The 67,858-nt window shown below is 48.0% G+C and overlaps 2 protein-coding genes across 2 annotated transcripts; one reads left to right on the top strand and one right to left on the bottom strand.

Annotated features, from left to right (window-relative positions):
* Window positions 1–8,143: 8,143 nt before the first annotated feature.
* On the top strand, window positions 8,144–17,856 carry RBP3 (retinol binding protein 3). Its single transcript, XM_033209108.1, has 4 exons — window positions 8,144–11,312; window positions 13,131–13,321; window positions 15,630–15,772; window positions 17,343–17,856. Exons 1-4 carry the CDS (start codon window positions 8,259–8,261, stop codon window positions 17,696–17,698), a joined length of 3,744 nt encoding a protein of 1,247 aa, XP_033064999.1. The 5' UTR covers window positions 8,144–8,258; the 3' UTR covers window positions 17,699–17,856.
* A 6,801-nt stretch (window positions 17,857–24,657) lies between these two features.
* Window positions 24,658–42,807, bottom strand: ZNF488 (zinc finger protein 488). The gene is made up of 2 exons (XM_033209107.1): window positions 42,691–42,807; window positions 24,658–28,100 (listed from the first exon to the last, which is right to left on the bottom strand). The coding sequence occupies exon 2, from the start codon at window positions 27,939–27,941 to the stop codon at window positions 26,970–26,972; it is 972 nt and encodes a 323-aa protein (XP_033064998.1). The 5' UTR covers window positions 27,942–28,100; window positions 42,691–42,807; the 3' UTR covers window positions 24,658–26,969.
* Between the last annotated feature and the right edge of the window lie 25,051 nt (window positions 42,808–67,858).

Here is a 67,858-nt window from a genome sequence, read left to right as displayed (position 1 = left end):
GCCTCTCTCCCCACCCCACCTCCTGCCACAAGTCCGTGCCTGGGATTATGACACCAACAGTAACCAAAGCTCACGGGAGTGTGTGTGGAATCCTCTCTCCCTTCAGCAGGTCCATGGCTCCTTAGCTCTGTGCTCTTGAGAAAGTTCTGTGCTCTCCCTGAGCCCCAGCTTCCTCATCCCCAAAGTAGAAGGAGCAGTAGCTTAGGAGAAATGGCCTGGGTGGGGAGTGATTAAGGCATCATCCATAAACACGGCACGTTCCCTGCAGATGCAGGCAGCAGGGACCCGACTCCAATCCTGGGTCACTAGCCTTGTGGCCTTACTTTCCTGTTAAACAATGTCATTCATGCATTCTCTCCAGATGCAAATTGCTTCCTCATTGCTTTGTGCAAATCAAGTCTTCCAAACAGCCTAAGGCCCCGCCCTCCTGTGTTCAGTCTCTAGGATATCTCTGGCCGAAATTTACTCTAATTGTCTGAAAACTTGAATTTCTGTCCTCACTGCACAGAAAAGGTGTTGTGCAGGGAGGGCAGGACAGCCATGTGCTTCCGAGGGGCTTCCATCCTGCAGAGAATGGGCTTCCATCCTTCTACCCAACCACTGTGTGGGTGATGGGCCCCTGGCTGTTGGGACCTTGGTCACTATTCTGAGCCCCTTACACACCTCAGAACTCATCCAGGTTCAAAGGCCCTGGGCTCCGTTGCCTGACACACAGCACCCCCTGGAGGCGGCAGTGGGTAATGCGCCCTCACGACTCCAGCTCCTGCCTTGCATCAGGCAAGTAATGTCATCTTTGAGGCTGTGAATACTTTCTAATATAGATCATTAACAACCGGAATAATCTATGTTCTGATACTTCAGTTATCTTTTCCTCTGATGGCACAAAACTGTGAAATGCTCAGTTGAAAAGTAGGAATAAGGTATAAGCACAACCAACCCTCCTTACATGCTTAGCACAATACTTCTCAGCCCCTCAAGTACTTGAAACAATATCAATTCCATAAAAACTTTTCCCAGCAAATAGAAAGAGGAAGGAATAGAAAGAGAAAAAATTACTTTCCAACATTTTTATGAGATAGACGTTACCTTGATACCAAAATCAAAAGAAAAGAAAACTTGAGAGCGATATTCCTTATAACCATGCAAAAGCCCTCAACAGAATACCAGCACATTAAATCCAGGAACATATTCAAAGGCTAATACATCATGAACAAGTGAGATTTAACCCATAAATGAGTGGCTGGTTCGAGATTAGATAACCAGTCAATATGATTAACTATGTTAACAAACTAAAGAAGAAAAAACATCATGTTAGTAGATGCATCTGACTATATTCAAAACTCATTCATGATTTTTAAAAAATTCTCAAAATACTAGCAACAGAAAAGAATTTTTTAACTGATAAAGAGCATCTACAAAAAAATCTACAGCTAACTTTATACTTAATGGTAAACTGGATGTTTTCCCGCTAAGATCATGAACAAGGCACTAGAGACCCTAGCAAGGGCAATAAGACAAGAATAAAAAATAGCATCCGTAAGTTGCCAATCAAGAAATGCAACATGAACAGCCTTTTAGAAAATTCCAAGGATTCTTCCAAACGTATACTAGAATAAATAAAGGAGTTTAGCAAGTTGCAAAATATATGATCAAAACAGAATGAATAACTGGACATTAAAATGTAAAGAAAAAAGTGCCATTTACAATAGCACCAAAAAAATTCCCACAAAATACGTGGGTATAAACCTAGCAAAATATTTGCATGATCTATATAGTGAAACCACACAACATTGATAAATAAATCAAAGAAGTCCTAAGTAAGTAAAGTGATATAACATATGCACGGGTTGGAAGACTCAGTATTGTTAAGAGATAAATTGTCTGCTAAACTCATTTGTACATTCAACTCAATCCCAATCAATAATATGATTGTAAAGTCAATGATTTGAATCAAAAATTTATATGGATAATCAAAGGAGCTAGAATAACCAAAATGATTTTGATAAAGAAAAACAAAGTTGGTAGACTCAGATTACATAATTTCAAGACATATTATAAACTGTAGTAAACAAGAGAGTGTGATGTGGGTAGAAAACAGACAAATAGATGAACGCAGTGGAATAGACTGTAGAAATCGGCCCACACAGATGCGATCAATCACTTTTTTATCAAGATGCCAATACAATTCACTAGAACAAGGAAAGTCTTTTCAACAACTAGCGTGGGGTCAACTGGATATCTAATTAACTGAAAACAGATCATAGACTCATGTGAAACCTAATGCTATGGAAATTCTAGAACAAAATACTAAAGGAAAGATTTTGTGGCCTTGAGATCAGCAAATATTTCTTAGCTGTGTCACTAGAAGCATGAATCGTAAAGGGAAAAAAATGATAAATTTGGATTCATCATTTTAATCTTCAAAATATACTGTTGACAGCATGAAAAGACAGGGCATGGACTGGAAGAAAATATTTGCAACACTTAGATCAGGTAAAAGACTTACATCCAGAATATAAAAATAACTTTTGCTTTATCAATAATAAGACAAACAACTGCCTCCCTTCCCCAACAAATGGGCAAAAGATTTGAACAGCGAATTCACCATAGAAGACATACAAGTGGCAAATGAATACATAATAAGATGCTCAACGCCATTGCAAATTAAAATCACAATGAGATGCTACAACATACTTATTTGAATGCTAAAATGTAAATGTGTCCCCTTACCAGTTGTTGCCATTGATGTGGAGGAAGTGGCAGTCTCTTGCTGCTGGTAGAAATTTAAATTTTGGAAAACAGTTGAGTCGTTTCTTAAAATGTTAAATATACATTCCTATCCTAGGTATTGCATTACTCCAGCCAAAAAAAGACATACATCCACACGAAGACTTGCACTCAAATATTCGTATCAGCTTTCTTTCTTTTTTTATTTTTTTAAACAGAGTCTTGCTCTGTAGTACAGGCTAGAGTGCAGTGGCACAATCTTGGCTCACTGCAACCTCTGCCTCCTGGGTTCAAGCAATTCTCCTGCTTCAGCCTCTCAAGTAGCTGGGATTACAAGCATCCGCCACTAAGCCCAGCTAATTTTTGTATTTTTAGTAGAGACTAGATTTCACCATGTCAGCTAGGCTGGTCTCGAACTCCTGAACTCAGGTGATCGGCCCACTTCAGCCTCCCAAAGTGCTGGGATTACAGCTGTGAGCCACCATGCCCGGCTCATATCAACTTTCTTTGTAATATTCATACACTGGAAGCAACCTGAAGGGCTCTCGACAGGTGCATGGATAACAAATTGTGGTCCATCTGTGCAATGGAAGGCTACTCAGCAAACAAATGAACTATTGGTACATTCAGCAATCTGGGTGAATCCCACAATCATTATGTTGGGCAAAATAAAACAGATAGAAAAGCAATACGCATGGTATCTTTTCATTTATAGCAAATTCTAGAAGCTGCAAGCTGATCTATAGTGTTGGCAGCAAGTAAATCCATGTTTGTCTGTATACGGGAATGCAGAGGGGACTGGGGAGCAAAGGGGCACCAGGAAGACTTGAGGGGGACAGCAATATAAGTCGCCCAGGTGATGGTGAGAGTTTCAGGGGGGTATGCACATGTCAAAACTGACTAAATGATACACTTCAAATAGGTTCATTATATGTTAACTATACATCAATTAAGTTGTGAAAAAAAAAGGACATACTTATTAGATAATTTAAAAGGTACTGAAAAAATGCAATAAAGAAAACAAACAAGTGTGTATGCCCTTTGGCTCAGCAAGACCAGGTTTGGGAATTTATCCACAAACCAAAAAGCACCTTAGGCCCTTAAGAACATGTGTTCAAAAACATTTATCACAATATCGCTGAAACAATATTGAAGCAAAAACAAAGACAACTTAAAATATGCCTCACAAAGGGAACAGATCAGTAAATCATCAAGAACTACTATAGGATGAGTATCCCTTATCTGAAAGTTTTGGAGCAAGAAGTGTTTTACATTTCAGATTCTCTTTGGATTTTGGAATATCTGTATGTACATAATGAGATATCTTGGGAGTGGGACCCTAGTCTAAACACAGTATTTATGCCTCTTGTATGCCTTACATGCACAGCCTAAAGGTAATTATATCAATATTTTAAATAATTTTTTGCATGAAACAAAGTTGGTGTTAAGTACTTATGTGTGAAGTTTTCCACTTGTGGTGTTGTGTCAGTGCTTAAAAAGTTTCAGGTTTTGGAGCATTTCAGATTTCAGATTTTTGGATTAGGAATCCCCAGACTATATGTAGCCATTAAAAGGATGAATTTAATGAGTATACTTCAACTGGGAAGGATGTTTATGTTGTATGTTTAAGTGAGTAAAACAAAATGCAAATTACCATCTATGCTAATAAAGGGCTGACAATAGAATGGACAAATGGATGGTCTGCCTATAGATGTGTGGATGGATCTCTCCTATGCGTGCACCTCCCACAATAGGATGGACAAATGGATGGTCTGCCTATAGATGTGTGGATGGATCTCTCCTATACGTGCACCTCCCTGTGTGTATGCAGAGACAGGTGACAATGGTTAGACATTCAATACTGATTATTTGTTACTAAAGGAGGCTGGATTTTAAAAGATTTGGGAAAGGTTTGTTTGCACATTTCTACAAAATGAGTATGTTTTACTCCTCTGATTTAAGAAAAAAGTAAAATGAAAATAAAATAAAATGAATAAAAAGTCAAGGTTCAATTTGCTTTGAAGTGCATTAAAAAATGTGTTTGCTTGCAGGGGAGAGGAGGCTTGCAGGTTAGAGGAAGCTGGTAAGGCAGAGCTGAGATGAGAAAAGGGTAATAAAAATGTCAGTGGTAGAATCTATGGAGGCAGCCATTAAACTAAGGTAGCTCTAATGCCCTGATTTTCTACAAGAACAAATTGAAACCTAACTCAGACTCATTTCCTATAAACAGCTAATTTAAAAGAACCCGAAGCTTAAGCCCAGTCAATCACTGATGGCCAACTGGACATCAGTTACATGGTCTCGAACTTTCCACCAGGATTTTCCAAATCATGCAAGGGCCGAAACGCTAAGCAACCAAAGCGTCTGTAATATTTATTCCACTTTCGCCTTCACCCTGTGGAAGCCTCCCCTTGTGCTCCCTTGCAGAGCCCCAAACCACCTCTTGTGGGGAGCTACCGGATTCATGAGTCAGTGTCTGCTTAGATAAGTTCTTTAAAATGTGAACATGTCAAAGCATTTCTTTAAATGATAGTATATAGATATTTGCTGTACCACTTGAACCATTTCCATTATAAAACATTGAGGGGAAAACTAACATAAAACAATAGACAGACATAAAACAACAATACACTGAAAAGACAACATCTATGATGCAATAGGCAAGTCGCTCCTTCCTGTACTGCCCAGTTCCGCATGCTCCCTGACCATCCCTGCAGCAGCCCTGATGTGTCGTTGTCCCCCTCTTAACCTGCACTGCGGATGCTGCAGGGCTGGTCTCTGGAGCCTGGGTCTGGGCATTTCTCCTTAGATATGTAGAGGCCCAGGAAAGGTTTGGACCCTAAGAAGCCCTAGGACTCCAGGTCTCCAGGGCAGCCCCAGCCTCTTGGAATGACTTTCCCTAATACCACAGGGGTGTTCTAATGCCAGGCAGAGCCAAGCTGCCCCTCACCAACTCCTGTGTCCTCAACTTCCTTTCAAAACTTCTAGGATGGTAACACCTAATCCTCCAACAATACTGAGGCTTTTCTCCTTGTTCTATTTTTCCCTTTTGAAGAAGCCAAGGCTCAGAGCAGTCGAGTTACCTAATCATGGTCTCATGTCACCTTATCAAGGTCTCACTCACTCACCTATTCAGTTCTCACCAGTTCAGTTCAGGGTGGCTTCTAAGCTGCCCTCCACAGCTCTGCCCACAGGACATTTGTATAAGTGAGGGGGTGCAGGGCCTTCCAGCCCCCTCCAACTCCGAAACTCAGCCCCCAAGATCAAATGGACTCTCTGAACCCACCATGGGCCTACAGTTGTCAGGGACTGGATGGGAAGACATAGAGCTCTCGGCTTTCACTCTGGGGACTTACCCAGAACATGCTCTCCTCATGAGCTAAGGAGGCCGGCCACCATCAGCTTACATACCCCCACAACCCCTGGAGCTCAGAGAACTCTGAGGACAGAACTTGCCCTTCCACCTGCTTGGGCCTTACCCACAGGAGATGCACTGCCTCCCTATCCATGCCCCTCCAACTCAGGCACCCCAGGGACTTGCAACAGACTGATTTTTTCTCATGTCCCTCTTAAGGCTCCGGGCTAGCCAAACAAATCAAATCCCAGTGATAGGTCCTGACATCCTATCCTGAAACTACATCTAGTAAGACTACAGTGAATCCTTTCCCCAAAGATGGTCTTACTCCTGTTCTCCCCCAAGCCCTTTCTGGTCCAGAAGCTTTGCCTGGACTCAAGCAATGGCAGACAAGTGCCCTCTGAGGACTCGGAAGTGCATGCTCAGAGCTGTGATTCTCCAAGTGAAGGCAGAGAAGACTCAGCCTTCCCAGCAGGGCTAAGGGTATGCAAGGAGTGCATTCATCCGGAGGTGTTGGCAGCATCCCAGCCCCGCCCCATTCTCATAGTAAATTAGGCTCACTTCCATTGGCTGCATACGGTGGAGTGATGTGACCATATGTCACTTGAGCATTACACAAATCCTAATGAGCTAAAAATATGTTTGTTTTAGCTAATTGACCTCTTTGGCCTTCATAAAGCAGTTGGTAAACATCCTCAGATAATGATTTCCAAAGAGCAGACTGTGGGTCTCAGCTGTGCAGAAAAAGCCCACGTCCCTGAGACCACCTTCTCCAGCTGCCTGCTGAGGCACACAGGCGTGCCTGCCTGCTGCCCGCTCAGCCAAGGCAGTGTTACCGGCGCTAGCTTGGGACAGCTCTCCTGACACTCTGCCCTGGCCTTGCGACCACTGTCTGGGCGGTAGTTGTCTGTTAAGTAAGGGAAGTGCCCATTTCCAGGGGCATTCAGTGGCAAAGCAGGGCTTCCAGGTTCCGACCCCATAGCAGGACTTCTTGGATTTCTACAGCCAGTTAGTTGCAAGCAGCACCCACATTATTTCTATAAGAAGTGGCAGGAGCTGGGATCTGAAGAGTCCAGCAGTCTACCTTTCCCTGTTTCTTGTGCTCTATGCATTCGGAAGGAATGATCTGGATTCCACGTGAAGCCTGGGACCACAGAGACCCAAGACCTCCTGCTTGATTCCGCCTGCAAACTGTGGGCTGTGGGCTGAGCCTTCAAGAATCAGGAGTCACCTCTAGCCATTAACTCTCAGAGCTAACCTCATCTGAATGGGAATACTAGTCCTGTGATATCTGGAAGGTGGGCGCCTCTACACTCCACACCCTACGTGATGGTCCAGACACATCATTCTTAGCATTAGAAAGCTGTAGGGGGACCCCTTCTGTTCCCTGGAGGCATTAACAGGACATAGAAATAAATCTCAGGCTCTGAGGCTGATGCCAGTCTCAGACTCAGCCTCTGCACTGTATGGGCCAAGTGTAGCCCCAAGGGCTTCTTCTTGCTGCACCCCCTATCTGTCCCCACCTAAAACAATGGGCTTCTATTAGTTGCAAAACTCTCTGGCCTGTTTTTTTTTTTTTTTTTTTTTTTTTTTTAGCTATGAAGCAGAGATAATATTAATACAGACAACTTACCAGTAATGAGTGCTTCCTACTTGCTGGGTACTGGGAAGAAGTGCTTTACACATATTTTCTCACTTAATCTACACAAAAAGTAATTAAGACACTTCCCTGAGGCCATGGGAGAGACAGTGGCAGAACCAGTTCTCCAAGGAGGACTTGCAAGTTAATAACTGGACTTTGCAAGGCTCTGGTGGAAACTGTCAGCTTGTAAAGGATGGAGCACAGTGTCTGGCATGTGGCAGGAACTAAAATAATGGCAGTGATTAGTGTTGTGATATGCAGACGCAGCACAGCAAGATAAGATGCAATGTACCTTCTGGGTCAAACCACCCTGGGCACTCCTCCCCGATGCCCAGGGTTGATGTGCTTGAATTAGACAGGATTAAAGGCTTACTGGAGCTGGAAGCCTTGCTCCAACTCAGGAGTTTAGCCCCAGACCTTCTGTCCACCAGCTGAGGAGGACAAGGGCAGAAGGCAGCTGCACAGAGCAGGGCCACGGCCTTGCACACAGTCCAGGGGGCTTTTGTGCAAGAGCCAGGCCTCCCCCTGGGTCCCATGATGAGAGAATGGGTTCTGCTCATGTCTATGCTGCTCTGTGGCCTGGCTGGCCCGACACACCTGTTCCAGCCAAGCCTGGTGCTGGACATGGCCAAGGTCCTCTTGGATAACTACTGCTTCCCAGAGAACCTGCTGGGCATGCAGGAAGCCATCCAGCAGGCCATCAAGAGCCATGAGATTCTGAGCATTTCAGACCCACAGACGCTGGCCAGTGTGCTGACAGCTGGGGTGCAGAGCTCCCTGAACGACCCTCGCCTGGTCATCTCCTATGAGCCCAGCACCCCGGAGCCTCCCCCACAAGTCCCAGCACTCACCAGTCTCTCAGAAGAGGAACTGCTTGCCTGGCTGCAAAGGGGCCTCCGCCATGAGGTTCTGGAGGGTAATGTGGGCTACCTGCGGGTGGACAGCGTCCCGGGCCAGGAGGTGCTGAGCATGATGGGGGAGTTCCTGGTGGCCCACGTGTGGGGGAAGCTCATGGGCACCTCTGCCTTAGTGCTGGATCTCCGGCACTGCACCGGAGGCCAGATCTCTGGCATTCCCTACATCATCTCCTACCTGCACCCAGGGAACACCATCCTGCACGTGGACACTATCTACAACCGCCCCTCCAACACCACCACGGAGATCTGGACCTTGCCTCAGGTCCTGGGAGAAAGGTACGGTGCCGACAAGGATGTGGTGGTCCTCACCAGCAGCCAGACCAGAGGTGTGGCCGAGGACATAGCGCACATCCTCAAGCAGATGCGCAGGGCCATCGTGGTAGGCGAGCGGACTGGAGGAGGGGCCCTGGACCTCCGGAAGCTGAGGATAGGCGAGTCTGACTTCTTCTTCACCGTGCCCGTGTCCAGGTCCCTGGGGCCCCTGGGTGGAGGCAGCCAGACATGGGAGGGCAGCGGAGTGCTGCCCTGTGTGGGGACGCCGGCCGAGCAGGCCCTGGAGAAAGCCCTGGACATCCTCACTCTTCGCAGCTCCCTTCCAGGGGTAGTCCACTGCCTCCAGGAGGCACTGAAGGACTACTACACGCTGGTGGACCGTGTGCCTACCCTGCTGCAGCACCTGGCCAGCATGGACTTCTCCACAGTGGTCTCCGAAGACGATCTGGTCACCAAGCTCAATGCCGGCCTGCAGGCTGCATCCGAGGATCCCAGGCTCCTGGTGCGAGCCATCAGGCCCAGAGAAACCCCTTCTGGGCCTATACCCGATGCCGCAGCTGAAGACCCACCAGGGGCAGCCCCAGAGTTGCCTGAGGACGAGGCTATCCGGCAAGCACTGGTGGAGTCTGTGTTCCAGGTGTCGGTGCTGCCGGGCAACGTGGGCTACCTGCGATTCGATAGTTTTGCTGACGCCTCCGTGCTGGGTGTTTTGGCCCCATATGTCCTGCGCCAGGTGTGGGAGCCGTTACAGGACACGGAGCACCTCATCATGGACCTGCGCCACAACCCCGGAGGGCCATCCTCCGCTGTGCCCCTGCTCCTGTCCTACTTCCAGGGCCCCGAGGCCGGCCCCGTGCACCTCTTCACCACCTATGACCGCCGCACCAACATCACACAGGAGCACTTCAGCCACATGGAGCTCCCGGGCCCACGCTACAGCACCCAACGTGGAGTGTATCTGCTCACCAGCCACCGCACCGCCACGGCAGCCGAGGAGTTCGCCTTCCTCATGCAGTCGCTGGGCTGGGCCACGCTGGTAGGTGAGATCACTGCGGGCAACCTGCTGCACACCCGCACCGTGCCGCTGCTAGACACGCCGGAAGGCAGCCTCGCACTCACCGTGCCGGTCCTCACCTTCATCGACAATCACGGCGAGGCCTGGCTGGGTGGTGGAGTGGTGCCTGATGCCATCGTGCTGGCAGAGGAGGCCCTGGACAAAGCCCAGGAAGTGCTGGAGTTCCATCAGAGCCTGGGGGCCTTGGTGGAGGGCACAGGGCACCTGCTGGAGGCCCACTATGCTCGACCGGAAGTCGTGGGCCAGACAAGTGCCCTGCTGCGGGCCAAGCTGGCCCAGGGCGCCTACCGCACAGCTGTGGACTTGGAGTCTCTGGCCTCTCAGCTCACAGCAGACCTGCAGGAGGTGTCTGGGGACCACCGCCTGCTAGTGTTCCACAGCCCTGGTGAGCTGGTGGTAGAGGAAGCACCCCCACCACCCCCTGCTGTCCCCTCTCCAGAGGAGCTCACCTACCTTATTGAGGCCCTGTTTAAGACAGAGGTGCTGCCTGGCCAGCTGGGCTACCTGCGTTTTGACGCCATGGCTGAACTGGAGACAGTGAAGGCCGTCGGGCCACAGCTTGTGCGGCTGGTATGGCAACAGCTGGTGGACACGGCTGCGCTGGTGATCGACCTGCGCTACAACCCTGGCAGCTACTCCACGGCTATCCCGCTGCTCTGTTCCTACTTCTTTGAGGCAGAACCCCGCCAGCACCTGTATTCTGTCTTTGACAGGGCCACCTCGAAAGTCATGGAGGTGTGGACCCTGCCTCAGGTCGCAGGCCAGCGCTATGGCTCACACAAGGACCTCTACATCCTGATGAGCCACACCAGTGGCTCTGCAGCTGAGGCCTTTGCACACACCATGCAGGACCTGCAGCGGGCCACGGTCATTGGGGAGCCCACGGCTGGAGGGGCACTCTCTGTGGGCATCTACCAGGTGGGCAGCAGCCGCTTATATGCATCCATGCCCACCCAGATGGCCCTGAGTGCCACCACAGGCAAGGCCTGGGACCTGGCTGGTGTGGAGCCCGACATCACTGTGCCCATGAGCGAAGCCCTTTCCACAGCCCAGGACATAGTGGCTCTGCGTGCCAAGGTGCCCACGGTGCTGCAGACGGCTGGGAAGCTGGTGGCTGATAACTATGCCTCCGCCGAGCTGGGGGCCAAGATGGCTGTCAAACTGAGCGGTCTGCAGAGCCGCTACTCCAGGGTGACCTCAGAAGTGGCCCTGGCCGAGATCCTGGGGGCCGACCTGCAGATGCTCTCCGGAGACCCACACCTGAAGGCAGCCCATATCCCTGAGAATGCCAAGGACCGCATTCCTGGAATTGTGCCCATGCAGGTGAGACCCAAGGGAGACCTGGTTGAGCCCAGTCCCGGGAGTGAGTTGGCCCATTGTCCGCACAGGCCGGGCTCTGTGCACTGTGCATGACAATGGCTTTTAGATTTGTTCTCATGTTTAAGTTTTGACCAGTCAAGTCCTTTCCTCTTTCTCAACCTGTTCCATCCACTCTCTGTGACCCTGGGGTTGCTGAACACCTCTGTTGAACATGCATATTAGGTTGGTGCAAAAGTACTTTCAATGGCAAAGCCTGCAATTACTTTTGCACCCACCTCACAGGAAGCCAGTTTGAAAGCCAACCAATACTCACAGGAAGCCAGTTTGGAAGCCCCTGGGATAGAAGGCGTTTCAGCCTTGGCTGGGTGGAAGGTGAGTGATGGCAGGGCTTCTCATTGTCAGTGTTGGGGAAGAGCCCAACACCTGGCAGAGGTGGCCGTGGGCTTCACCAAGTGCCCCACCGCTGTCCGAGAGTTCCACCTAGGCAGCACCCACACCTCCACGCTGTTCTACCTGTGGTTTTGCTGCATCATCACGATTGTGCAGGGCAGCATTTGTCATGGAATCCCTTGTGAGGAGGGTCTGAGGCCAGGGCTTGAGTGCAGGCAGTTTGTCTGGGAGGCCATTGCTGAAGCAGGCATGAAGGAGGGAGCAGGGAGAGTGAGACGGGAAGCTGACAAGCAGATACCTCAAAGCTGTCCTGCTGAAGTGAGGACACTGATGAGTGTGGGGATGCTCCCAGGCACAGCCCTCTGCAGGCGGGTCCCAGTGGCTCCTATCCTGCATTGGCCAAGAGTTGCTCTGAGGACATGACTCAGGGTGGGGCAGGCTCCCCCTTCTTGGAGAAGGCCTGAGCTGAGGGTGGAAAGACAGGGCTATGCTATAGGAGAGCCTGTCAGTGGGGCCGGGGGCAACTGAAAGCAGAGGGGACTGAGAGTGCCAAAAGCATCTGCTACAGAATTGTCATCCCCATTTTTCACAACTGAGGCCCAGAGAGGAGCAGAGGGGAGTGGCCTGGGGCCAGAGAGCTGTGACTGAGGGTAGGGCAGGTCCTGGAGGGCGGTGTCTCTGTCAATGAAAGCTCCTGGTCCCAGTCAAGCTCACCAAGTCCTGCCTCCCTCCAGCAGCCTTAGAGAGGGAGGAGGAGGTGCATCCACGTGGGAGTAGCCTGTGCTCGGCTTGCAGGATCCCCGGTTTCCAAATCAACTGCTCCTTCCTTTCCAGTAGAGCCAAGGTTCACGATTTGGGGTCAGATGTAGATTCAGATTCTGGCTCCACCACTTACTGACTGTGTGACCTGAGACTAGTTACTTAATCTCTCTGTGCTTCAGTTTTTCCTTGGAAAAGATGGGGATCATGTTATCTCCTGCACAGGTGGCTGTGAGGATGATGATAAGCTCTACAAAGTGCTTAGTACAGGGCCAGGCGCCTGGTAAAGGTAACTAACATCTTCCAATCCTGCCCCAGTGGAGGGGAAGGTAAGCTTGGAGACGTCAGGAAGTATCTGGTGAGGTTGGAGAGGTCAGAGGGGAGACCATTCCTGGGCCTTCTAGCTCAGGACACCAGGGCATGTGGGTGGCAGACAGGAGCATCCCCTGCAAGGAGGCTGCCCACGGATCACACATGTCTCAATGGCATGTCACATCTCAGACATGCCACTGGGAAAGTCCCTGGTATCTACTAACTCCTTCAGAAATGTCAGTTCCTGTCCCATGCCCTTAATATTTCCCATGACATAAAGGCGATCCGTGGTGCCTGCTTTCCTGGACTCTAAAACCGGCTGCTCCTCCTGACACTGAGTAGGACCTCCAACTCTTACAGATCCCTTCCCCTGAAGTCTTTGAAGAGCTGATCAAGTTTTCCTTCCACACTAATGTGCTTGAGGACAACATTGGCTACTTGAGGTTTGACATGTTTGGGGATGGTGAGCTGCTCACCCAGGTCTCCAAGCTGCTGGTGGAGCACATCTGGAAGAAGATCATGCACACGGATGCCATGATCATCGACATGAGGTCAGTGGCCAGGGGTCGATGCTTCCCAGCCAGGACGTAGGACTGCCGGGGGACAGTCAAAGCTATGGGCCACAGCAGGGAAGAAAAGGAACCCTGCAACATAGCAGAGGACCTGAGGGGGCCAGGCCTCCTTCCTATCAGGGCTCCAGCCAGTTAGCCCAGGGGTTCTTGTTTCATTGAAGGCGGGGCCCAGCACTGGTCGTTTTTGTAAACTTCTCCAATGATTCCAGTGTGCATTCCAGACTGAGAATTACCCCAAATTTGCCTGGTCATAGGATTCAGTGGGGAGGAGAGGAAGGAGATGTTAAAAACACTGATTCCTGGGCCCCACTCCTCCCTTACTGACTCAGAAGCTCCGGCGGACAGGCCCGATAATCTCTATTTGACAGGCATCCCAGGTGATTCTGATGGCCAGTGGCATGTGAGACAGCCAGGCCTCCCACCTGGGAAGGCGCCTCATGTCATACAAAATCAACTCATGACAACCCTGGTCACATGAATCGTCATACAGGCAGAATTTGGAAATCGTACAGGGAGAATTTAGAAATTAATCACTATTGTTATCAAAAGAATTCTTTGCATCACCAAATGATTGTCAGAAGGATGTCTTCAGCTAGCCACCTCCCCTCTGTTTCTGTAAAAATGTGCCTCATATGTCGTGAGTTTACATCATGGACCAGGGATAAGAGGTGGATGAGCACCCTCAGGCAGTGGCCAGACCTGGCATCCCGTGACTCTGGGGTCCATTGGTGGACATGCCCCTGCACCCTCCATGGGCAGGCTGCCTTCCTCAGACGGGACCCTTCCATGCTCCCCTGTTGTCTAAAAGAAGTGGCAGGGGGTGGCAGAGCAGGGCATTCACCCAGCTCCAGATCTCTAGCCCTCAGCGCTTACTCACATGGTTCTTATGGTCACTAGGTGGCTCTCAGTCCTGCACCCACTGCCTCTCCTCCCTGGGAGAAGAAAGAACATTAGGGCTAAAACATTAGCCCTGGCTCCAGTTCTGTGTGTGTTCACAGCCCAAGCTTGAGGCTCCTGTGGTCTCTCTGGTCATTTTTTTCTTTAGAAGTTCTGTTGAGCACCCGAATGAGGCTCATGTTAAGTCCCTTTCTTCTGAATATGCCATTTACACTTTTTAAAGAGGAGATGGCCCCAGTCTGCAAGCGCACTTTGCTTAAAGACCCTTCCACCCGTGAGGTTTGTTTGGAGGTTCAGACACTGACATCACAGGCCCCGAACCCAGCCAGGTCATCCCAGGCCATCAACTGGACGAGGCTGCTTAACACATCACTAGCCCCAGTGGGGAGACAGAGGCCCAATGAGGTCACACAGTGGGACAAATCTAAATGGCCTGGGAGAAATGCAGGCTCCCTTTCTTCCGATGTGGCTCCACAAGCCTGAATATTTCAACACACTAAGTGCCCTGTTAAGACACCTGAACTAAGACAGCCAGTAGGTGTCATAAGATTGTCACAGAATGCAACTGGGAAAAACAATGTTTCCCAAAATGTGTTCCACTCATAGGCAGATATGGGTGCAGGGGAGCAGTCCATGGTCAATAAATGGGGGAAACTGATCAACAAGTTTCTGACTGCAGGACTTGTCAGGGCCTTTTATACATATATATACACTTATATACATTTATACATATATATGTGTGTATACATATATATGTATGTATATATACATATATGTGTGTGTGAATATATATATACACACACACATATATAAATATATATATATATATTTTTTTTTGAAATGGAGTCTCACTCTGTTGCCCAGGCTGGAGTGCAGTGGCGCCATCTCAGTTAACTGGAAGCTCCGCCTCCCGGGTTCACACCATTCTCCTGCCTCAGCCTCCCAAGTAGCTGGGACTACATGTGCCTGCCACCACACCTGGCTAATTTTTTGTATTTTCAGTAGAGATGGGATTTCACTGTGTTAGCCAGGATGGTCTCGATCTCTTGACCTTGTGATCCGCCCACCTCAGCCTCCCAAAGTGCTGGGATTATAGGCGTGAGCCACTGCACCTGACTGGTCCTTTAATATATTAACATGTGCTAATTATATAGCAGAAGGAAAGGATAACATATTTGACCACAAAGTTTCTTGTTCTCAAGAGACTAGTACTCTTGGAAATATTCTGGAAAATGCCAACCCATGGAATTCTAAAGGAGGAAGAGGCAGTACATTGAGGCTGCCAAGAATTAGAATCCTCCGTGGGACAAAGATCCTGGCCTCCCTGAGGGGCACAGAGGGCCTCACTGTGAGCTCAGCCCCTGAACAGGTTCTGCTTCCCATCCCTCAGGTTCAACATCGGTGGCCCCACATCCTCCATTCCCATCTTGTGCTCCTACTTCTTTGATGAAGGCCCTCCAGTTCTGCTGGACAAGATCTACAGCCGGCCTGATGACTCTGTCAGTGAACTCTGGACACACGCCCAGGTTGTAGGTACGTGGAGAAGCTTTGCCCTTTCTACTGTCGTTCTAGAAGCTTCTGGGAAACCAGGGAAAGACAGCTTGGGTGTAGGTAAAAGTCATAGTAACCAGACTGTAAGGCCCTGTCCTAGTCCAGGCACTAGATGTGCATGATCTCGAATCCCTGAAAAGCATGTATCACTACGCCCATTTTCTAGAGGGAAAAAAAAGTGGGGATTGACTAGGTCAAGTATCTTTTCTAGGGTCATGCAGCTAATAAGTGGAACCCAAAATGTGAATATTAGTTTGTCTAATACCAAAATTTCCCCCAGGCTTAGCACCATAATCACCAGCCTGCAGGACAAATGCAGAATTTGAAGGATTCTCCCCACCCCTTACCAACCCCAATGGGCATTTCCAGTGCTCACCATACTTGAGCTCTCAGCTGCAGTGCCACACACTTGCCTGGAAAAGTCATGATGTTCGTCGGGCTTCTGTTCACTGCCCTGGACACAGAGCAGTGGCTACAGGAGCAAAGGCAGGCCCTGAGCTTTACAGAACCATGACTCTCAAAGCCCCATTCCAGGGTGGATGGCCTCCATCTATCTTCCCTACCCAGTGTGTAAGACCAAGGAACTTGTGCTCCTATCCAACGAGAAAGGACTGGAGAGATCAATGGGGGTGTGCCTGTGACCAGAGAAACACCCCATTATTTTCATGTCCCTGCTTCTGTAATACACAGGCGTTTTGCTGTAGCTTCTAGGACATACATTCAATAATATTAGCAAGTGTAGATACAAATCAGAACCAGGTGAATTCTAAATTCAAACAGATGTTCAAGACTGGAAGTTAAAGATAGACTCAATTCTACAGATAGTGAGGTCCCAGAACCGTGAGGTCCAATATGGGAGCCACAAGCCACCTGCGGCCACCGAGCATTTGAAATGTGGCTCTCCCAAGTTGAGATGTGCTGGAGGTGTAACGTACATACCAGATTTTGAAGACATTACAAAAAAAAAAACCTCATGAATAATTTTATTTGATTACATTTTGAAATGAATGTATTTTGGATACATTGGCTTAAACAAAACATGATTAAAATTAACACCGGGGATTTCTTTTTGCTTGCTCAACATGGCTACTAGGGAACCTAAAATGACATCTATGGGCAGCATTCTGGCTCATGTTGCATTCCTGTCGGACAGTGCTGTCCTAGAGGGTTGTTCTTATGACATCACAAATTGGGTTTTTCTGAGTCCAAAGTGAAAAGGAAGTCAGGTCAGTTTAAGTGTTTTCATTATTCATGAAGAGAGAGGACGTCCCTTTCTCAGGAGAGTCAAGTCTTTCCTATCACTTGGCATAAAAAGGCCTCGTTGGGAGCTGTCAAGCACTGAAATCCTCGTGATTGGGCTTGCATTCTTGTCCCCATTTTACGGATGCAGAAATCAAGGCTCAGAGAAGTCAAGTGGCTCACAAGTGGACACAAGGACACAGACCAAAACCCCAGGGCCTCCTCCATCACTGCAGGCCCAGGCAGGATAGAGAAGACAGGTGCTCCAGGGTCCTGACATGACCCCCATCCTGAAGGGCCTTATGTCTTCCAGGTGAACGCTATGGCTCCAAGAAGAGCATGGTCATTCTGACCAGCAGTGTGACGGCCGGCACTGCGGAGGAGTTCACCTACATCATGAAGAGGCTGGGCCGGGCCCTGGTCATCGGGGAGGTGACCAGCGGGGGTTGCCAGCCACCACAGACCTACCACGTGGATGACACCAACCTCTACCTCACTATCCCCACGGCCCGTTCTGTGGGGGCCTCGGACGGCAGCTCCTGGGAAGGGGTGGGGGTGACACCCCATATGGTTGTCCCCGCAGAAGAGGCTCTCACCAGGGCCAAGGAGATGCTCCAGCACAACCAACTGAGGGTGAAGCGGAGCCCAGGCCTGCAGGACTACCCGTAGGGAAGGGCCCCATAGGCAGAGCCCCAGGACAAAGAGAACCTCTGGGATACACACCAAGGGCACTCCTGCAGGTGGCCTGGCAGGTTCCCAGGGGCAGCAAAGGGGCCTGCTGAGCTCTGGTTAGGCTAGAGCTGGAGGTGTGTATACACACACACACACGTATATACATATATATATGTATATACATATATGTGTGTGTAATACATGTATATGTGTGTGTGTATGTATATATATATATATATATATGGCTTTCCAATAACAACCTAAATTTTAAAAAAGGTTCCTTCTAGGTGATAGAACTTGGGGTGGTATTTTTACCTTTCTTCTTCATACTTTGCTCTTTTTCTTAAATACTCATTAATGTGCATATATCATTATTTTCAGATGCAGCTGTCATTATTCCAAAATATAAAAAATAAAGAAGATAAAATAAATTATATAACTGAGCCATTAACCACAATTTAGTGATCCACCAGTGGTTGTTAAATCTCTTTTTTTGGATGGGTTTTCCATTCACATTATTTGGATCTTCCGGATCTGCCCTGCTGGCCTCTATGGACAGCTGATTTTGTTTAAGATGTGGCGCAAGATGCTATGGGGTCAGCAGGTGGCAAAGGTCCTGTGGATCTTAAATAGGGAAAGGGCTGGTGCAGCCCTTCTGCTGGTGATGTACACATGCTGGCTGTGTCTCTTCTGAGCCTCACGCCGGCTGCATAGCTGGCCACTCTCATCTTCTACCCAGGAGCCAGCTGAGACACAGACAAACTCCGCAGCTCACCCAAGGTCACACAGCCAGCACAGTGGACCTGTGTCCTCCTTTGGGCCACCCAGCATTTGCAGCACCTTTGGGTGATCAGAGAATCACTGCCCATAGGAACTGGTAGGAAAGGGTGATGTCAACCCCGCCTGGGTGGGAAACCAGCCCGGCCACTTCCCCATCTGAGTGGTTCTGGGCAATATGTTTAACTTCTCTGGGCCTCAGTTTCTTCATCTGTTCAATGGGAAAAATAATAATACACTTGGAGTTGTGAGAACGAAGTGAGTCAATCTATTGCCCAGCCAATGTTAGCTGAACACCCTGGAAGCCCACTTTTCCAGCCCTTCTGGCAGCAGGGCATGGGCATGTGGTCCTGCCTTGGTCAACCAGAAGCTCCTGTGCAAGATGTTTAATCTGGAGCAAGTGGCCAGGGAGCCTGGGCAGTGGCCATCTGCCAGAAGCCTAGTGTAGAAGGACAGCACAGCCATGCCCTATGCTTAGCAGGGACAGCAGCAGCACCCTCAAGAGGTACTTCCCAGACTTCCTGGTGTGACTTTGGCTGTGGTCCTGGTGGAGTGACCCATTGTCCCTACCCACTGCTCAGCCAGGTCCCCCAGCCCACCCATCTAGGACTAGGCACCATCCGGGGTCTTTCATGAAATCCCTGTCTGCTTCCATCCACCAAAGACTTTTCTGTAATGAACAGCACAGTCTGGTGCAGCTGGTTAAAGGGTAGGTGGGATCTGAACCCATCTCTGTACAGTTCCAAAGATCCTTCTGTTTCCACCACATCATGAAGAGGCCCTGGGCCTGATCTGGAAAGGGGGTTTGAGATAGACAGGAACGAAAGTCCTCTGCATAGCAAAGTACAGGCTCAGCCTTCCTAAATGCAAGCCTTCTTGCATTGTTACCTGCTTACAGGCACAAGACTGGAGAAAAGGGAAAAGGAAAACAAAATCCCATCAGGTCTCTTTTCTGGTGGGATACCCAGATGGCCAAAAACTGCCTAGAAGTCTCTGTTCAGATGAGCCCTGGGTCCTTTCAACTCTCTATGCCCTGGTCTGAGCTCATGGCCTGCACCCTGCCAAATCCTACTTGCCTCCAGCTCACATCTTGCACATAGCCACACCTCCTTCCAGACACTCAGACTCCCTCCTCTCTGCCCCCCACACCTCTCACCCAGTGTCCACCAATGATCAGGACCCAAAGTAAGTTAATACCTGAGTTAATGTCACTCTGCTCTGCACCCAGCCTGCCATCTTCTTTGCCTTGTCTTGGGGTCCCAGCTTTGTGCCTAAATCCCTGACACAGCTTCCTGCCCCATCTCTGTGGCCTGACCTGCAGCTAGGGGTTCATCTTCACTGGAAGGGCATTGTTAGGTGATGCAGACACTTCTGGAAGGTCATATTTATCTGTCCTTCTTGCAGATGTGATGGAGAGGTGCCACGAGATGGCAAGATGAATGGAAAGAAAACGTTAGAGAACCCCTCCCATTCTCCCTTCAGGCACTGCCTCCCCTAACCCCTTTCATAACCGGTTTCTGGGCCAGGCGCAGTGGCTCAGGCCTGTAATCCCAGTACTTTGGGAGGCCGAGGTGGGCAGATTACCTGAGGTCAGGAGTTCAAGACCAGCCTGGCCAACATGGTGAAATCCCATCTCTACAAAAATAAAAAAATTAGCTGGGCGTGATGGCGGGTGCCTGTAATTCCAGCTACTCAGAAGGCTGAGGCGAGAGAATCACTTGAACCTGGGAGGCTGAGGTTGCAGTGATTCAAGATCGAGCACTCTGGCCTGGGCAACAGAGCAAGACTCCGTCTCCAAAAACAGAACAAAACAAACAAAACGGTTTCTGAAACTTCTCTCCTAGGAAGTGTCACAACCCAACACATGTTGGAGAACGGCTTATTTTTCAAATAAAAGGTTTATTCTATGAGGTTCTGATCTTGCTATGCCATCTGTAGACCTACCACATGACTTCTAAAAACACAACAAAATTAGGCAAATGATAAGGGTGTGTGATTCCCTCTTTCAAGGGAAGAGGCCTGTAGGAAGGCCTGCTGCCTCCAGATGGCGCCATCACTTTCCAGGGGTATGAGGAGTGCAAGGCTGGTCTGGAGGCCACTGTGGCCGACTTTCACCCCTGATAAGGGCTCTGTCTCCGGGCTCACAGGAACAGGGTGGTACGGCTGAGGTTAGAAGTGCTAGGCCCAGCACCGGACTGTTCCAAAGCTGGGAGCATAACAGAGTTAAGGGGTCACTGGCTGGTGGCAACCCTGAACCATCACCACCACTGACATGCTTCCATGAATCCATGCCACTTTGGTTATCCATCAGTGTTTGCAAAACTCTTGAGTCGGTTGACAACGAATTGCATACAAAGACCTGAACTCTGGCCTTTCTCGAGGCCTGCATCCAGCCTGGCTGTGCAGTCTTCACCCAGGCACTGAGCTCCCCACCATTGCCACCTACAGGCAGTTCCATCCACTCATTAGCCTACTTCAATAGACTTTTGAGCTTAGGATCCCTGGCCTAGAGATGCAGGAATTGGCAAGAAGTTGAATTCTAGGAGCCCAACTTTATAGTGGTTTTACTTCTCTCCCAGGTAACAACAGAAATAAAAGTTGACCTTTGTTAAAATTGAGAACCAAAATGAATCTGAATTCAGAATGTCTTAGTTTAGTCTCATTAGCATATTTTGAGGGCTTTTATAAATCTGAATTGAATGGCTGCCACTGGGAGATAATTTATTAGGATAGAATTTGCCATGTTTCCAGCTACTGTAGATAAAACCTCCTCTGTTCCGCGAGGTCAGCCAAGACTTTGTGCTCATCGACTCAGTGTCTTTGGGTCACATGCCTACCAACAGCTTTGCCAGAAAGCCACCAAGGCCCTAGATCCTAGGAGAGTGGAGGATAGAGGCAAAGCTGGCCAGAACAGCAAGGGGACAACCTGGGGCACCAAGTGACAGGGTACGATCTTGAGGTGGGGCATTGAGGAGCTTTTGTGAGCTTGAGAGGCAGGTTAGGAATTCAACAGTGACAGGGTGAGTATCTCACCAGGACCACAGGATGGGGTGCTGAGCTGATTCAATTAGACATAGAGAATTTAAGGAATGCAGTAATTCTTACCCAGGATTGTAAAATTAATATCTGCTGATGTGATATATTGTGGCAACATCTCATGCCAACTCTTAACTGGCATATAGAAGGTGACTGCCTAGTCCATTCGGGCTGCTATAACAAAACACCATAAACCGGGTGACTTATTAACAACAGAAATTTACTGCTCACAGTTCTAGAGGCTCAGAAGTCCCATATCAAGGTGCCAGCCGCTTTGGCGTTTGGTATCATCTTCCTAGTTGGGAGATGGCAACTTTAAGCTGCATTCTCACAAGGTGGAAGCAGGGAACTAGGTCTCTGCAGTTTATTTTTATTTTTTAGAAACAGGGTCTCACTATGTTGCCCAGGCTGGAATGCAGTGGCACAATCATAGCTCACTGCAGCCTTAAACTTCTGAGTTCAAGTAACTCCCTCACCCACCCCACCCATCTCAGCCTCCTACGAGTAGCTGGGACTATAGGCACACACACCATCTTATTCAGCTAATTCCTGTATTTTTTGTAGAGAGGGGTGTCTCACTATGTTGCCCAGGCTGGTCTCAAACTCCTGTCCTTGAGCAATCTTCCCATCTCAGCCCCCAAAGTGCTAGGATTACAGGCATGAGCCAGTGTGCTCAGCCACTGGGATTTCTTTCTTTCTTTTTTTTTCCCAAGATGGCGTCTTCCTCTGTCACTCAGGCTAGAGTGCAGGGGTGCAATCTTGGCTCACTGCAACCTCCACTTCCCGGGTTCAAGCAATTCTTCTGCCTCAGGCTCCCAAGTAGCTAGGATTACAGGTGCCCGCCACCACACCCAGCTAATTGTGTGTGTGTGTGTATGTGTGTGTGGGTGGGGGGGGGTATTTTTAGTAGAGACGGGGTTTCACCATATTGGCCAGCCTGGTCTCGAACTCCTGGCCTCATAATCTGCCCGCCTCGGTCTCCCAAAGTGCTGGGATTACAGGTGTGAGCCACTGCACCCATCCTCTTTTGTAAGAGCACTAATTCCAACTTCTCAAAAGCCCCACCTCCTAATACCATTACCTCGGGGGTTAGGACTTTAAATAAATTTTGGGAGACACAAACATTCAGACCATAGAAGTGCTAGAGAGAGCTTGGGCAAAACCATGATTTAACATGTCTACTCTCCAGTAGATACAGAAGGGCAGAAATGAAGAAGGGCTAAGAGAGAATTTGACTCCCAGACTCTGGGAACCCAGCCTGGTGATAATTAGGGACCACAATATTAACAAGCTATAAACCCATCACTTCCACAAATCACTTTTGAAATTGTCCATTTAAATGGCTGTGAGCAATTTGGATCTACATCCATTTTTACCAAAATTAACTCCAAGTTAAAAATCAGAGTTGGGGGAAGATAGTGTGCTGTTTTCTATAGCTTCAAGTTTTCCTAAATGCCTATCCTGCTTGGGAATGGTGTAACTGGTCGAGGTTAGTAATAATTGCATGTGAGGCCGTTCTATTCACGTGCAATGTAAACTGTGGCTTGTGTAGCCGAGGTTCCTCATAGATTGTGGATGGGGCAAGGTCCAGACCTCTCAGTGGTTCTAACCTTGACCTCACCACCACTTGCCCTGCAACGCTGAGCACATCAGCTCATGTCTGTGGACCTCAAAGTCCAATGTTGTACAGGGAGGGGGTGGTCTAGAAATCTAAAGTCCCTTCAGTTCTAAGTGTCTGCATGTCTTGGCGTATTTCTGCCTTTCAAAGAGATTTCACAGAAATTACAAACCAATCAATTAAGCCAGAGAAGGACAATTGTGCACAGCGTTTGATAGATCCTAAAACCCTCCTGAGAAGCTGATTCGAGATGTGGCAGGTACCAGGCCAGAACCAGGCATCTCACTCATTCATTCATTCATTCGACAAATGTCTGTTGAACACCTACTATGTGCCTACATTTATCTAGATGCCAGCAATGCTGTAGGTAAAAAAAACCCACCAAATATCCCTCACAGAGCTTACATTCTAGTGATAGGGGACACGGTAAGCAAGATAAATCAGTGAAAGACTTAGTATGCAAGATAGTGAAAGTGCTGGAGAAAAGGGTGATAGGAAAGTGTGTGTGTTTACAAGTAGCAGGTATGAGTTGAAATTTGAGACAGGGAGCCTACACCTGCTGCTGTCCCAGTTCCTGAACCATCCACAATGCCACATGACCACACTAGCCTGGGCAGACAGGTGGCAGGCTGAAAAGGACATGAAAAGCTCAATCTGGGGTCCTGGAGTCTTATTCTTGCACTGATGCTCCCGAGCCCATGGTCTTAGGAATGTCCTTGACCTCTTGGAGTTTAATGTCATCTGCAGTAGGTGGGAATTATTAATAACAATCTGCCTCCCAGCTGCTGTGTGTCAAGTGCATAGTGTGGGGCCTCATGCCGAGACCTTGAGTTGCCCTTTCCTGTCTCACCCAAGACAGCACATAGGGAGGCTTCCGTAGCTTCAGCTGCCTTCTGTGCTCAGCCTCTCTGTGTGTAAATGTTACCCCCATACAGCACCTAAAGGGGCCGGCAAGGCTGAGCTTTCCTTGTCTTAGTGAGCAAGGGACCTCCCAGTGTCCCTGTGGGAATGATGATGCTTTATTGGCATCTGTAGGGAGAACTCTTCCCTCTTCTAGATGTGGAAGACAATGAGCTCAGGGGGTCCAGGCTCCCTCCTCCAGGCCACACTCCCCACTGCAGCTGGAGAGCACCCCCAAAGTGCCTCTCTGAGCCAAGCCCTCAGTCCCCTCGGTCCAAACTGCTCTCCTGTGAGGCCCTCCTACCCTGCCCCTCCATCTCCTCCTCACACCCTGGCACAATTGCAGACTCTGGACTGATCTTTCTCCTCAGCCACTGCTCCCCTGCCTGCATCACCAAATCACCAGCACCTACTTGTCTTTGAGGCTCAGCTCTAAGTGCCCAGGGTTGCTGAATAAATGAATGGAAATGGACCCACTCACTCATCCCTTGCCAGGTCAGGGAGACAGTGTAGGTGAAGGAAGCACAGTACACATGGAGGCTTCCGGCTGCATGGCAGCCTCCTGCGACCCTCCACAGCCAAAGGAAGATTGCACACATATTCAGACCCAGCTTCACACACAGAATTTATTTCCACAATATTTATTATGCACCAACAGTATGCCATGCCCTGTTCTGGGCACCAGGGATGCACAGTAAACAAATCAATCTCTACCCCCAAGGAGCTGGCAGTGTGGCCGCAGCAAATCAGCAAGACAACAAACAGAAAGATGGTTGCAGATGGTGAGACATGCTGTGAAGGAAGCAACAGGGTGATGCGGCTGGGAGCGACAGAGGCTGCAGGGCTGTTTACAGGGAATCTGGGAGACTTCTCTAAGGAGCTGACCTGTGAGAAGAAGCCCTGTGGAACCACAGCAGGAGCGGCACCACGAAGAGCTAGAGAGAAAATGCTGAATGAAGCCCAGGCGCGAGAAACGGCAGGAGAGCTGCGGTCAGAACACGGGAGCAGACAGCAGAACAGCAGCGAGGTGGTATAGCGGGGTGGCCTCTGCCCACTGCCACCTATGGGCCTCATAAGGGCAAGCTCAGCCCATGAAGGTAGCAGGCATAGCTTCAGGGGAGTGTCAGAAACACTGGAAGTGTTATAGCATCACCTGCAATTGACTCATTGTAGAAATGGAAAGGAAACAGCTCTTGCCTCCCAGGGCTATTATAGGACTTACTATAACATCTGTATTCTTCCAGTGCTTATGCTATTGCGTGGCACACGGGGACGTGAAATGTGTTTGCAATTAACAACAGGCAAGGACTTGTTTGTGAAGCAGCTGGCAGGTCCTGCTGGGGCCTGTTGGGTCCTTAGGCCTGTAAGTGTGAAGGGCAGCCACAGGGTTGGAGGCATCATCCGAGTTACACGTTCAGAAGATGATCTGGTTGTGTGTGTGTGGACAATGGATGGGTGCATGGTGAGAGGCAGGAATGGAGGCAGCGAGGACATCAGAGCAGCCAGGTGGGAGTGCTGCTGCCTGGAAGGGTGGACAGAGGAGAGCAAGAGAAGAGGTGCAGTCTGGGAGGCTGGCTGAGATCCCCCCCTGCTCACCCTGGCTTATTCCCAGCCACAAGCCTGAGCTCTGTGCTGGGGGCTCATTGGAGGGCTGGAAATTGCACATCAAAAGAACAATATCTGACAGTGAGGTGGAAACCAGTGCAAAAATGACACTGGCCTCCCCACAAAGGGCTTTCACGCAGACTGACCTGTGCAATGTCAAAGAGCACAGCCTGGGCTCCTCACATCCTTAGGAACAAGGGCCGATGCGGGTACCTACAATAGCTACTGACTGAAATGCAGTAGATAATAAATGGTACCTAGAATGCTCCCCAGCTTCACAATCTGGAAGCCTAGTTTTTGCACATGTCCTATTCTTGGAAGGTAAAAGGGCATGTGTGTAGGTGGTGGGGAGGGGGTTCTATTTCCCTCTACTCATATACTCACAATGTAAAGAACTATTGTCCAGGTGTTGACTGGAATTACGATCCCAATTCTTCACCCTCCTGTGGAGGGGATGGATGCTCACTCCCGTGTCACAGCTTCATCAAGGGCAGCCTACGCTTTTCCACTCCTCAGTATTGGGCCTGGTTCTGCCACTTGTATGGCCTGAGAGGACGTTGGCAATGTGACCCAAGCAGAGGCTTCAGGTGTGCTTGTTAGACTCACCCTATTGTGTTCTTGGCATAACCGCGAAAGAAGCATGCTCGCTCTGGGTAGCCCACCAGCTGAAGAAGAAAATGAACATGACTTGATCAAATCTGAGACTTGCTGCCAAGCCCAGCCAAGCTCAGCTTAACCTGAGCCAACCCACAGACTCACGACTGAGACAGATGCTTTAGCTTGTATGCCATGGAGATCTTGTTAATAACAATAGTTGACTAGTACAGGCATCATCACAAACCTCGTTGACTCAGTGCTCAGGGTCTGCAGGCAGAATGCTGGCCACTTTCCGCACACCTTTCATGTGACCTGAATGCCAGCCTAACACACAGTGTTATCATCTCCATTTCACAGACGAGAAAATGGGGACTCAGCAGGTTAAAGCTCTTTGTCCGGGGTCACAGCTGGTATGTGAAAGAGCCCAGATTCGTATCCAGGCTTGTGTGCCTCCAAAGCCCATGATGTGTGGCAGGAGTCGTCCGCGCTCTCTGTGTCTGTTAGGGCCTTTACCCTGGATTTGCAAAGCCCATCACTTTATTTCAGGACTTCATTTCCTTCAAAACACATCATGCAGGTGTTGCTTTTTCAAATTATGCCTGAGCTGTTTATCTATGAATGTCAAAGGTGGCAGCTCTGCAAAGGACCATGACATCCCCCTCAAGGCAGGCCCAGGGAGCCCCCTTCTGTCAAAGGCTGGCTGCCGCACCCAGCAGGTCACTCTGCAGCCACCTGCTAGCTGTGAGAAGTCATGTGCCGGGAGAGGTGGTGGCGCTCCCGGAAGTGCTCCTGGCACACAGGGCAGGCGAGGGCCTCTTCTCTCTGCTTCTGAGAATGTGTATCAGGCCCTGCATGCTCCTTTTTGTGGTGGGATCGCATGTGGAAGACCAGGTCGGACGTCAGGCGAAAGGACAGGTTGCACTTTGCACACCAGTTCTGGGTGGACAAGCCCAGGGAGGTGAGGGTGGGTGGCAGGAGGGCCCAGGAAGTGGTGGAGGATGACGAGGATGGGGGCACCTGGGCCTGGGTATGCTCCAGCCACAGTGTGGGGGCACCCAGGAAAGTGCTGCAGAGTGGAGCATTCTGTGGCAATGCTTGCAAGTTCCAGAAATCACCAACCAAAAGCTTGGGAGTTGAAAGTCGACCCCAACAAGCGAGGTCTGCGGTGTTGAGGAGTCCAGACAGTTCCCCCAGGGTGTCTGCACATTTCCCTGCAGGGAAGACTGAGGTTGGCCCAGGCCCCTCTGCTGGTCGCTTGGTTGGTTTGCTAAAGGCGCTTCTCTGCTCACCTCGTGCTCTGCTGGGCCACACAGAGAACACTTTGCTGCTGGCTGGGCCTCTGGGGACGTCCTGGGTCAGCTGCAGGGTGCCAGGCTGGCCTGTGGGGTCATCGTGCTCCCCCTCCTGGGCCTGAGCATCCACCTGCCGGTCCTTCATCCTCGGCAGCTCTGTGAAGGCACTCTGCCTCTGCTCCCCACGTGCCTTCAGGGGCAGTGGCTTGCCAGGTCGGGACTTGCCTGGGGCTGCCAACAGTGCCAGCTCCACACTGCCCACATCCCGGCCCGCCCTGCCCACAGCAGCCTCAGGGCCCAGGCAGTTTGTCTTCTCCAGCAGCACTGGCTTGCAGCCCCGGCCCAGCTCAGGTTCGCTTAGTCGCCATCTGTTTTCAGCCGATGGGCTCAACGGGACTCCCTTCCCAGCTGCCATGGTGATCACCAGGGCCGGGGCCACAGGATAAGCATGGTGGCCACTCTGGCAGCCATCCGTCTTTGTGGGTTTGGGGTTCTGGAGGGTTTGGCCCAGCAAGGAGCCAGAGATGTGGAAGCTCCCTGTGACACTAGGCTGGACACACTCGGCCACAGGGCCCTGCAGAGAGAGGAAGTGACAGGCAGTGAGATGGGCATCCATCACTCAGGCACAGTGCATCATGAGCTGGCATCAGACAGGACCCTGACGCTCAGGCCTCCCCCGCGGTCTGTGGGATGGGTGTGCTGACCACACCACCTCTGAGGAGACAAGGAGCATGGATGGCACCGTCCTCCAGGCCCACCTCCCTGAGGCAGAGTGAGGACAGGGGTCTCTGCTGAAAATGCCCATGGGCAGCAGCCCCTACAGCTCAGTAGAGATAAATGTAGGATTCCCCTGTCAGAAGTGATTCCTGGGTATTAACCAGGCATGAAATGGACGGTCTAGAGGTGAATGGAAAGAACCTGCTCTGGGGACTGCGTTAGGGCCTTGGGGGTCCTTCAGAAGTTTCTGGGTCATCTGTCAACAAGTAGACTCCATCACGAGGAAGCCATGTGCCCTCAGCCCCTGCTCCATGCTCAAGCTCCCTCTGGCCCTGGCTGAGTGTTGAGGGCACAGGGAGGCCGCAGCATTAGGGCCGCTGTGTTGGAGGATCATGGACTTCATGGTCTTTGCTCCTCACGCAGCCCTCTCTGTCCTGACCCTAATGTCAACCCATCGCTCCTCGGGTTACCAGACCTGCCTCCTGGCCTGGCAGCCCCTTTGTCCACATCACATTCCCTGTCAGCTTCTGCACGGTCTCCGATTTTCTCAGAGCCATGCTTCTTGTGAGAGTCATGTGTCCCCACTCTTCCCCCAACTCCCAAGTACATGTGGACAGTTTCATTCCCATCATACCTGTGAACTCATTCCAAAATGCACCTCAGGCACAGCCTCCCCTTGAGGCTTCCCAGTGCTCTCAGACACAGACAACACTCCCTCCTCCATGCCACCACTGTCCTGGGCACGAAAGGCCTGCATGCACCACGTGCAACATTGTATTTACTTGTTTGTGGTCTGCTAGAAGGCAAACTCTAAGAACCCAAATATGTCAATTCACCTTCACATCTGCAGTACTTAATCATGCATGCAACAGGACAGGAGCTCAGGAAGCCTTTGCTGAATGAGTGAGCGAATGAATGACAGGACAGCAACTGTTAGAAAGAAGTCAACTTTGTCCTCCCAAAGAGTGTGGCCTATGACCTGCTCCTGCACAGAGAGGAGAATGTGAGCCCTCCATATTCCCACAGGGCCAAGGGAGGAGACATCTGCATGGTGAGAAGGGCGACGAGCCGACTGCAGCCTGCCTCCTAGCTTCTCCACCTCCTGCTCCTACCCTGTGCTCCCTGCCAGGCACTTGGCCCTGCCCAGTCCATAGCTCAGGTGCAGGTGGGGAAACCACTAGCTGTGGCTGAAGGGTGTGCTTTGCTTTCCAACTCTGAAGTAAGATCAAACTATGAAGCCCCACCATGGGCATCCAGCCTCTCCCCATTTCCTTATCTCCCCTTGACCCTAGTTCTAACCCCAGTGAGAACCCACCCAGTTTTTCCTTAGGGAATAGCCCACCAGCCTGTGGGTTGGCCTGTGGATGCCAAGAGTCACCATAAGGGTGGGGGTCACACAAGGGCCCGGAACTCCAAAAGTACCTTCCCTCAGGCGCTGGACTAACAGTCTGACCATGGCTGGGAGAAGAAGGCTGAGGGGTCAGATCTGCCTAACAGGAGAAGGAAATAAAGTATGGTTTATAGTAGTGAAAGCAACAAGCAAGTAAATGCTAACTCCAGAGACATGGTGAACAAAGCAGGACGCATACGCAATGCGAAGCACTGTGCAGCCTTGGACAGTGATGCTCGCAATGCTTATGATCAAATGCTGATCATGGTTTATAGTGGTGGTTTATAGTGGTGAAAGCAACAAGCAAGTAAATGAGTAACTCCAGAGACATGGTGAACAAAGCAGGATGCATATGCAAGATGAAGCACTGTGCAGCCTTGGACAGTGATGCTCACTATGCTTATGATCAAATGCTGAGGAGGCAAAAGGACAAAAAGATTATAGATTTGGTGTTACCTATTCTATGCGCACACACACAAAATGCATACACCAAAGGAAAAACCCCAGGAGGAAACACAGAAAACGACCACCAGGTCATTTGTTCATTGATTCCCTCTTCCGTTCATTCCGCAAGCATTCACTGAGAGCATCCAGCATGCAGGTCCTGTGCGAGGTGCGGTAGTGACGGTGGTGATGAGGCAGTCCTGAGTTCAGTTGTACAGAACACAGGGACCTGCACATGCGCCAGTGTTGCAAACAGGCAATGGTGGCATCTAAACTGAGCTCTGAGGACCCAGAAGGGCCTGCCCAGGGTTCACAAGAAGCTTGCATGGGGCCTGCGGTGTGGAGAACCTGAGGGCTCTCTGGGGAACTCAGCCTAACACAGTTCTGCAGTGGGAGAGTGCTCGGGGAGGGGTAGGATCCAGAAGCCAAAATAAAATGGATCTGACTGCTTTTAGAAATAAATGATTCATGCTTTAAGTGTGGCTATAAAGACTACACAATAGTATGGGAAAAAACGTTTATAACACAATGTTAGTGTCAGATATAAACATGTTGTAAAACAAAACAGGAAAAAAGCCTATCTACCAAATAAACAGAAACATGAAAGAAAACATACCAAAGCAATATGTATGTGAAAAATAATTTATACTATGTACGTACACTATATAACATATAGTATACATAGAATGTATACACACTATACCATATAATATGCTATATATGTAATATGCTATATACTATGATGCTGCTAGTATTGGAATTTGGGGGAGTTTTTTCTTAACTTTCCAATATTTTCAAACTAGTCTTGTTTTAGCCCTTTGTTTTGTTCTGCAGTCAACTGTTTTAAAGGGGACAGTGCCCTTTTCTGCTTGGTTGGGGTCAGAATTCTGTAAGGGATTTTCACAGCCCAGTGGAGCTGAAGCCTCTGTGACTTCAGAGATGCTACTTTCTAACTGCTCCAGGAAATAATTCTGAGGTGAATTCCCCCTGCTGTCTACTCTCCCATGGAAAAGAGCAGTCCTAGCCCCCACACTGGAGTGCTCTGGCTGGAGTCTCCCGGGAGCGGAGGGGCCTGCCCAGCGGGCGGGCTATTTCTCATAGGGCCTTCACAGTCTGTTTCATGCCGCCTAGAGAGACCTCACTTCTGCCAAGCCTGGAACTGAGCATTCCCTGGGCCACAGGAACCAAAGGAGAGCTTCGGAAGAAGGGTGCCTGGGCACTCAGATCAGATCAGATCAGCTTTTAGGCAAAGTGCATTTCATTCTCTGTTCATTCACTCAGTAAACATGCACAAAGCACCTACTATGTGCCAGGCTCCAGTCTACATAAGACTGGTGACTCTCAACACTGAATTCTAAGTAGTTGGAAACGGCTGGAGAGTAGGGTGAGTGTGCAGTGTGGCCTGCAGTGTGGCCTGGAGGATGCATGTAGAATTCAGAGCAGGAAGGTCCCCTGTGGAGGCCCAGAGAAAATTTCAGGGCTGGACGCAGTCCTGAAATAGCAGCCCTGGCCTTGCCCATGCTTGAATTCAGGAAGAGAACCTAAAATGTGGGGACAAAGAGTAACTGGCCGAGAACAGAACCAGTGATGCTCAGGGGAGGGACACTCTCCTGTTGGCCCTCCCCACCCACCCCTGCCATGCACCGGCCTGTCTCCAGTAATACGTGGCAAGGTCTTTGCTGGAAGCTCAAGCCTCCTCTGCTTTCTGAGCATGGAGAAGACAGAGACCAGTGTGAAGCATAGGTCAAGAAAAAAAATAAAGAGAAGGAGAAAACAGAGAAAATGCACAAAGATTCCTAGCTCTAAACCTTCTTCCACCTCTATCACTGCCCCAAATTTCTCCAGGGCTCTCTGCCATGAAAATTTCAGAAAGTGCATGAGAAAACTTTGCAAATGAAGTCAGGGGTCACAGGCAGGGGAAAGTACTGGTTTCAGACTAGGCCAGATAAAGAAAAATATCAAAGACATCAGGAGAGCACCGACCTCGCCCACGGGACGCCTGCCGCAGTGAGCTGCCACACGCCTGGCCCAAGTAAGAGGTGGACACACTCCCCTGGCAGCCACCATCTGGGGGTTCTGCTTCATGTGTGTCCAAGGCTCTTGATGGGTGGGAGGGATGGGCAGAGGCTGCTTCATCCCCACTGGAATCAGGCACCTCCTGCCAGGTGTTGACACAGATGTGAGGAAGGAAGGAGGCCACACCTATGGCAGACTGAGCTCTGTGGCTTCCTCCACCTTGGCATGTCATGGAGCCACTGACCCCCATCACACCAGATTTTTCCAACCCCAGCAAGCATGCAGAACTCAGCCACCCTCAAAGAGTCTCAAAAATAAAGCCTGTATGGCTTGGCAAATAAGAAATTAGGTCCATGCATATGGCAAAAGTTAGACACAGTGAGCTTTGCTGGTCTTTCCCTCTGTTTTCCTTCCTCGAGAACACTCTTAAAAGAACAATCAAAATAGCAATTAAACAAAAATGTCCCTGTTATCCTCCAGAGAGCACGATACTGTATTTGCTTTACTCTAACGACTATTGCATCTATTACCAAGCTTCAGACTATTAATAATACACAGGAATACCAAGAAGCAAAATAAAACAGAAAGGCACAAAAAGTAGAATGGGAAAGATGTGGGTTCAAATCTCACCTCCATGCATTTATTATGGAGCTTCAGTTGTGTAATGTAACTTCTCTCAATATTGGGTAATCGTGAAATGAGTGGGAAAATAATGCATTTAAACAGGATAATAATATCCAGAAGGAGGCCCCCACCTCGCCCGGCCCATGTCAGTGCCTCAGGAATGTTCATTTATTTCTTTGTGGTCAAGGGACAGGAACAAAATGAAGGACATGGAGAAGTAAACAAAAGAATCAATGACTATACAGAGCCATGCTGCTGGGACAAGGGACACCCTCTCCAAGCCTATGATGGAGACAGGCAAAGTCTTCCATAGACGGAACATCACTCTCCTAACTAAAATACTTGCATTCTCAAAGATACAAACGGTGCCACTTTCTTAACTGAATAAACGCAGGCAGCATGGTGAGGAAGGACGGCCCAGCAGGCCTTGCCCAGTATACCCTAAGAGAACACCAAACATTCTGCTCTTAGGTGTTCCACCCACCTACACTGTTTTATTCCCATGCCTTCACCAGATGTTGAAACGTGCTGCCAAATCAAACCTAGACATAAGACAAACCAAAATAACAAGGAAAGCTTGCTGGTTAAGACTGAGAAACAGCGTGGGGTGGGCAAAAGTTAAGACGCTCGGGTATAAGTCTCAGCTTCAGTGTTTTGAGAGGGCCTTGGACAGGTCCCTGTCCTTCAAAGACCTTGCTCAGCTGCAAAATGAGGAGGCTGGACCAGGTGGCCTCTATGGTCCTAAACACCATAAGGCGCTGAGTGATATCTTTATGTGGCATTATGATGTATCTCTTGTGATCAGTCTAGTTTTTTAGACATTATTTTGACAAGCTAAAGGGCAAAAAATGCAGATCTAATAATCAACTGTGCAACAGCCTGATACTTCTGTCAGCCATAGCCATACCCAGACTAACTTGCTCTTCTAACGTTCATGAATATTCAAACACAAACAAGACTGCGGACTCCTTCTAAAAGAGGTGGATTAATAGGTCCCAGGAGCAGATCCCTGGTTACCTTGACACTCCACAGTGATTTCTCACATCCCTTAGGTTCCAGCAATCAGGGCTTCCTAGCTGCAGACAGCAACCTCTACCCAGGTAGTTTAAACAGAAAGGAACTTCTTAAAGGGTATCATGCAGCTCATTAAATCTCTGTGAGAGCCACAGACCAAGTTTGGGTGCTCCCCAAGGGTCAGGATAGCCAGAAAAAAAAAAGCCTGACCATGCTCTGGCACTGTCTAGTAGAAACTCTGCTGGTATCAGCACCTATCACAAGGGATCAAACTCCTACAAACTCCACCACACACAGCCACCCCACAAGACCAGATGTCCCTGCCACTGTGAATGACAGACATCACCTGCCTGCCAAAGACTTCAGCTCATGGGACTCGACTGCACATCCAGGACTGGGTGATGTACCTGGCTGCTTGTGGGGATCTATGTCAAAGGCCTGTACCCTGGATGCAAAGCAGTCTGGGAAACATGGATTCAGCTTCCCAACCTCTGCAGTGCAGGAAAACCAAGTGAGATGGGGTTAGAAATGGTTGTTGATTGAACCAATGACAGTATCTGTTACTGTGGCACTTAATAAAGCTCACCCCCTGAGGAAACTGAGAGGACACAGCCATGCAACTCTGTCTGAAGGTTTTCCTCTCTGCCTGCAACTTGATTTTCTTGGCCTGTGGCCAGTGGTGTGCTGGAGTCGGCTCACATTGGCTTGTGAGATGATCAGGAATGTTTTGAGTTAGCTGTTTTAACTCAGACATTATTCAAAACTAAATTATACAAACTTACAGTCGTAGAAATTGTATTAAAAACACAGGTAATACATACTCAGAACCCATCACTTTCTAGGCATTCTACTACACATTCCCGTTGCCTACACTGTGGACGCTGCTCTGCCTGCCGGTGCAGGGGCTTGCCACTGTCCACTCCTCCTCACACCACATCCAGGGATATCGTGAGTGGCCATAAATCAGGAAATCAGTCAGAATGGGATCATTTATGGAAATGCTATAAATCAAGGCTTGATTTCTTGTTTTGTTCATTGTCTGGACTTAAGAAAGTAATGGAAAAAAATTGTCAATAATGCAGATTAAACTGAAATTGTTGTCTTGTCAATAGCTGTTATATTGTGAATAGCTCACAAAAAGCTGAGGGACTATTCTTCCAGTATTCTGAAACTATTATGTGATTTACGAAAGAAGTTATTTAGATCACTGACAAACAAGTGAAGTTCTGACATATGTTCATTGTTCCACTTTCGTCTTACACTTTATTGTAAATTAAAATATCACCCAAAATTCATGTTAGAGCTACACCCTAAGAGAACCAGTTGTTAAACACTTACCAGCACACCACAGCATGTACCCCATATACTTTCTAATTCTTGGCACCAGAATAATGAGAGGCCCTCCTGGAAGAGGCAGGAGGCCTCCAAAGGGCAGACAGATACAAAGAAAAGAGAGAGCAGAGAGAACGGCACACACGAATGCCAGGCAGTGACAAGAGTGGGTTAGACGTAAATCGAGAGTGTTTGTGAGGACTGTTTATGGGTAAGACCACATGGTCTAGCCACAGGGAGCCAGACCATATCTCTTAGAGGAGACAGTCATTCATTTGTTCTGTTGGTCCGTGGGGAAGAGACAGCCCATGTCTGATCTATCTCTGCAGCCCCCACAGGGCATCTCAGGAAGAGTGGGGTGGACTGCAGGGTCCCCCTTTGCCCCAGGTTTTTAAACCAGCTGACAGGAAAGGAGGAATACACAATCTCTATGACAAGAGCAGTCAGATGGCTTGGTTCTGTTTTATGCTACTCAGCATCCTTCCTAATCAAACCCAGTTTCAGTTTGAGAAGCTGCTTATGTGTGCCTGGTACTGGAACTCTCTGAATAGCTCAATCCTGGTCTTTTTTGAGCTTATTTCTCCAGTTCTCCCTCTGACACTGTGATCTACCTGCCACCATAACCTTCTAATTAATTCCTTCTTGACAAAGTTGGCCAGAGTCTGTCGCTGTGGTTTGCATCCAAAGAATCCTGATTGCTATGGATGTGACAACTCACCTCAGCTTGGAGCGCTATGCCTCCAGGACTCTCTCATGGAACACACACACACACACACATCACATACGGCTGCCACCCAGAGGCGCTGGCTCAGCCCTGCCCCTGCACCTGTCAGCATCTAGCAGCAGCTGCCACTTTCACAGAGCACACAGGACTTCCGCCTGCCAGCTCTGACTTAATTCGACTGTGCTTGCACCCTGGTTGAGGGCAGTTTTCCTTCCTTGCTAGTTGCCATACTCATTTTCTCTCTTGACCCTCAGGAGTGCCAAGCCACTTCAGGCACCTGGGGACAGGGGTTCTGCAGGCATAGGTGCACAGAAGGACAAACCTTGGAGCAATGCACATGCAGCCTAGGCAGGATGGGTCTGGCTGTGCCTGGCCCCCACCCGCACACTAGGGGGCAGTCACCTCACCACCTGGCCCTGCCCCTAGAGACAGCGTGTGTAACCTCATCTCCACTCACCAGAAGTGCTCACTTTTGGTTCTCCCCACACATGAATCCACTCGCTTCTCCTCTGCTCCCCTGTCAGAGATTTGTGAACTGTCTGCCTGTGCCAAACTGGACACCCATGGGTGGACCAGCTTTCAGTCTCACCCTGGAAGTGCCCATGGTGTGGAAGGGAAGACATGCAGTGACCACATGTGAAGGTGCCACCCATGGGGAAGTGGCATCAGCCAGCTGGGATGCCTTCATCCCTACCCACCCTCACCAGACCCACCCTCAAGTTCTGGAAACCAGAACTCAAGTTCTTCCAAGTGCCCCCTTCGCTGGTGAGTGGTACTGGCAAAGCCAGACCCCACTCAGCATTCCAGAATTTTCATCCTTAGAAAATATTTATCCCAGGGTTCAGGGAGAATCTAGGAGTGGTTGAGAGCCTTATTCAATGGGGCCTCCATGGCTTGCTATGCATAAATATAACCTGGGCCAAATCAGCTTCTTCCTCTCCCTGCTTCCTGCCCACCCATGAAAGGATGTACCTGTGTCCAGTCACTTCCTGCAGGAGCTCTCAAGGAGATGAGAGGCCAGCTCTCTCACAGAGTGAAAGCACAGGATAAATCAGAGACAAAGCAAGAAAAGTGAACACAAAACCTCAGCGTGCCGTTTTGTCACAAGTTTTTGACCAGCTCCCGTGGAACATCACCACCCTGCCTTGCCCTGCAAACCACCCTGTGTGACTTCTGGAAGTCCAGGTCCTTTGTCGCATGGAGAGGATGCAAACCACATGCTGCAGCAGGCTCTGCACCACTCCTGATGCCCTTTTTGAGTGGATTCCTCAGAGGTGGTGCCTGACGTCAGAGATTAATGTCAGCCAGTGTCTCCCAAAGAGGCAGAGGCAGAAACATCACTCCTCTCTGTGACCCCGGTTTCCATCTGTAAAATGGGCTTGGGCTAAGCTGTCTCTCCAGTCCATCCGAGACCTTCCCATGTATGACTAATGGGATGAAGTCAATCTCCTTTACAGCAGGATGGAATATTTGCTATCAGGATGCTTCAGGGTATGAGAATAGGAGTCACCATTTATTGGCTACATAAGTTCTACATGACAAACAATAGTATTAATAAATGAAATAAGGCACCTTGTTCATTTCATTTTCATAAAAACCATATGGGGGAAGCTACATGTCTCAGTTCAGGTGCACTTATCTCCAATCTGCCAAATGCCATCCTGATAAACTCAGGGCAGCATCTCAGCTTTTAGAGACCATTGTAGATCTGGACACCGCCAACTGCTGAATTAAATATCCCACCCAGCTTCACAATCCATCAATGTTAACATCCAGATCTTAATAAGAAGGAGCAGGAGGATGGAGAAAATGAGGAGATGAAACTGGGAACTATCTGGGGACCTTTCATCCCACCCGGGACCCGCGAGGGTCACTGTTGTCACATGCATCAGCACTGCATGGAGTAAGGTCAGACAGGCCAGGGCACAGGATGTCCTCCAGAACCCCGGCAGAACAAGGGCCAGACCGAACACCTGCAAGGTGGAAAATGACATGAGTCTGGCATGACTTGTTCCCAGGGAGCCCCCGCCAGCTCCTCATGCACGTCTCTCCTTTGCCTACAGACTCACAACCTTTTTCTTACTCTGGGATCTTTCCCAGGGCCAACATCAGATTTGAGTCTCATCCACCTCCAGGCTTTATCTTTAACACCTCTCAGACAGCACCTCAGATGGGGGATCTCATTCCAGGTCACACCATGCCCTGGCCAGGGTGTTCTCTGGGTCAGGGCCCTGAGCACACACACAGCAGCCCAGTGCTGCCTGGCTCCTGCTTTCCTCCAAGGACCCGCCTGCGCCCTTTGCACCTGCAGATCCTCCTCTGTCCAGACCACTGTGGGCACAGTGCAGCTGCACCTTCCTCCCCTTCACAGACACCAGCTGCCCTAGACGGCGATGGATCTATGAAGCCCTATTCTCCTGGCTCTGAACATGATATGAAAAGATGCTTTGTGGTCATCAGCTCTCCTCAGTAGGCTCAGTTCACACCCGGGCTCTCGCCCCCTGACACTCTTTACTGGCCCTTGTCACTCTGTCATTGTGAGTGTCCTGGGAAGGGCTCCTCTTGTCCTCCTTGGCTCTTGTCCCTCTGACCTCAGCAAGACATTTTTCTGAGCCACACAGATGTCTCTCATTGCCACCCCATGTCTTTCCTACTTGAAAAAAAACAGATTTCATTCCAGGACTAACCCACCACTTTCAGAGCCCTCAGGTCCCGTGAATCACGGAAATCAAGTGATGATCTTTGAAACTTTCTGAAACTGAGCTCCCCAAGTCTACAGAGGATCTAGCCATTGCTGGCCTTCCTCAGCAACACAGAGCACATCTCCCCAAGGCTCCCAACCCAGCTGGGCCATCAACCAGGGCCCCCTATTGCCCAACTCAGTAGGTGCTGCATCCTGGGAGATGAAGCCTCACACACCCCATGGTGTTAAGAGCCTGTGGTTCTCAGTTTATCACCCATCCTCTGGACCCTGACCACACACTCATCATTCACTCATTCAGGAACCACTGGCCACATTCTCCCACATTACCTGTCTATACCCTAACCAGGTTGTCTCAGGTAACCTTGGAGTCTTCCGTCCACATAGATGTTAAGTGCAAGGGCTCCAGGGTCAGAGGCCAGCTCTGCTCTATCCAACCTGTGACCTTGGGCAAGGTGTGGGTCCTCTCCAGGCCTCTGTTTTCTGATCTATAAAGAGGGTGACCTTGGTGTTTTCTTCACTGGGTTGCTGGAAAGATTAGAAGAATGAATATAGAGAAAGTGCTAAGAAACCTGTCTCAGTAAACATTAGGGGTATCACTTCTTATTGCACTGAGTGCAAAGGGATAGAGTCCATCCCTTGGCGGCCTTCCCATTACTCCTGAGCTCTCAGGGACCAGCACACAACGGTGTTTAATGAATGACCAAACAGCCTGGGCATTTTTCTCCTTCCCACTACACCTACAGAAGAAAGAACTCTTGGCAAACAGCTGGATAACCTCTTTTTCCTGAGATGTCTGAAGTCACTCCCTAACCCAAGCCAACTAGCCAGCCTCAAGCTGTTCTGAGCTGCGGGTCAGGCACCAGATCTTATGTACCATGTACCCCCAACTCCCCCATGCAGTGCTTTGCTGCATCTGCCTTTCTCTTTAGCTAAAACACACAACAGCAGAAAATGCCTCCTGTCTTCCAATCCTTCGGTGTCCCTAGTCTCTGCAGAAGCTTCCCAGACCCTTCTGGAAGATTCCAGAGGACAATCATCTATGGGCCTTTTCTGCATTTGGATTGTGAGGTCCTGGGGTTTCCTAAGAAAGGGAATACACCTGTTTCCAGGAATTCTCCTGGCTCTGGTACACTGAGGAAATTAAACACTGAAGGTGATCCAGGCTTTCCCAGAGGCTGACTGGTGGCACTGGGGAGATGAGCAATTCCTGGTCAACCCCTACAGGCTCTGTGGCCAGCTATGCCTAGACCCCTCTAGCAGCAATGCCTGCTGCATTCCAGGAAAGTTAAGTGCAGGAGACTACGAACACAGCCAGTACCCATAGAAGCAGGGAGAGTGGCTCTAGTGCAACGTAACTTGGCCATGTGGACCCTCATGGAGTGGATGCAATCTCATCACCCACTCACATGCCTGAGACTGTGCAGAAGCAGGGCCAGTAAAAGCAGAGGGCAGATCCAGTGCTTCAATGGGGCCCTGCTGTGCAGATGGAGAGTCTGCTATGGATATGACTGAGTATGGCCAGGACGCAGAACAGGGAGCAGTGTTCTGCCAAACAATGCCAATAGGCAATGGCTGGTGCTGTGTGGAGTGATATTTTAGATGTTACATGTGCCAGGGCTGCAGCAACATGGAAGTCACATAACAGGACTGAATTAGCCCTGGTCACTCAGGCTCCAGGGCACAACTTGTGTTCCAAATCAGCCCTGCTACTACCTGCCTCAGACAAATACTCTGGGCCTCCATCTCTTCATAAGTAAAACAAGAACAGTGATCTTCACTTCAGGCACTCACGGACGGGACTCAACAGGGCTCTGTACATGCCAGGTAGCAAGAGCACAAGGAACAGCAGCTCTTTTCCTAACATAACTAGAGAATAAAGGTGGAGCCTGAGACGGTGGTCCCAATTCCACTGGCAGCCTTCAGGGAAAAAGTCCATGATTTTTTTTTTTTTTTTTTTTTTTTTTTTTGAGACGGAGTCTCGCTCTGTCGCCCAGGCTGGAGTGCAGTGGCCGGATCTCAGCTCACTGCAAGCTCCGCCTCCCGGGTTTACGCCATTCTCTCGCCTCAGCCTCCCGAGTAGCTGGGACTACAGGCGCCCGCCATCTCGCCCGGCTAATTTTTTGTATTTTTTTTAGTAGAGATGCGGTTTCACCGTGTTAGCCAGGATGGTCTCGATCTCCTGACCTCGTGATCCGCCCGTCTCGGCCTCCCAAAGTGCTGGGATTACAGGCTTGAGCCACCGCGCCCGGCCAAAAGTCCATGATTTTACCTCAGCTACTCCTTCCGACATTCCCAGGTTCCAACAATAGCATCATCTAAGGATAAAAAGACAATGATGTTCTTACAAAGACACTGACCACTAATGAGGAACAATCAGTTTAAAAATATTGAAATTCATCTTTTTCTAAAAAAAAATTGGTGTGATTACATGTTTCAAACAAAAGTTGCCACCTCTTGGATACCTGAAAAGAAATCTGCCAAGCAAAGCAGACATGATGATTCTAAATTATTTGCAAAGTCTTTTACCCCTCCCCCCAGAATCCTCACATATTGGGGATCAGGGATTAGATATAAAAGGCAATTTAACTTTTTAAAACAGAAAAGAGCCTCACAAATCACAGTTCCACGCACATACCTATGAATTTGTCCAAAATATCTAGCACATGCAAATTCTTTCACTGAACACACTGCAATGTACCTTCATCACACTTAATTTCTGTTTAATTCTGTGTGATTTATCTATGGCCAAATTTCCATTTCTGTATCAATCAAAAGTAAATTAGTTGAATTTTCATTAAAGGTCATAATAAACTACAATATCACATTAAATTATTTCCAAGAAGCAAAAGCTTCAAGCTTTATTGGTAATTAAGATCTTTACAAACAAACAAGGGCTCTTTTATAACTTAGTGCATATATATTATGTATTTGTGTGTGTTTGAACACATAAATATTATGTGTCATAAATATCATTAAAAATTAAATCACATATCTCTGATAAGATTACATTTTAACCAAGAAACAAAAAATTGCCTCGATATAGTTCTATTTTATCCCTCAAAAATGAATGAGGCTTGATTTTCTAGAGTTCGTCCTTTATGCATCTATGACAATCTGTGATACTAACAGGAAATATTTTCCCCTTGGTCCTCCTATTTAATGTACATAAAATCATTAATTTCAAATGCCATAATTACTGCCATAAAATGCCTAATGTCTCCCTCAGGAGTAATTAAGTAAGTTCATTTCTGTACATCAGTGGCATTGGCAACTACATATTTTAGAAATTTACTGTTAATTTCTTATTTCCAGGCGCCCTTATGTTTCAGGTGCAAAGCTCTAGCCTCCCACTGTCTTCGCACAACCCTGCTCTGAATCCTGTCCCCTCCCTCCCCTGCACCTGGCATTGCACAGCCTGCCCAGAAGGCAGGTGTGGGTAGGAACTCCCCTTAAATGCTTCTGCAAGGCTTAGCTTCCTGCTGTGCTGTCTGTGTCTATTAGTAAAGGCAAAATGTCAAGGAAAGGATTCAATCAACCCCTTGCCTCTAAAACCAGGTATGTTCTTTCAGCTCATTCTAAAAACTCATTATAATGTGATCATTTGGCATTGTTTTGTTTCCCAGGAAAGGCAGTGAACAGGTTACACGTCCATATCTTTGGATATAATCCGTTGAAGAAAGGATCTGGGGCTGATGCATGGTTCTTACCCTACTGCCCAGCGCAAGCCTGGGCTGAGAATAACAGCAATACACGATAAACCCCGGGAGGGGCAGAGGGAGGGATGAAAAAAACTGCAGCCTGAAAGTCACCCTAGGAGAAAAAAAAAAATCATAGGCAGAATTCTTGAGTGCTGAAAAAACAGCGGGGAGAGGTGGAAGGTGAGGGAGAAGGATAAAGAAAGAGAGGAAAAGAGGGAGAGGGAGACAGACTGACACGGAAGGAAATGAAAACAGGAAGATAATAAAGAAGAGATAGAGGAGAAAAAGTGAGAGAGGAGAAAGGGAACAGAAACGGGGATGGGACTTGGAGACGACATGAGAGAGCTAGAGGAAGCTGGCGACATTGGGAAGGAAAGGACCCCACAGTCAAAGGCAGGTCTCAACAACCCTGTCCTGGGGAAAGGCAGTGGAAGTGAGATGGATCCCGCCGCCCGCGCCCGCTCGCGGCTCTGTCCCTGCAGACAGGAGCGCGCGCCTCACCTGGGCTCTCTGGAGATGTGGAGCAAGAGGTGCTGGGGCAGCACAGCCTCCTCCCGGCCAAGAGCACAGCGCGTGGCTCTGAACTTGGCGCTGGAGCCCTTAGGGCGGCCAGGTCCCTCCCCAAAGCCACTCCCGCCTTCGGGGCGTGGCCTCGGCTTCGCCCACCCCCAGGGAAGCTCCAGCCTTCGGGGCGGGGCCTGCGGGTGGGCTGCCCCGGCGGGGGAGGGCGCCGCTGGCCAAAGAACCCGCAACCCTGGGAGAAAACCCCCTTCTGATCCTCTGGGCTGCCCGGCCCTACCCCGGCTCAGCTCCGCAGAGACGCCCCCAGCTGGCTGGTCAGAGTCTGTAGCCAGCGCCTGCGGGAGAGCGAGGGCGTCCTTTGGAGGCGGCGCCTGCTCCCGCCGACCCACTCTGGTCTTGGGCGCCAGACCTCTCGCTCCTGGGCCCGCGGGGCCTCGGCGAGGCGGGGGCTGCGCGCGGTGCCTGCGGCTCCAGTCTGCGCCGAGGACCCCCGCGGCCTCCTGGCCCTCCTTCCCCGCGCAGCCTGGCGGCCCCTCGAGCGGCACCTCCCCACGCCGAAGTCGCCCAGCTCTCACCCCCAAGCCCCGGGAGCGCCCGCAGCCTCTGCTCCCCAGACCCCAGCTGTGACCACGCAGCGCTCTGCCAGGAAGGCGGGCTCCGCGACTCGGGCCGTGGTGGAAAATGACAGTTTAAGTGCATTAAAATTAAGAACTTATACTTTGATTTAAAAAACAACAAACGGAGTGAAAAAGCAAGCCACACACTGAAAGAAGATACTTGCAGCAATGGATAAAGGATTAGTATCCAAGATATATACTTTTAATAAAAGAGAGGAACACCCAAAGCAAAGAATAGACACAGACATGAATAGGCACTTTGGAGGAACCATTAGCGACCAAAATCGTGTGAACGGAGGAAGTCTCTAGAGTAATTAGAAAATGCAAATTAAGACCACAAGGAGATGTTTAATCATTAGGCATAAATGTTAAAATATAACAATAACAAGTGTCACAGAAGGCATGAAGCAAGAGAACCCTAATATGCCCCCAGCTTATTAGTAACACCCATATTAGTACAGCATAGAAGTACACCCAATTTCATTGACTATAAAACAACACTAATTTAAGATATTCTATTATACTAAATACAACTCCAAAAGAGGGGGAAAAAACTGACAACCAACCAACTCAATGCTTTTCATCACTTGTAATTTTTAAGTTATATAAAGAAAGATATATTTTAGACTGTATTAATCCATTCTCACACTGCTATAAAGAACTGCCTGAGACTGGGTAATTTATAAAGGAAAGAGGTTTAACTGACTCACAGTTCAGCGTGGCTGGGGAGGCCTTGGGAAACTTACAATCGTGGTGGAAAGGGAAGCAAAACAGGTCCTTCTTCACAGAGTGGCAGGAAGGAGAAGAATGAGTGAAGTGCAGAGTGAAGGGAGTAAAAGCTCCTCACAAACTCATTCAATTGCCTGAGAACTCACTTATACTATCATGAGAACAGCACAGGGCAACCACCCTCATGATTCGATCACCTCCCACTAAGTCCCTCCCCCTACATATGGGTATTACAATTAGGACTACAATTCAAGATGAGATTTGGATGGGGAAACAGAGGCAGACCATATTATGCCACCCCTGGTCCCTCCCAAATCTCATTTCCTCATATTTCAAAACACAATCATGCCTTTCCAACAGTCTGCCAAAATCTTAACTCATTCCAGCATTAACCCAAAAATCCAAGTTCAAAGTCTCATCTGAGACAAGGCAAGTCCTTTCACTTATGAACCTGTAAACTCAAAAGAAAGTTAGTTATTTCCTAGATACAATGCAAGTACAGGCATTGGGTAAATACACCCATTCTAAATGGGAGAAATTGGCCAAAACAAAGGGACTACAAGCCCCATGAAGTTTGAAACCCAACAAGGCAGTCATTAAACCTTAAAGTTCCAAAATGACCTCTTTTGACTCCATGTCTCACACCCAGGTCATGCTGGTGCAAGATGTGGACTCCCACGGCCTTGGGCAGCTCTGGCCCTTTGACTTTGCAGGGTGCAGCTCCCCTCCCAGCTGCTTTCTTGGGCTGCCTTTGAGTGCCTGTGGCTTTTCCAGGCACAAGGTGCAAGTTGTCAGTGGATCTACCATTCTTGGATTTGAAGGGCAGTTGTCCTCTTCTCACAGCTCCACTAGGCAGTGCCCAAATGGGGACTCTGTGTAGGAGCTCCAACCCCACTTTTCCCTTCTGCACTGCCCTAACAGAGGTTCCATCAGGGCACTGCCCTCGCAGTAACTTCTGCCTGGTCATCCAGGTGTTTCCACACATCCTCTGAAATCTAGGTAGAGATTCCCAAACCTCAATTCTTTTTTTTTTTTTTCTTTTCCTGACATGGAGTCTCACTCTGTCACCCAGGCTGGAGTACAGTGGCACGATCTTGGCTCACTGTGACCTCCACCTCCTGGGTTTAAGTGATTCTCTGCTTCAGCCTCCCAAGTATCTGGGATTACAGGAGCCTGCCACCATGCCAGGCTAATTTTTGTATTTTTAGTTCAGAGAGTTTCACCATGTTGTCCAGGCTGGTCTTGAACTCCTGGCCTCAGGTGATCTGCCAGCCTTGGCTTCCCAAAGTGCTGGGATTACAGGTGCGAGCCACCACGTCTGGCCCCAAACCTCAGTTCTTGACTTCTCTGCACCCACAGGCCCAACACCATGTGCAAACTTCCAAGTCTTGGGGCTTGAACCCTGTGAAACAATGGCCCAAGCTCTACCTTGGCCCCATTTAGCCATGGCAGGAGCTGAAGCAGCTGAGATGCAGAGCACTGTGTCCCAAGGCCGCATAGTGGAGTTGAAGGCCAATGAGCCTGGCCCACAAAACCATTTTTATCTCCTAGGTCTCTGGGCCTGTGATGAGAGGAGCTGCTGTAGGTCTCTGAGATGACCTGGAGACATTTTCCCCCGTTGTCTTGATGATTAACATTCATCTCCTCATTATTTATGCAAATTTCTGCAGTGGGCTTGTATTTCTCCCGGAAAATGGGTTTTGCATTTCTATCACATCTTCAGGTTGCAAATTTTCTAAACTTTTATGCTCTGCTTCCTCTTGAACCCTTTGTTGCTTAGAAATTTCTTCCACCAGATATCCTAAATCATCTCTCTAATCTCTGTAATGGTATACAGTAAGGGCCCAATTTCATTCTTTTACATGTGGACATGCAGTTTTCACAGCAACATTTGTTGAAACTACTGTGCTTTTCCAGATTAGATAGTCTTGGCAACATTTTTAAAGAATCAATCAACCATATACACAAAGATTTATTTCTATGCTTTCTATACTGTTCATTGGTCTATATGTCTGTCTTTAGACCAGTACCACACTGTTTTGATTGCTGTAGCTTTGTAATAAGTACTGAAACCAGAAAATACAATTACTCTACTTTCTCCTTTTAAAGATTTGGTGGGGGGCTAAGGGGTAGTATTTGTAATCTCTTGAGATTCCATGTGAATTTTATATGGATTTTTCTATTTCTGCAACAAAAATGCTGTTGGGATTTTGGTAAAGATTACACTGAATCTGTAGATGTCTTTGGCTATTATTGTCAGTGTAACAACATTAAGTCTTCTTTTAAGATTTTAAAAATCTTCTTTTAAAGATTTTTAAACATAAAATGTCTTTCAATTTATTTCTATCTTTAAATTCTTTTAACAATGTTTCATAGTTCTCAATATACCTATTTTTGACTCCTTCACTGAATTTATTCCTAAGTATTTTATTTGTGTGGTGCTATTGTAAATAGAATTATTATCTTAATTTCACTTTATTTTTTATTTTTAGTCTGTAGAAATGCAACTAAGTTTTGCATGCCAATTTTGTATCTTGCTACTTTACTAAATTTATTTACTGGCTCTAACAGTTTTTTGTGGGATCTTTAGGGTTTTTACATGTAAGATCATATCATTCATAAACAGGGACAATTTTGTCTCTTCTTTACACTTTGGATGCCTTTTATTTTTATTTCCTGCCTAATTGCTCTGGCTTGAATTTCCATACTATGTTGAATGAATACAATGCAAATGGACATCCTTGTATTGCTCTTGATCTTAGGGAAACATTTTTTATCTTTCACCCTTGAGTATTTTAGCTGTGTGTTTTCATACATGGCCTTTTTCATGTTGAAGAACTTTTCTATACCCTTAATTTGAGTGTCTTAATCAAAACAGGTATTGAATTGTACCAAATATTTTTCTTTATCAATGGAGATCATGTAGTTTTCTTCATTCTACTAATGAAGTATATAATACTTATTTTTAATGTTGAATCATTTTAAAATTATGGAAATAAATCTCATTGTTGGAGATATACAAATCTTTTAATAAACTATGGAATTCAGTTTGCAGTATTTTGTTGAGGATTTTGGCACTAATATTGACAAGGGATTTGGGTGTATAGTTTTCGTACAGTGTCTGGCTTTTGTATCAGTGCAGTGCTGGCCTTTATAGATTTTGTTTAGAAGTGTTCCATCACCTACAGATTTTTGAAAGAGTTTGCAAAGGATTTTTCTCTACATATTTGGCTGAATTTACCAGTGAAGTCATCTGGTCCTGGACTTTTTTTGTTGAGAGATTTTAATTACTAATTCAATCTCCTTACTATTATAGGTCTGTTCTGATTTTCTATTTCTCCACAATTTTTTAAAATTTTTTATTTTTCATTTTTCATCAACTTTTATTTTAAGTTCTGGGGTACACGTGCAGGATGTGCAGGTTTATTACATAGGTAAATGTGTGCCGTGGTAGTTTGCTGCACAGATCATCCCATCACCTAGGTAGTAACCCCAGCATCCATGAGCTGTTCTTCCTGATCCTCTCCCTCCCTCACCCCACCGACAGGCCCCAGCGTGTGTTGTTCACCCTCATGTGTCCATATGTTCTTATCATTCAGCTCCCACTTGTAAGTGAGAACATGTGGTGTTTGATTTTCTGTTCCTGCATTAGTTTGCTAAGGATAGTAGTTTCCAACTCCAACCAGGTCCCTGCAAAGGACATGATCTCATTTGTTTTTATGGCAACATATTATTCTATAGTGTATATGTACCACATTTTCTTTTTCCAGTCTATCATTGATAAACATTTAGGTTGATTTCATGTCTTTGTTATTGTGAATAGTGCTGCAATGAACATACACATGCATGTGTCTTTAAAGTAGACACATTTAAAGTAGACACTTTAAAGTAGAATGATGTATATACCTTTGGGCATACAGCCGGTAATGGAATACCGGCTGGGTCAAATGGTATTTCTGTCTCTAGGTCTTTGAGGAATCACCACACTGTCTTCCACAATGGTTGAACTAATTTACACTCCCATGGACAGTGTAAAAACATTTCTTTTTCTCTGCAACCTCGCCAGCATTTATTGTTTTTTGACTTTTAAATAATCACCATTCTGACTGGCATGAGATGGTATCTCATTGTGGTTTTGATTTGCATTTCTCTAATGATCAGTGATGTTGAGCTTTTTTTCATATGTTTTTTGGTTGCATGAATATCTTCTCCTGAGAAGTGTCTGTTCATGTCCTTTGCCCACTTTTTAATAGGGTTATTTTTTTCTTGTGAATTTGTTTAAGTTCCTTGCAGACTCTGGATATTTAACCTTTGTCAGATGGATAGGTTGCAAAAATTTTCTCTCATTCTGCAGGTTGTCTGTTTACTCTGATGATAGTTTCTTTTGTCAAGTTTTTCTTCTGTTGCAATTATTTTTGGTGTTTTCATCATGAAATATTTGCCCGTGCCTATGTCCAAATGGTATCGCCTAGATTTTCTTCTAGAGTTTTGGGTGTTACGTTTAAGTATTTAGTCCATCTTGAATTAATATTTGTATAAGGTGTAAGAAAGGGGTCCAGTTTCAATTTTCTACATATGGTTAGCCAGCTATCCCAGTAACATTTATTAAATAGGGAATTTATTCCCCTTTGCTTGTTTTTGACAGTTTTGTCGAAGATCAGATGATTGTAGGTGTGCAGTCTTATTTCTGAAAATGAGAGTGGGAAAATGACTACCAATTTAACAGTAATAAAAAAGATTATAACGACATGCTATGAACATCTGTACACCAACAAATAGAATTAAATAGATGAAATGGGATAATTCCTAGAAACACACAGTCTATCAAAATTGAGTCATGTTCTTTATGAGCACCCAGATTCATAAAGAGCAAAATATTATTCATGAGTACCCAGATTCAAAAAGAGCAAAATACTCTTCATGAGCACCCAGATTCAAAAGAACACCCAAATTCATAAAAAAATTTTTATCTATTTAATTCCATTTTTTGGTGTACAGATGTTTATTATATGTGCTTAAAATCTTTTTTACTTCTGTTAAATTGGTGGTTATAGTCCCACTCTCATTTTCTGATTTTAGTAATTTGAGTAATCCTTCTTTTATTCTAAATTATCCAAGATAGAAGTTTGTCAATTTTGTTGACCTTTCCAAAAAAACACACAAACTTTTGATTTCATTGATATTCTCTATTTTTCTGTTCTCTTTTTTATTTATCTCTGCTATAATTTTTTTTTCCTTTGCTATCTTTGGATATAATTTTCTTTTGGTTTTCTAGTTACGTAAGATGTAAAGTCAGTTTATTGATTGAAGAGCTTTCCTAACTTATTCATTTAGAGCTATAACTTGCCCTCTTAGCACTGCTTTCCTTGCATCTCATAAGTTTCAGTATGTTGTGTTTTCATAGTCATTAATCTCAATGTACAGACCGTCCCTGACTTATGATTGTTCCAATAATGACTTTTCGACTTAGCAGTGGGTTTAATGGGATATACCCCCATTGTACGCCAAGAAGCATTTGTATTTTCTAATATTCTTTGTGATTTCTTCTTTGTCCTATTGTTTATTTGAGAGTATTTTGTTTAATTTCTACATATTGATGAATTTTTTAGTTGTCCCTCTGGTATTGATTTCTAGTTTATTCCATTGTGATTGGAAAAGATGTTCTGTATGATTTAAAACTTTCTAGATTTTTAAAGACTTGTACATGTGATCTGGGAGAATATCCTATGTGCACGTGAGAAAAGCATGTGTTCTGCTATCTTTGAGCAGAGTGTTTTGTATATGTGTGTTATGTACACTTAGTTAAAAGAGATGTTCAAGTCCTCTATTTTCATGTTTCTATATTTTCTTACTTCTATATTTTCTTACATTCTGTCTGATTCTATACCTGATTAAAGTAGGGTACAGAAGTCTCCAATTATTAACGTAAGTCTTTCTATTTCTCCCTTTAATTCTGTCAATGTTTGTTTAATAAATTTCAGAGCTCTGATTTTTGCTACATACCTGTTTATATATGTTTTATCTTCTTAGTGAATTGACCTTTTATTAATATAAGTCCTTCTTTGTCTCTTATGCCAGTTTTTTTTTTTAACTTAAATGCCATTTTGTCTAATATTAGTGTGACCATCCTTACTCTCTTTTGGTCTTCATTTGATGTAATGTCTTTTTCCATCCTTTAATTTTCAACATATTTGTGCTTTTAGATCTGAAATGAGTCTCTGGACAGCATGTAGTTAGAGCATGAGTTACTGCTAGGGAAGAACTTACTTCTGTCATTTTATATTTGTTCTCTGTATATCTCCTAGATTTTCTCTTCCTCATTTTCTCCATTTCTGTCTTCAGTTGTGTTTAGGTAATTTTTTACAATGACACATTTTGATACCTTGCTTATTTCCTTTTGTGTATATTGTATTATATCATATTATAGATATTTCCTTTTTTATTACATGTGATTACATGTAACATCCTAAAGTTATAACTATCTAATTTGAGTTGCTACTAACTTCAACTTAACTTTAATTGTAAACAGCAGACTTGAGTATAGCTTTGTGCCCCTCTTTATCAATGCTTTATGTGCCCAATAACTGATTTATAATGATTTTTGTGCATTTGCCTTTTAAATTCTATGGAAAAATGATAGAGTTACAAGCCAAGATTACAATATTTCTGACTTTTATATTTTCTCATGTATTTATTCTTACCAGAAACTTATGTTCATATGGCTTCAAGCTATTGTCTAGTGCCCTTGAATTTTCACCTAAAAGATTCCCTTTAGCATTTCTTATAAGACAAGTGGTAACGAAGTCCCTCAGCTTTTATTTGTTAATGTCTCAAATGTATTCCTTATTTTTAGAAGACAGTATTGCAGAGCATGGAATTCTTTATTAACAGCTTTTTTATCTCAGTTCTTTAAACAAATCAGTAATTCCTGTTTTCCTTTATTTCTCTTTTCTTTCTTTTTTGTTTGTTTGTTTGTTCAGAGAAAGTCTCATTCTGTCTCCCAGGCTGAAGTGCAGTAGCATGATCATGGTTCACTGCAGCCTCAACATCCCAGGCTCAAGCGATACTCCCTCCTCAGCCTCCCAAGTGGCTGGGGCTAGAGGGATGCACCACCAAACCCAGTTATTTATTTTTTTTAATTAGAGATGGGGTCTCACTATGTCGCCCAGGCTGATCTCAAACTCCTGCAATTAACAATTCTCCCATCTTGATCTTCCAAAGTGCTAGGATTATAGGTGTGAGCCACCATGCCTAGCCTCTTTCTTTCTTTCTTCTTGCTTTTCCTCACCTCTTTGAGCATATCTAAGATAGATGTTTCAAGTCTTTGTCCAGTATGTCTAAAGTATTGGCTTCTTTGGGGGCAGTTTTTGTCCATTTATTTAGTTCCTTTGAATGAGCTATGTTTTCCTGTTTCTTTTTAAGTCTTGTGTTTTTTATTTTGTTTTTGTTGTTGTTGAAAGTTGGGTGTTTGATTATTATAAAGTAGTAACTCTAAAAATTATATCCCTCCCACTTCCCCATAAGTTAATGGATTGTTTTTGTTTTTATTTTTTGCTTTTTAATTGTAGAATCCTGTAGTAGTTTGTGTATTTTGAAAATTTTTCAAACTAGTTTTACAAAAACCATTCCTGGTTGTGTAGGATCACTGAAATTTTTTCTTCCGTAGTTCATGTTCAGGTGATGTTTTGACAGGTTTATTTGAATGCCAGGAGCTAAGACAAAAGGAAAACCACTAAAAAATTTAACAGAAAGAACAGCCACGTTTCCCTGTCTTTGCAGATTGGTTTTGTTCTGGGCACTCCTTCACAACTTAACTAGATTTGCTCTAAGTCTATGGAAAGCTTCAAGTGTGGACTTCTCTGAGCACACATCTTGCCTGGGCATGTCCATGACTTTCTAAATTCCCCTGTGTACACAACTTATCCTAAACATCCTAGTTCCCAAAGAGTCACACCTAGCTTCTCCTGGGGGTCTTCGATGCTCTATTGTGCATTCACCCAAACTCTCTTTCCTCGGGCTTCTATGGGATATTTTGTCCCCTGTAGATTTGTCATCACTTTTACAAGAAGTGCCTACCATGTTTTCTAGTTGTGTTCTCACTGAGCTATATGAGATAGAGTAGAAGGAGCTAGGCTTTTCGGTGTCCTCCAGCCAGGTTAGAACAGATATACACAGAAATGTGTAAGTAAGAGCTACACTGCTCCCTCTAGTTCATAGACAACCACTTGGAACTGGGTCACTACTCAAGACCAAAACTGCCAATATGCTGTGAAAGTGTTGCGGAAAGGATATGTGAAAACTGAAGGGGGTGCCCCTACACACCTGAGGGTATTTCCCACAAAGTGGAGATGAGAGACTGAGAAAAGAAATAAGGCACAGCGACAAAGTACAGAGGAAGAAAAGTGGGTCCAGGGGACCGGCACTAAGCAAATGAGGACCTGCACCAGCACTGGTCTCTGAGTTTCCTCAGTATTTATTGATCACTGTCTTTACTATCTCGGTGAGGGGTATGTGGCAGGACTATAGGGTAATGGTAGGGAGAGGGTCAGCAGGAAAACATGTGAGCAAAGGAATCTGTGTCATAAATAAGTTTAAGGAAATGTACTGTGCCTGGATGTGCACGTAGGCCAGATATATGTTTAACTTTACACAAACATCTCAGTTCAGTAAAGAGTAGCAGAGCAGTATTGCTGCCAGCATGTCTCACCTCCAGCCATAGGGAGGTTTTCTCCTATCTCAGTAAGTAGATTGTATGGTCGGGTTTTACACCGAGACATTCCATTCCCAGGGACGAGCAAGAGACAGATACTTTCCTTTTATCTCAACTGCAAAGAGGCCTTTCTCTTTCAATAATCCTCCTCAACACAAACCCTTTACGGTGTTGGGCTGGGTCTTTCCCTTCCCACAAGGCCATATCTCGGGCTGTCTCGGTAGGAGGAAACCTGGACAATACCCAGGCTTTCTTGGGCAGAAGTCCCTGAGGCTTTCCGCAGTGCATTGTATCCCTGGTTAATCGAGAATGGAGAATGGTGATGACTTTTACCAAGCATACTGCCTGCAAACAAATTGTTAACAAGGCACATCCTGCACAGCCCTAAATCCATTAAATCTTGATTCAATACAGCACATGTTTCTGTGAGCACAGGGTTGCGGCTAAGGTTACAGATTAACAGCATCTCAAAGCAGAACAATTTTTCTTAGTACGGATCAAAATGGAGTTTCTTATGTCTTCCTTTTCCTTTTTTTTTTTTTCTGTTTCTGTTTTATTGTTATTCTTTTTTATATATATACTTTAAGTTCTAGGGTACAGTAACAGTCTGATCTCTCTTCCTTTCCCCAACAAAAACACCACAAAACTTTCCTGTGATTTTGAAGGTAGCTTTTTCTCAGTTGGGCACCTGGTATATTGCAGTAAATCTTTGATTAGTGGTTTCCTGAGTCCCTGAAAAGTTGGCAAACACAGATTCTGATCTTTTTCTTTCAATGTTTCTATGGGGGAGCAAGGGCTTGGAGCATTCAAGCCACCATTTTGCTGACATCATTCCATGCTGCTAGTTCTTGCTTGTAATTTCATTTTTACATTAATTAAGGAAAAGCTTGAAGATAAATGTAAATATCAAATACTCTATGAAGGCTCAGAAAAAAAAAAAAACCCAAGGCTCCTACTTGATTCGACTCTTTCCTACTTCTGATCCCACTCCCCAGAAGCAGCCACTTGCAAGTATTTTAGATTTTACTTCTGATTTTACATCCTTGTTTTTAAAAATATGCTTGTACTGACTGCTGTTTCTTGCTGCTGGCAGCTTATGTATTCTCTATTGACTTCTTCCTATGGGCTAAGAGTATTTACCTTTCTCATAGCTGAGTTTTCCTACAGCATTCAATCCTACCCACTTCCATTTCTGCAGTGTGGTTATATCACTATGATGTTTTGGTCTCACATTGTAATGGTAGAGGTGTTCTCAAATGTTTGGTGATCCCAGTCTCTCTGTTCTCATGAAAGACTGGGGCACTTAACCATAAGTAGAGTTCTGTGTGCCAGAAGCCCATGTCACCTCCTTCTAGGGACCTGTCAGTTCATGTGGCCCTTCACCACCCAAGAGCACTGGCTTCCTCTGTGGTCTAAAATGTAGACCCTTCTTCAAAATCATCTCAAACTGGAAATTTTACCAGAGAAGGTGAATGGGATGAAGATTCTCACTCCCCATAAACCTTCATTGGAAGATCCTTTTTGCTGAAGGAAAAAGAGAGGAGAGTGTAAAGAGAAGGAAATTGGAAACCGTTATCATTAGTCAGGAAAAGGGATTGTCTTGCATGTTAGTGTGGGAGCTGCCAAGGGCAAAGTCTGTGTTGTGGATGAGTCTTGAGAGTCCAGTGCTTTGTTTTCCAGTATTGTTAGATACTACAGTGTCACCTAGACACCCTAAGTGCAATGGGTAAAGTATGGTTTTGCAGCTAGACCTGGGTTCAGATCCATGCTATTAGGTTGGTGCAAAAGTAATTCTGATTTTTGCATTTTAAAATTTGCTGTTTGATGTTGGAATACATTCTTAAATAAATGTGGTTATGTTATACATCATTTTAATGTGCATTTCTCACATTACGTTTTTTGCTAATGACTTATTACTTGCTGTTTATTTTATATTTATTTTAGACTGTGGAACTGATGTTAGACAAAAAGCAAATTCGGGTGATTTTCTTATTTGAGTTCAAAATGGGTCATAAAGCAGCCAAGACAACTTGCAACATCAGCAATGTATTTGGCCCAGGGACTGCTAAGGAATGTACAGAGTAGTGGTGGTTCAAGTAATTTTGCAAAGGAGACAAGAGCCTTGAAGATGAGGAGCATAGAGGCTGGCCATTGGAAGTAGACAACAACCAACTAAGAGCAGTCATCAAAGCTGATCTTACAATGACACGAGAGGTTGCCGAAGAATTCAGCATCAACTGTTCTGCTGTCATTCGGCATTTGACGCAAATTGGAATAGTGAAAAAGCTGGATAAGTGGGTGCCTCATGAGCTGAGCAAAAATTTAAAAAATGGTCGTCTTGAAGTGTCGTCTTCTCTCATTCTACACAATAATGAATCATTTCTCAATCTGCTTGTGACATGTGACAAAAAGTGGAATTTGTATGACAACCAGCGATGACTACCTCAGTGGCTGGACCAAGAAAAAGCTCCAAAGCACTTCCAAAGCCAAACTTGCAGCCAAAAAAAGTCATGGTCATTGTTTGGTTGTCTGCTGCTGGTCTGATACACTATAGTTTTCTGAATTCTGGCAAAACCACTACATCTAAGAAGTATGCTCAGCTCATGGTTGTGATGCACCAAAAACTGCAATGCCTGCAGCCGGCATTGATCAACAGAAAGGGCCCAATTCTCCATGACAATGCTGGACTGCACATCGCACAACCAGCTCTTCAAGAGTTGAAGGAATTGGGCTGCAGAATTTTACCTCATCCGCCATATTCACCTGACCTCTGACTACCACTTATTCAAGCATCTCAATAACTTTTTGCAGGGAAAATGATTTCACAACCAGCAGGATGCAGAAAATGCTTTTCAAGAGTTTGTCCAATCGCAAAGCATGGATTTTTACACTGCAGGAATAAACAAACTTATTTCTCATTGGCAAAAATGTGTTGATTGTAATGGTTTCCATTTTAAATAATAAAGATGTCTTTGAGCCTAGTTACAATGATTTAAAATTCAGTCTGAAACCATAGTTACTTTTGCCCCAGTGGAGGCAAGCAGTGACATTCCCTGTGGAGCTAGATCCTCAGGCAAGGGAGGACCAGGCTCCCACAAGGGAATGTAACTACCTGCCTCTGTTGGTGCATCTGCCTCTGGGTGTGGGCCTCAGCAAGCTGCGTGTGCAGATCCCACATTTGGTGAGCACAATGGGAGGGAAGGTGTGGGGCTAGGGACTGCTTGGCTGGTACTCTGGGTATGGCCAGGCTTTCTCTGAGTTCATGCCTGTCTCAGGGCACTCAGGCTTTGGAGAGCTTATGAAAGGCCCTGCCTAGATCCTCCATGATGGAGTCAGTGCCTATCCTGATCCCCTTCCCAGTGGAGTAGGTGAGGAAGAACAGACATCTGCCTAGCAGACAGACGCACCTCACAGCTATGGAAATTGTGACAAATTGCTTGACCGGTCAGAGCCTCAAGTTTTTCATCAGTAAAATGAAAATACAGTATGTGGATTTAGATGCAGGCTAGAGGAAGCAGTAGAACAGTGGAGGGGAGAAAGCTGCTCTTGGATGCATTAGAACCACCACATATAAGCATGATGTTCAGGAGGTAAACATTTATAGACATGGTCTTTGCTGGAGGGGTGAAGAGCCTCCTGGTAGGCTCCCCTGAGCACATAATACACAAAAGACCATAAAGCATCGCAGATACAGAGAAAGGACTCAGATGAGGGCACCAGCCTTAGTTTTAACTGATGCCATCTCCAAGACCTTGGACAAAACACTTAATTCACAGGCCTCACATTTTCCCTACAAAACTTGAAATATTTCCCATTTCTGCAAAGCTGTACATACCGACGGAGCTGTGGGATTGCAAAGACCTTTGCATCTTGGGCGGCGAGGGCAGATGTGATTGAATCCCACCTAGATGGAAGTCTCACAAGGCTCCAGCCCCCTTCAAGCTCCTTTCTCTCTGTCTGGGGACTAAGTGGGAGAATATTAGCAGTAAGATCTGAAAGTCAGGACAATAAGGGCATGTGGCTCTCCCTGCTGCTGGGGAAATGATGACGCCAGGACAGCAGTGGCCAGGTGTGCTTCTTCCCTCTCCAGTGATGTCTGCTGGAGAAGGCTCTCTATGCCCAGAGTGGCTTGGCTTTGCAGGCTCATAAGAAATCTGGGAAGCAAAATGGCCTAAAGTGCACATCCTCCCTTGCCTGAGTCCCAGGCTCCCACAGGGAACATCACTACCTGCTTCTGTGGGTGCTGGGAAATGTGGGGCAGTGAGCAGGATCTGGAGGTGTCATGAATAGGGTTAGCAGGTCACACACAGGCTGCCAGAGGATCCCCAACCCAAGAGGCAGGTCTGATGCCCAAGAATCCAAGAGTCCAACAGAGGAATGACAGACCAGGTCTGGGTCTGTTGTTCTCAAGGGACTTCTGATGGACGATGATTCCCAAGAGCTCTGCCCCATCCAACCACTGACGGTTGGGGATGGATAAACCCCCGGGTAAGTGGGAATAAGGAGAGCCAGCATATCAGAATTGCTCAGGGCTTTTCAGCTGGGACATCCTCCCACAGTTCTTATCTACACGGCCCCCAGCTGGGGTAATCAGTCAACTATCCTCCTAGTCAGCTGACTAGGGTAATAGTCAACTATTAGCCAAAAAATGCACCTCATCCCTGAAAGCCTGTTGGTCCCAGACAGACAGGTCTGGGTGGTCACCCTAATGAAAGTCACCATCCAGATGATCCACTATGGTTGCTGGGGGTGTACCCCAGCCAAAGCTGTGCTGTGGTCAGAGGAGCTTGTTAAGAGACTGCTAGGAGGCTGGAGTGGGCAGACTCCTGCCCACCGGACAGATGTGCCTCAACTCCTTGACACATGTCTCCTTTGTTTTCGGGCCCAGCAACCTGAATTCCTGCCTTGACCTTTATGGCTCTGCAATACAGAAGAGACGGCAGAGAAATATGTAAAGTAAGGCTGCAGCCTCCCCTGCACTGCAGGAAGCTTTTCCTCTGGCAGGCAGAAAGCACATCCTGTCAGATGGGGTGGGCGTGGGAGTCCCTCGATGGGGAACACAGAGCACAAGGTGGCATTCTGAAGCAGGAATGAGGCCAGCGCTCACTGGTTCCATTGGGTATCTGCAGCCTTGGCTGGCTCCTGCCTGTGAGCCCCAGGAATATTGCAGTTTGCCCTTGGGGACATCACAGGCTGGGAAGGGACATTAGGCAGGTAAATCACTGACTCAGTCTCAGAACCCCGGGTTACACAGTGCTGAGGGCTCAAGGAAAGGGACAAAGAACTCACATGGAAGGTTAAAGGAAAAAGCAGGAACTCCTAAAGACAAAGTCAAGGGTGGCTTCCAGGGACATGGGTCTTTGAATTGGGTCTTGCAGGATGGAAAAGACAAAACACTTAATTCACAAGCTTCACATTTTCCCTGCAAAACCTAAAATATTTCCCACCACAGGGGACCTGTGGTGGAGTGAGTGGTCTTGCTTGGCTGGGAATGAGGTTAGCTCAGGGAGGGCTGGGAGAGGACTAGGCAGCTCAGCTTGAAGACAAAGCCATAGGGGCTCATTATGCCAGGCCAAGGAGCTGAGATTTCCTGCTGTGAGCCACGGAGAGCCAGAGAAGGCTCTTGAGCAGGGGAGTGGCATGATCAAGGTGGCACTTAAGGAAGAAAAGTCTGGTGACTGTGGGTAAAATGAATGGGCAACAAGGGCAGGAGTCATGGGGAGCTCCGTTGGGGATGTATGGTAGCACTGTCACTGAGGGCCACTGAGGGTCAGCCAGCAGGAAGGAGGGTCAGGGAGAGGAAAGGGAGGCCGTGTGCAAGGCTGCCAGTAGGAAGAGTCACTCCTCTGAGATGAAGGAGGGATGCGGGAGAGGAGGGGGAGGAGGGAATGGGGTGAAGAGGCAAATAATTTTCTAGTAGAAAGGAGGCCAGCTGGGAGGGCTGTGTGTGCATCTCCCCACTTGTTCAGCATAGGGTGTGTGTGTGTGTGTGTGTGCATGTGTAACTGTGTATGTGTGTGTGGTATGCATGCATGGGTGCGCATATGTGTACATGCACGTGTCTGTATGCGTATGTGGGGTGTGTGTGTGTGAGTGCATGTGTGGGAGTTCGAGTTTCTTTGGTGAGTGTTAGGATTGTGAGGATGCAGCAAGTTGCCATCCTGACTTTCTTTTGTGGATCCCTCATCTCCACAGGCCTCGGAGTCCTTCACTGCATTTATCTCACCTCACTGTGTCCAGCAAGGTGCCCCAGGACGGAAGAGTTGGGGTGGGAGGTGGGGAGTGCGCTTCACAGCCCTGGCTGTGCTTGGGTCCTGTTCAGCAGGTGCCTCTGGCTTCTCAGGGCCATGTGCTTCCTCCCCAGCCTGAGAATGCAGCTGTCCTTCATTGCCTACTCTACACAGGGCAGCATCGTCCCACAGCTCACATTCACCCCAGGCAGGGGAGTGCTGCTTTGAGCCCCCAAGGGAGGCCTGAAAGGTTGGGTCAGAGGAAGCTCCAGGGAGCTGAGGGGGTCCCTGAGACCTTGGTTGGGAGCCTGACAGCACACAGGGCAGGCTGGTCAGGGCATCTCACAGTACCCACCCTGACCCCAATGCCTGTTCCCCTGAACCCTCTGACCCCTGGTTGCACTGTTGCCTGTATTCCCTGTGCTCTCGACTTTCTTGGCCTCCTGGACCTTCTCTGTCCCCTGCCCTTCCTCTGCCCTGCCTCCTTCCCGGAGTGTAGGGGCCCGTGGGCAGATGTGTGTGTCCTGTAAATATCTGCCTGTGCTGGCCACTGCTGTCTGTGTGCCCCTCTCTGTTCTGGCCCTCTCTATGGGAGTGAGACAGGGTCAGGATCAGGGGGAGTGCTGAAGAGTTTAGTGCAGAAGAGCTTGGTCCCCAGGTGGGTCTCAGACAGGGGAGCCCATGGGTGGGGTCCTGAGCCCCAGGCCAGGCTGGGGAGCTGGAGGGAGGAAGGAGGAGAAAGCTCAGGCAGCTGGAGTTGGCCTAGAGGGGCGCCCAGGCCCAGCAGGAGGCACTGCACAGCTCCTGATTGGTGGGAGGTAAGAACACTTCCGATGCAAATGCCTGGAACTGGGCACCGAGAGGGTGAAGCGCAGAAGAGAGGTAAGGATCCTGAGGACTGGATGGGAGTCTGGGCCCCCACTTGCAGCTTTGATGAAGAGCTGCTCCCTGAGCTGGGGGAGGCTTGAGTTTGTGCATCGTGTGCTGTGGGTTTGGGAGAGGGTAACCTAGGTGGGCATGAGGGCGAAGAAAGCAAGTTCACGAGGAAGGACTCTGGGTGTTGGCCGAGAGGGGCAGCAGGGGCTGGGCAGGGCCTGGCCACCTTCCCTCCTGAGCCAGGGCTCTTAGAGCTCCCACACATGGCAGTGACTCTTCGCCCGCAGGGTGAAGTCAGCCTTTGGGGTCCATGCTCGGCCCAACCTTGCTGTGCTGGCTCAGCCCATCACATTGGATTAGCCTGTCCCAGTCCTGCCACCAGAGCCGGCTCTGCCACCAGAGCCAGCTCTGCCTGGCCCAACCAGTCCTGTCTCCTTTAACAGAGGCTGACAGGCCAAATCCCCGAGCCAGCCTGCAGTGCTCAGCTGCCTGCATACCCTTCGGGGCCGCTTCTCTCAGCCTTTGGTCTTTTTTTTCAGGAGCACAGGAAGTCAAGGAACCGTAGCACTCTTATTAAGCAGATTTGCTACTTTGGTAGGATAAAGAGAGTGGGGGAGATTGAGTCAGGGTCAGGGATCTGGAGCTGTGGGTGCTGGGTGCAGGGCTAGGGGCTTAGCAGGATGACTTTTTCCAAACTCAGCCCTGCATATTGAAGGATACAGTGTCCAACACAAGGGAAGCCCATAGGGTTAGGTTTAGGATTAGGATTAGAGTTAAGGTTAGGAATGCCAGTCCCATTGCCCGTCCCTGAATCTCAGTTGCATGCCCTTGGGTTAGGGTTAGGGTTAGGGGTTAGGGTTAAGGTTAGGGGTTAGGGTTAGGGGTTAGGTTTAGGGGTTAGGGTTAGAGTTAGGGGTTAGGGTTAGGGTTTGGGTTAGGAAAGTTGGTCCCATTGGAAGGGCCTGATTTGTAGTTGCACATCTATGGGATGCTCCCTCATGGAAGGGTCATGCTGGACCTTTATGAGCTCTCCAAAGCCTAAGTGCCCTGAGACAGGCATGAACTCAGGGAAAGCCTGGCCATACCCAGAGTACCAGCTAAGCAGCTCCTAACCCCATACCCTCCCTCCCACTATGCTTACCAGATCAGAGACAGAGAAAACAAAAATATCTCTATTCAAAGTCACAGCAATGAATGAGCACAACACTGTATGTGCCTGGCACCCTCCTCCATTCAGGGAGGTCTTCACAGTAGACAGTGGCTTCAGGAGAGCTCGGGAGCTATTTTGTAACATTCCATCCCTGTCCGCCTCAATCCCCTTTTTAAATTTTTCTCAGAAAAACAATCCATGAACATCTTACCTTAATAGAGGAGCTTGAGTCTCATGGGCACACAGTCATGCAGGAAGGAGGTAAAATGATACAGACCACTAGAGCTCACAGAATGTGTTCTGGTTCCTCAGGCTCTTAGAGTATTACTGGGGTCGCCTCACTGTGCATTCTTAAAACGTCTTCATTTCCTTACAAGCAAATTAGCAGATTCAATGTGTCAACTGCAGAGGTAAGCGCTCCTGCTCTCCCCATGTTGGTCCCGTAGGGGGAACAGAGCTGGGCGTGGGCCTCAGAGAGCTCTGTGTGCAGATTCCTGCCCTGCTTCTTGCAGCAAGTTGCTCAACCTGCTCTGAACTCCAGGTCCCCTCCCCAGTGTAATGAGCATAGTAAGCCCCCGCCCCATGGAGTACTGAGAACTGTGTGGGGTCCTGCGTGTGCACCCCTGGTGCTCATAACCCTGAGGTGCTTGAGGTGCTCATAACCTCCAGCTGGGCTGTATGAAAAGGAAAAGAGAAGAGCCAAGGGGTTTGCCCCCTTGCACGCACCTTAGTCTTCCTCCTCTCTTCCTCGTCTCCCCTCCAAGTGACTTTCATCCCCTGACCGTATCTCAGATGGTACAGAAGACTGCCCACGGTCCCCGACTCCCCTCCCCACTGCAGGGCTGCAGCTCTGGTCAGGAAAAGGCGGGGCTCATGGGGAAAGCATTGAGGTGGCCATGGGGTTCCCTGCCCAGGTGCCACTGACCTGGAGTCCTGAACTCCTGGGCCCAGAGATGCCAGCAGGGCTGCCAGCAGACTCTGCCCACAGGACAGCCCTGCTGCTCCTCCCCCTGCCTGTGGGACAGGCCTGAGCTTGTGGAGTCCTGGCTGGAGCTGCCCTCAGGCAGAGGTGGTGCAGGCTGCTATTGGGTGAGGGTTCAGGTGGAGTGATGGGAGGGACCCTACCCCTCTCCATCCCTCCTCTGTAAAACGGGTACCAGGCCGAGGCCCCCCATCACTCTAGGGGTCTCTGGGTGGCAGGTGCTTGGGTCTTGGTAGCCTCTGCCCTGGAGGATGAAGTGGGGGTACCTGGTCATGCCTTGGAATGAGCTGTGCTGCGGGCCCAGCCAACTGTAGGGGTCCCGGAGCTTCTAGAGGTCACTCCTGGTGCCTTTGCTGAGCAGATCACTCCTTGCTTCTTCTGCAGACGACAAGCATGATTATTGCTATGACGGATGGAGCACTGGTGCTAAATGCATTTCAGGACATTCTCAAAGAAGCCAGTCAGGTTCACAGTTACCAGCATTTTGCTCCACCTATTTTGATGACTGATACTTAATGCCTTCAAATGCATTTCAGGAGACTCTCAAAGAAGCCAGCTGGGTTCACGGTTACCAGCATTTTGCTCCATCTATTTTGATGACTAATACTCAATGCCTCTTTGCCTTAGGCTGAAAGGCTTGGAGCCTGGGGGCCACCATTTACACCCCGGGTGTGGCTGATTATAAGATAGACCAGGTCATTCTCAACTGGTAACCGGGCACTACTCTGGAGCTGAGTGGGGAAAGGCGTCCCAGGTGGCTTTCCCAGGGCCACCCAGAGGACAGTCATCTAACTTGCCCCAAGTGATTTGGGCCAACCCATGGCCACTGCAAAAGTGATTGACAGTGTGTTGTATAAATCCCACCACACCAAACGGGAGGGTGGAAGAGTTCCCCACTCCCTGATAGTCGGCTGCAGGCTACAGAAGGTTGTGGCCCTCAAAGCCTGATATTCTGCTGCCCCAAAAGCATGGGGGTAAGACACTGGCCCCTGGGCCTGTGACCTGCTGCATCCTCACCTCCTGGGCGGGGGTCCAAACCACCCCCAGCACTTGATAACAGTAATTGCACACAGCCTGGACCGCGTGTTTGCAGTGGGCCATGGAGTTTCTGAACAGCATGACCTAGTGGACAGAGTGAGTGGGGTGGATTTGAGAGGTGGTGGGGGCCTGGTCCCATGCCCTGAGGCTCACACTCCCTGCCCCTTTGTACCCTACTCTCTATTCCAGATCAGAACACAGGTTTCTTGAGGTGAAATCTGTATGGAGCCCTCTGTTGTGTGTGCAGGAGGTGAGAGCTGAGGAGGCCCCGCTGTAGTAAGAAGGGTGTGTGCTGCATGTGCGGTATGTGATGTGTGTGGTGTGTTTTGTGATGTGTGTGTGTTGGCTATGGTGGGTATATGGTGTGTGTGGTGTGTTTTGTGGTGTGTGTGTGTGTGTGTTGGCCATAGTGGGTATATGGTGTGTGAATGTGCGTGGTGTGGTGTGGTGTGTGCTGGAGAAGTTGTGTTTGGATGCATGTGGGGTTTGTGTGTGTGTATGTGCTGTGTGAGTGTGTGTTGCACATCATGTATGGTGTGTGGTGTGTATGGTATGTATATGGTGTGTAGATCATGCATGTTTCTGGTACAGTATATTTATGTTGTGTCTGTGGTTTATGTGTGCTAGTTGTATGCGGTATAGTGTGTTTGTGGTGTGGGTGTTGTATCTGTGTGTATGTGGTGTGGGTATGCACAACAGCTAACCTGGCCCGTAGACCAGGAGCAGCCAGGATTCATCTCAGGAATGTCAGGTGGGTGTGGGAGCTGAAATATCTGTGTAATTTACCACATAAACAAAACGGGAAAGAGGAACCAGGTAATAGGGGATGAGGAACAAGAAGTGGGGATGTCAACATCCCACAGCACCCTGGGAGCAGAAGGAAACCTCCATAGCCTGAAAAAGTCATCCACACAAACACCCTTGGTTCTCCTCGGCCCCAAAGGATAAATCCCAGCACCCATCCGTGCTGTCTGGGATGTGGAGAGAATGTCCTCTTGCCAGCCAGGGTCCCAGCATGGGTGGTGACAGCCCTGTGAGGGCCTCTGTGATGACCCCTGTCTGTCCTGAGCTCTGTTTGCATGGGCTGGGGCTGGGCATGGCTGACATTTGTACAACTGCAGCTGCTGCAGAGGAAGAGAGCCCTGGGCGTACTCCCTCCAGGGGAACAGCACGAGGCCCTTAGCAAGACCACCAGGACCTCCAGCGGTTGCACTCTGGCCTCCCTGTTCCTCACTACAGAGCACCCTGGCAATATGCTGTGGGGACAGACATATGGTCCATATCTGAGCTCTGCTCTCCATGGGCACACAACCAGGAGCAAATAGTCCAATTCCAGCGAGCTCCAGAGGTGCCTCCCATGAACAGAAAGGACGCTGTCAGGCCTGTCGTGAGTCCCAAGGCACTAGGCTGTGCTGGGCCTGGCACAAGGCTGGGAGCTGGTAGGACCCCAAAGCAAGAACTACGCTGACACTTCCATGATTGGTCCTGGGCTCTGGTCTCCCACCACGCCTCTCCATCACGCAGAGCTGAGGGTGGGGGTGGAGTAGAGAGCTCCCCTCCCCCTTGGGGTCTCTTTCTGCTGCTCCTGGTTTAAAGCCGCTCAGCCGTGCAGCAGTTGTGACAGCTGTGCTCCTCTGATGATGTCCCCTGGACATGCACAGGCTGTGGCGTCTGAGCAGCCCTGTCAACCCCAGGTGAGGATGTGAGTCGTCACTCTTCAGCTGGAGGCAGCTGAGTTGAGATGACAGGTGCCCTCTGCCCACCAGCTTGGCCCGCTGCCTCTGCCCACATGACCTGGCAGTCACAGCCCTGACCTGTCAGCTGTTGGTCGACTTGTACAAAGCCACCCCACATGGAGAGTGACAGTCACAGCAGGGAAAGACCAAGGCAGGAGCCTGGAACCCAAATGGAACACAGTGAGACCTCTCAGCAGGCTGCCACCAAGAAGCCATGAGGGCTCCAGGAAGCCCAGGAAGGAGGCCAGGAAGCAGCCCAGACTCCCCCGTTTAGCCCTGGGCCTCATATCCAGCCTGGCAGAGGCCTCTGCTGGGCTCAGGACCAGCCTGGAGCAGTGAGGCTCTCCAGGGTCCACTCCTTGCTCTGGGCGCCCTGTGCAGAGGTGGGACCAGGTGGGGCATAGGCACTCTGCAAGCCCTGCCTCAACTTGAAGGGCCGAGCCCACCTGCCCTTGGCAGTCCTGCTTGAAGGACACCTTGTCCTGGAAGTCTTCCCTGATGACCAGCCCCTCTGACTCCCTGCAGCCCAAGGGCTTGGTCTGTCCCTCTCGTCAGTCACTTGTCACCCAGGATGTACCATGACTTCTGGTTGTCTACGTCCAAGTATAATTTTCTTATTTAGTTCTTTGTCTTTCTTCTAATCTTTCATTATTAAATTTTTCAAACTTTACAGCCAAGTGGAAAGGATTGTGCAATGTACATGCCTGTTTGCATCATGGAGAATTTTAATTAATGCTTGACCATGCTTGCTTTATCCTGTCTCTATGTGTTTCTTCCTCTCTCTGTCTATCTTTCTCTCCACCAATTCATCTTATTTTTGGATGCATTCAAAGTATTTTATTGTCCTCAGGGTACTTTATCCCTAAACCCTTCAGTTCGTATATCTTTCACTAGAGAACAGTATTTGTTAAGTTCTCTTTTTACAGCGCGCAAATCTTAAGTGTGTCATTTGTATGAGTTTAGACGAGAGCACACCACATCTGTGTAACCGCAGACCCTGTGAAGATGTGGAATGTTACCACGGCCCCAGAAAATCCCCTCAGACCTCTCTGTGCATGTGGCTCAGTAGTTCCCTGGGATTGAGACAAGAAGTGGAATTGTTGCATTAAGGGCACACACTTGTGAAACGTTCTTCAGTAGTGTTTCTTATCTGTCCAGGAGGCCACACCAAGCAGAGTGTGGGAGTCCCAGGCCCCACTGCCCCACTCCCCCAGCACAGGTGACTTCCATCTGTGTCTTGTTGCCCTTCTGGTAAGTTGTCAGCCCTACAACACTGCTCAGGACTGCAAGGACTTGACCCCTGTGGCCTGAGGGAGCGCTGTAGGATTTCAGGGTGGAAGCTCCAGCTGAACTGCCCCTGTGTGGAGGCTGAGGCAGGGTGCCTTTCCTGGGTTCCTCGGATTAGGAAGGGTGTGGGAGTCCTCCTGTGTGCTCAAGGCCCGACCACTTCCTTGTGGACCCTCAGTGACACCAGATGAGGATTTGGTCCAGTGGACACACAGATATTCATTCAGACACAGCCACTTCCTTGTAGGGAAGCCCCCTGGGAATTTAGTTTTGGGGATGGATCACAGGAGCAGGGAGGTCAGAGTGGAGACAGCCCTCCACTCTTCCTCACTTGGACTTTTGAGTGTTGTTCTTACAGAATCCAAACAAGAGATTATTCATGGATATGACTTTAATAATGCAAAGAGCCAGGACCAAGTTATTTGCAGATTCCAGTTTAGCAAAACAAAAGTCATTGGTAAGTAGCCTCCTCTGAAATCTGCAATGATCCAATGAGGTTTTCCTTTGAGCATCACGGTGACATTCAAACAATTTCAGATTTCAGAGCACTTTGGATTTTGAATTTTCGGATTAGGGATACTCAACCTAACTAAGCAAGGTCACCTGTGTAGAGCAGCTGGCACAAGCATGGACTTTATAATATTTTAAACTCTCCTATCGTTTGGCAACACTCAGGCATCGGGGGACCTCTGCAATTGGAGAGTGGCCTGAGGAAGCGCCCAGTCTAGGCAGACACTGTGCCCTGGGTACCGAAGGAGTGTGCTCTTTCCCGCTGAGTGCCTGAGGTGCATTTGGATTTTCTGCATCCCCCTCAATTCTCCCTCTTGACCCCTTGATACATTCATTCCATCTGATCATGTTATGTTCAATGGCCTCTTATTCAGGGTCATCTGGCAAACTTGGAATGACTCCTCTCCCTGCAGGATTCTTCTCGGCCATCTCTCCTCCTGTCCCTGAGTATATAGAATGAGGCAGAGGCTGTCATTGTCACAGTCTCATGTGGCAGAGTTGTGTAGGTGGTCTTAGGCCATTAAGATTCCACCGACGTATACTTTCGTGGGAGTGACTTAGGGACGGAGCAGCCCCTTCCTAAGGAGAGCTACTGGGTATTGAATACTTCTTATATGAGGTGTTGTGCCAAGTGCCTTACACTCACTGTCTCCATGAATTCTCCAAGCAGCCTTACTGCATTTCCTTTGCATGGGTGGATAACCAGGGCAGGGGTGACGGAAGAGCTTTCCCAGTGCCACACACCTGGAGAGTAGACCCAGGAGATCTGTCTGCCCACTGGGGGCATTCCGTGTCCCTGAGATGATGGTTTTTGGGGAAGGCATGGCCCTGCCTATCCCCAGGAAGTCCAATCAGACGCGTCCTCTGCCCGCCTGTGGGTGCACTGGTTTCCTGGAGGGCACTAGTTTTTTCTCCAAGGTGGGCCAGCACCAGGTCTCACATAGGAAAGCCCATGCCACAGTCCTGGGTGCCTCTTGCAGACGGCCACACTGCTCCTGGTTGGTGACTGTGCAGAAGTGACTGGGCATAGCTGTGTATTGCAGGGAACTCAGATGCACTGAGGAGTGACTTTGTCATTAATTATATTTTCCTCTGAAGAAAACATTCGTGAAACATTTTAGAAATAAGGAAGCAAGAAGACATATTCAAAGCTTGATGTTTCTATATGCTTCATGTTTTCCATCTTTCTAGGCTACATTTTTGTAATTTAAGAAAATTTTTAATATGGTGACTGAAGTATGGGTTTAATCGGTTAATCTGTTTGAAAACTCTTTTTCCAGCA

Source organism: Trachypithecus francoisi, unplaced genomic scaffold (assembly GCF_009764315.1).
Source record: "Trachypithecus francoisi isolate TF-2019V2 unplaced genomic scaffold, Tfra_2.0 Lachesis_group9, whole genome shotgun sequence".
NCBI classification, from domain to species: Eukaryota; Metazoa; Chordata; class Mammalia; order Primates; family Cercopithecidae; genus Trachypithecus; species Trachypithecus francoisi.
This window is presented reverse-complemented; position numbering and strand designations above follow the sequence as displayed.

What these genes read in the sequence shown, in the direction of transcription:
- RBP3 (XM_033209108.1), top strand. Translation starts at nt 8,259, where the DNA reads ATGATGAGAGAATGGGTTCTGCTCATGTCTATGCTGCTCTGTGGCCTG. An exon ending in CTGGAATTGTGCCCATGCAG is followed by an intron (nt 11,313 to 13,130) that starts GTGAGACCCAAG and finishes CAACTCTTACAG; the next exon opens with ATCCCTTCCCCTGAAGTCTT. An exon ending in GCCATGATCATCGACATGAG is followed by an intron (nt 13,322 to 15,629) that starts GTCAGTGGCCAG and finishes CCCATCCCTCAG; the next exon opens with GTTCAACATCGGTGGCCCCA.
- ZNF488 (XM_033209107.1), bottom strand. Translation starts at nt 27,941, where the DNA reads ATGGCAGCTGGGAAGGGAGTCCCGTTGAGCCCATCGGCTGAAAACAGA.